The 72,089-nt window shown below is 36.8% G+C and overlaps 2 protein-coding genes and 1 pseudogene across 2 annotated transcripts in view; all 3 read right to left on the bottom strand.

The window, feature by feature from the left end:
• The window catches only part of LOC109000744 (flowering time control protein FPA), a 23,719-nt gene extending 1,771 nt beyond the window's left edge, over positions 1-21,948 (bottom strand). The window contains exons 1-3 of the mRNA XM_018977726.2: positions 21,668-21,948; positions 21,048-21,359; positions 1,278-2,479 (exon numbers count right to left, since the gene is read on the bottom strand). Coding sequence (XP_018833271.1) covers positions 1,278-2,479; positions 21,048-21,359; positions 21,668-21,670 — 1,517 coding nt within the window. The 5' untranslated portion in view covers positions 21,671-21,948. The remainder of the gene's footprint in view (positions 1-1,277; positions 2,480-21,047; positions 21,360-21,667) is intronic.
• Positions 21,949-47,967: 26,019 nt separating this feature from the next.
• On the bottom strand, positions 47,968-56,490 carry LOC109000728 (annotated as a pseudogene).
• A 2,306-nt stretch (positions 56,491-58,796) lies between these two features.
• LOC109000743 (vacuolar cation/proton exchanger 5-like) lies at positions 58,797-65,637 on the bottom strand. The gene is made up of 12 exons (XM_018977724.2): positions 65,399-65,637; positions 65,017-65,274; positions 64,851-64,918; positions 64,394-64,422; positions 63,438-63,634; positions 63,092-63,304; positions 61,544-61,678; positions 61,029-61,145; positions 60,875-60,928; positions 60,303-60,419; positions 59,926-60,022; positions 58,797-59,404 (listed from the first exon to the last, which is right to left on the bottom strand). The coding sequence occupies exons 1-12, from the start codon at positions 65,462-65,464 to the stop codon at positions 59,376-59,378; spliced, it is 1,380 nt and encodes a 459-aa protein (XP_018833269.1). The 5' UTR covers positions 65,465-65,637; the 3' UTR covers positions 58,797-59,375.
• Between the last annotated feature and the right edge of the window lie 6,452 nt (positions 65,638-72,089).

Below are 72,089 nucleotides of genomic sequence, written 5' to 3'. Positions count from 1 at the left end.
AATTGTTTTTTGTTTTTTATTTGAAAGTTTGGGAAAGTTGTAATGATTAGTTTGAAAAAATTATAATGATTAGTTTGAAAGTGTTTGTGTTTCAATAATATTTAGGAAGGAAATGAGATGGAATAAGATGAGATGAGATGTAATGAAAAACTTTTCCAAACATCCCCTAAAGTTCTCTAGTCTTAAAAACTACTAACTTGCATGCTGTTAACCCCATAGGATTGCAACATTCCATTCTCTAGACATCATCTGAAACAAATTCATCCTATTCTTGTAGCAACTGAAGCAAGTCCATCTAAATTGCGGACAACATACAATATAAAAAGCTATTCATTAATATCCAGATATTTTGAACTCTTTATCATCCATAAATTATATAGAAAAAAGTCTCCAAATTCAGTAGATTGGGCCAAATAAGGAAATTAATTTAAATACGGTCTTTTTTAATTGATTAAAATACAGCTCAAATTCAGACAAACAGTTGAGAATTCAATGAAACCTGAAAAACTAATAAATAAAATTCAGTTCGACCAGTAAGTTTTTTCCTTTTTCTTTTTTAATCCATAACTAAGATGGTACCTCATAACGTAATTAAAAACTCACTTATGGTGGAGGAAAGTTGTGATTGCAACTAAATAGAACCTAGGAAAGACCTAATTCTTCCAAGATGAGAACACTCGGGGTAAAGTAAAACAAAAGTATAAGAAATAAAACATTGCACCAAAACAAAGACAGTAAAGAATAACAGATGATGCAACATTATGAGAAAAACTATTTAGGCTGATGAAAACTTGGTAGGCCAGACTTTTCCAAAGCGTGAGCACCAATGAGTTACTTACTTTGGCAGATGAGAAATAGAAGGGAAAGTAGAAGATGGAACACAGTCAGTTAATTATGATACTATTGTATGATACATGCACCAGTATGTAATGCAGCTAGAAACATGAATAAGTCATTATAGGAATTAAACACTCAGATGCCCTGTAGGACAGATTTCCATGGGGCACAGCCAAAATGCACCTTGGATGAACACAGTACTTACAGCCAAAAGAATAAAAAGAAAATATCAATTAATGCATTCTCTAAGATAATATTAAATCAGAGCATCTAAGTAACTACAGACAGAAGAAGCAGTAAGAGGGAAGTAATTAACTAGCCGATGTCAAAGCCGCAAGTAACAGGCAACAGGAAGGCTTTTCACATTCCTAGTGCTGTTTAAAACTTATCACAATAACTAATTCCGAAATCTCCAATTATGAACTTTATTTATTACTTACAACATGATGTCCAGGACTTTTCCCACAGGAAAGCAGCGAGCACGACATACAGGTGTTCCTCCCTTCGCAATTGTCCCTTCCCATTTCCATTCATTCAAAGAAGACTGATCCGATTCCGGCATGAATCTTTTTTTCTCAATAGGCTTTGATAGTAGAGAACTAGAACCCACTTGAAAACTATCATAAGATTCTCCCCAGTGATCACTCCTTTCTCCATGAGGTACAGCTACATTTGTGTGATCAGGGGTCTGTTTATTCACATGAAATACAGCCTCAAAGTTTTTATTGAAGACCTCATGTCGAGGAAAATCAGAGAATACCTTTGGCAACCTATGTTTTTCTTGTTTAAGATCAGAAAAAGGATGCTCTGGAAGGTCTTTCTCAGGTGGAAAGGGGCCAGTCTTCAATTTCTTGGCTCCATGAAAGAAATTAACATCTTCTGATAAGTCCCATGGATCCTCAGGATAATCAGATAACGAAGCACGCCCCTCTCTTGTAGAACTATCACGATGTTCATAAATATCATGTGGTGGTCCTAAATCAGAACCAACATCTCCGAACCTTGCCAGTTCACATGCATTATTTCCACCCATCCATGAAGTACGCTTCCTGTTAAAACCATGGGCATCAGAATCTCCAGTATCCAAATCAGGAAGAAACTGAGATCTTATGACGAGATCTCCAGATAAGCTCCCAAAATTCCTATCCTGCCAAAGGTTCCCAGAATATCCCAGGTGAATGTCTGACTTGGAATGTGGGGAAGGGGGGACATTCATTGAGCTCCTTGCAACGTTGGATGAGCCAGTTTCACTCTTTGCAAAACAAATATGTACACGAGGATTTCCAAATAATTTTCCCTGAAGAATTTCTTTTGCCCTGAAAGCTGACACTACACTCCTGAATCGAACAAAGGCATAGCTGCGACCAGGAAATGCAGTAATATTCTCAATCTCCCCAAAAGGTGCAAAGGCCTTCCTTAAGATCATTTCATCCACCTTCAACAAGGCTGGAAACCCTATCCATAACACCGAACTTGGCTCCACGCTTTTGTCGCTCGTATTGAACTTTTCAGGATAAAAAGGATCAGGACTAGCATGTCGTGCTCTAAACTCCCTTTGGGAGAAAGGAGATCCTCTCGATGCTGAATGCTCATCTTGATGCTGAGAGTAATCTTCATCACGTAATGGTGTTGATGGCTTATCCTGTGATTAAAAATCTTATCAAGTTCAAGTGCAAAACCAACCTGTATTTCAAGCAGTGGAGTTGGCTTTATGCATCAGCACACATTGAAAGGAGACAAAAATTGCCACTAAGCTTCATAGAACTGATGGTTTAAAAATAAAGGAATTGGCACTGGGCCTCAAGTATGTGAAGTATGAAAATTGAAATGTCTAGTAAATTTTGTATCACGCAACTGTGGGAGTAACAATTATTATCAGAAGATATTCTGGACAGCTGGCAAGGCAACCATCACAACCTACTTTACCATGAAAAATGATGGATTCTAAAGGATGGCAAAAGAACACAGCAAAAAGTCCTAGCAACTTTTTTTTTTTGCCAAGTACCAAAACATCCTAGCAACTAAGTAATAAGATAAGTTTGTCAACTGTCTCACCAGTATTTTATGCATACAACATGATCCACCGTTGTTTTCTCTTTTAATAAGTTTCTGCTTCAAAGCACCCAAATTACTAAAGACTATTTCTGCATATACACGAAACACCAAACCCTCATGTTTTTGTTTTGTTAAATGTCAGATATCCTGATGAAATATTACAATATCAAGCCCAAGAATGCCATACGACCACTCAAATACAGTCAATGTTAATTTAAAGAACTAAATCGACAACAAGAGACATTTTTGAATGGTTATAAGATCGACAAAAAGTCTAGCCTGTGTAAACCACCACTGAATTATGAAAAGGCAAACCAATGATTGAAACAAAACAATTCAGACGAATTCAGTAACACCCCTAAACAAACTAAAAAGAAACAAACAAACTAAAGAGGCACTGAAGGGAACAATTAAGCACCCTTTTGGCATTGTCAAGACGAGCATCCTCCTCATTTAATGAAGGAACCGTCTTCAGGACAAAGGTTTGCCTGTTTGTTCCCCTGGAGTGGATAGAATAATTTAACATCTACTTCATATACTTGAGCCACTAATGGAAAAGCAAACGAGGACTGAAAGAAGATAACTGGTGATGTACACGACAAGTACATCAGCAATGATACTTTCATCCCTTCTTAAAGAAAATTTAGTAAGGGCTGAAGGAATTTTCACTTTGCAAACAAGCAATGCACTCTCTTGGTAAACGAACCGTGGTCAGGACTATGGTTTTCCTTGATTCCCCTTTGAAAGGGGTGAACAAAGAAATTATCTTCTTGGTTGGCAATGAATTCGTTTATTATTTTGTTTTTGTAAGACACATGCACACACATGCACACTGTAAAATGAGAAGGAGAGATGGAGAAACTCCGAAACTCAAATTGACACCAAGCTCATGCAATTAAAAAGAACCACTTAATCTTCCTACTTCCTCTACAATGGACTCACAAATTTTTAATTTCATAATTAGTGGAAACCTTCTTATGAATGAAAGTTCTGAGAAAAAATCTGCTACCCTACCATGAATAACACATAACTAACGGATTGAAAAATCAGCTGCAGTGTGGAGTGGTGGCATTCTCAACAATTTGTTTTGTTAGGTAACAGTGGCATTCTAAACATTTCTCATTTATTGTTTGCAGATGACACACTGATTTTTTGTGGGGCAGATTGAAAACCTATTCAGTCACTGAGGGCACTTCCCTTATGCTTTGAAGCTGTCTCGGGCTTAAAAGTTAACTTAGCAAAATCTGAATTGGCCCCAGTCGGACATGCCAACAATATACAGAGCTTGGCTGGCAATTGGGGCTGCAAAGCATCCTCCCTGCCCATGAAGTATCTGGCCCTTCCCTTGGGTGCCTCTTTCAAGGGTAAGGCCATTTGGGATGATGTGATTGAGAAGATGGAGCGCAAGTTGGCAGGTTGAAAGAGGTTGTACTTGTCAAAAGGTGGGTAGATTACCTTAATCAAGAACACACTCTCCAACCTGCCCACATACTTTGTCCCTGTTCCCTCCAACAGCTGTAGTGGCTAATTGTATTGAGAAGCTTCAATGAGACTTCATGTGGAGTGGATTATGGGAGGAATTCAAACTTCACCGCGTTAACTTGAACAAGGCTTGTTCAGGGGTTGAAGCTTGCGGGCCTTCAACAAAGCACTTCTAGGGAAGTGGTTGTGGGGCTATCACTGAGAGAGGGAGGCACTGTGAAAGCAATGATAGATTCCAAGTATGATGGAGTATGGGGGGATGGTGTTCCAATAAGGTACACGGAGGGAGCATGCAGTGTGAGGTTGTGGAAGAACATTAGAAGTGGATGGGGGTTATTCTACTGATACAAGGTTTGTGGTGGGTAGCGGTTCCAGGATCAGATTTTGGCACAATGTATTGTGTGGATAACGGGCCCTTAAGACACCTTTCCTGCAGTCTATAGGATTGCACAAGATCAGGAGGCATCTGTGGCAGAGGCATTGAGAATCTCAAGTGGTTCTCCACAATGGAATGTCAATTTCCTCAGGGTGGCTCAGAAATGGAAAGTTGGGGTTTATTTCTAGTTCTTCAACGTACTGTGTTCCATGGAAGTAAGAGAATAGGAGAGAAATAAGATGCTTTGGATTCCCTCTAGGAAGAGGAAATTCAGATTATGCTCATTCTATGAGGCCATCTCTAGACACGATGACAACCCTTTCCTTGATAGAGTATTTGGAAGACTATGACGCCACTCAAGGCGGCTTTCTTTGTATGGACAGCTCCATTGAGAAAGATCCTGAGTCCTGACCATGGGCAATCCAAGGAAATGTGGAATTATACCAATTAATTGGTGTTGCATATGTAAGAATGGAGAGACAGTGGATCACATGCTACTTCATTGTGAGATTGCCAGGACCTTGTGGGACGATGTCTTTAGTAGAGTTAAGATAGCATGGATTATGCTTGGGAGCATGGTCAATTTCTTCGCTAGCTGGAAAAGTTTGTACGTCATCTCACAGATTGCCGGAGTTTGAGGATGGTTCCCACATGCATTATGTGGTGCATTTGGAGGGACAGGAATGATTGAAACTTTGAAGAGACGGAGTGCTCCATGGACAATCTCAAAAGCTGCTTCTTCAACACTTTATTTTATGGGCAATTGCTATAGATTTCAATGGCTTAGCTTCCATGATTTCCTTGTATCATTTCTAGCTCTTGGTTTTCTCTTGTATACATCCTATGTATTTAGGCCACGCCTATTTTCCTCAATAATATCAATTATATTTTTACCAATTAAAAGCATTGCTTCAAAATGTTCACCAATAAGCACTGAATTTAATTTAAAGATATACACAAGCACCAAATCCCAATAATTTCTCCAAGCACCAACAAAGGTACCTCAATATCATTTTAAACAAGCTTGCACAGCATCCAGCAACAATTTCTAACCACCTACGAAATATGAATACAAAAGAAGAGGAAAATGGGCAAACAAAATGTCTTGACATATAATTGAAACAGGCCAAAGATGATCAATTAGACACGAATATAGCCATGCAAGACCACAAAAGAATGTTCTGCCAGTTCCAATAAATGGAAAAATAATTTCAATTTAATCAAGTCAAATGAGTTTTCTTTTACAATAAGCAACTGACTACACGTGCAGACTTGAAATTCCAAAATGGCTCACATGAAAAACATTATGTTACCCATGAAAACTTGTTACCTCGGAGGAAAAGCAAGTTCGGAAAGCAGCATTGTCAAACCAAAGATTTTTCCATAATTAAAATTCTTGACTTCATCTTATATTAATATAGGGAAGAAAATAAGATATGGAGATGGGTGATAAACATCTACCTGCTTGAGCAGTCTATCTATTCATTGTAACTAAAGGCCCACAAGTAGCAGGATCCCACATTTGCATCAACAGGATCATGTCACTAAAACATTTAATTCCTAATATTCAGATTACCAATAACATTGAAGCAGAATTTGGTTCCCAATACCCACATTTATGAATTTTGGCTATTTCTTTTGAATCTTGAATAGAAGAGAAGAATAACTTGGGATATCTTTCCCTTTTTGACAATTAATAACTTGGGATGTCAACTGCAGTAGGATATCCTCCCACCATCGGAAATGCACTTGGACTCCATTGATCCATGACCACAAATATACATTAAGCAGTGCCAATGCTGCTTTTAAACCAACCCATATCTTCCTAAACTTCTAAGAATTGTCAATTAATTCAACAAATTCCGGTGGTCGTGATTCAGGTCAATGGTAGAGATTCTGTCCCTAAAGTTTATATCAAATATGGATTATGGGATAAAGCTGCGCAAGCTTGATAACCCATCAAGCTTATCACAGGCTTCTCAATATACATAAGCACAAGACCATATGAGCATCTAAAAATAAGATCGTTCAAATCGAGTTATGTGATAGACCAGATTGAGTATAAGATATATAGAAAGGTGGTGAATATGAATTGTATATGCCCAAAAGTGGCTTGAGCCTTCCTTGAGTCGTAACAAATATTATCAAAGCCAATCTCAATCAAAAGTGTAGGACTTGAGCTATGCCACTTATGATGGAATAGCCAAAAGAGGACGTTAGGGATTTAAGAGGAGACTGTGATACCCCAAATTGAGAATAAGAAGTATAGAAAGGTGGTAAATGAGATCCCATATTTTTTGGGAGGGACAAATTCTTACTCTTCATAATAATTCCAATGGACTTCTATTGTAACCTTGACTAGTCAATTCGGAGTATAGGCCCAGGTGTGGCTTGGGTCTTCCTTGAGTTGTTTCAAGCTATCAATTCAACCAATAATTTGACATCACACAATGTACTGGATTCTTTAGTTATAACTTCCTAGCATCACAAAGTACAACCATATAACTTGTTTCTGCTGCAAATAAAATGAGGTCAGTAGCATGAAAAGTGAATTTTTTTATTTGGCACCGGAAGTCCAAGAACAGCGTCCCGACTAATCTCGAGGGTGCACAGGTTCTCAGCAATGAGTTTCCCACGAGTGCACCTCACCTAATTCAAGGGAAAAATCCCCCAATCCAATGACCCCTAGAGATTGTTTGCACCCAAGAGGATTCGAACCTTAGACCTTGGAGGGAGCATACCACCAAGACCAAAGCCTTTACCACTTGAGCCAACCCCTAGGGGTTTTGGCATGAAAAGTGAATTATATGCAGTATGTCAAAAGGACAAGAACAATTAGGAGTTCAGATTCTATATAAAGTTTATCGACATCATAACAAACACAACAAACTTGTGTGTGTGTTTGATAGGTCATAGTTGAGTAAAGGAAGCCAATCAGTCAGTTGGGGCAGTACCTTGAGCGCTTTTCACAACCTGCGGAAACTCTCTTTTAGGTCAGCCATAGGGAATCATTGCTACTTAATCAAATCCTTCGAAGCCTAAATTTTCACAATTTCCACAGTTGTAACATTTTTGTTGCATTTTATTAGTATACAAGTTCTGTCTACAACACATAAATAGTACCCAAAAATAAAAAAGAATAGATTGTCAAGCAGCAAGATCACTAGAGCTTCCAATAAATAAATTATCTTTTGGGGTTTTTACAGGGCCGGAGAGGAGGGCACCTGTTAAGTTTTTTACTAAAACTTGCACCCTCTAAGCTGCTGCTTTTGTGCTTCATGAAATACTCGATCATTTAATAACTGCTTAGGGCATGTTTGGATGCCTAGAGTATCTCAAAATTTCTGAATAGTAGTGAAATGATTTGAGTGAAGATGTTTTATTCGATTTTGGAAAAGGAGAGAGAAGTTGAATAAAAATATTTTTTAAAATAAGTATTATATTGGAGTTTGCGAAAGTGAAGAGATAAAGTTAAAAAAAAAATTGTTTCAATATAATTTTTTAATATTATTTTTGTTTTGAAGTTTGTGAAAGTTATATTATTTTTGTGTTTGAGTAATGATTAGATGCAAAAGCTAAAAATTTGAAATTGAAAAGTGATTTGTGTTTGAGTGATGCTTGGGAATATGTAAGTTATGAGAAATTTTTAGAATTCTCATGTTTGCCAAACAAGCCCTAAATCCAAGGGCTGCAAACCACATGTCAAAACATCTGCATTCCTTTCACACGCTGTTTTTATATTGTTTACAAAAAGATTTTGTTTGAAGGGGATTCCACATTTTCATTTAGTCTCAATATTCTGAATACGGTATATTAAAGAAAATACAGTCAATTAAAGAAAACAAGCCCTTAATCAGCACCATATTGGCTTTCCTTGGAAGAGGATTTGGAAGGCTCATGTTCCGTCAAGGGTGGCTTTTTTTGTATGGACAGCAGCAATAGGGAATATTCAGACTATTGACAACCTGAGAAAGCGTGGAATGATTGTTGTGGATTGGTGCTTTATGTGCAAGAAAGAAGCGGAATCAGCGAACCACCTACTACTTCATTGTGAAATGGCTAAAGTACTATGGGATGGTGTGTTTGGAAAGGTTGGGCTGTGCTGGGTTATGCCAGAAGCAGTGGTCGATTTCCTTACATGCTGGACTAACTTTCAAATGCATACTTGTCCCCAAGTGGCAGCTGCTTGGAAAATGTTGCCTTTGTGTATTATGTGGTGTATTTGGTGGGAGAGAAATGAGCGGTGCTTTAATGATCGGGAACGCAATAGAGATGCATTTTGGAAGTTTTTTATAAGCACTCCAATTAGCTGGTTTTCTGCTATTGTACTGAAGGGAGGGGATGTAAACGCGTTCTTGTCTTCGTTTTTCTAAGTTCTAGAATGTATTAGGTGTTTCTTGTGTATACTTCCTGTGTACTCGGGCTATGCCTATTACATTGTTATTAATAAAGTTATTACTTATCAAAAAAAAAAATTATTGCCAAAGTTCTCCCAAACTGATTTTAAAATCAGATTTGACAATAGGTGATTTCCAGCTTCCAAATTGCCTTTGTCAAAGGTAGGCAAATTCTTGACCCATTCCTCACTTCTAATGAATGCCATGATAGAAGATTGAGATCAGATGAGTGATAAGTAATTTGTAAACAAGAATTATTTTTTTATAAAAGTAATAAAATTTATTAATCCACATAATTAGGCATAGCCCAAGTACATGGAATACAAGAGAAAACACCTAATTACAAGCTAGAAGCTGGAAAGAGCAGAATAGAAATCATGAAAACTAGTCTCATCCAATACAATAGCCGATGCCGAAAGTAACAACATATGGAAAAAAAATCTCTAATCCCACCCAACCAACGTTCTCTATTTTTAGAACATCTTCCATTCCTCTCATTCCATATACACCACATAAGACATGATGGCACCATCTTCCAAACAGCCACAATTTGAAGATTATCCCAAATTCCTCTCCAACAAGCCAACAGATCCACCACCCTCCAAGGCATCACCTAGACAATAACAAGCCTATCAAAAATCTCATCCCACAAAACCTTTACCACTTCACAATGGAGAAGAAGGCGGTCCACCAATTCACCATTCCTTTTCCACATAAAGCACCAATCCATTAAAAGTATACCATGCTTTCACAAATTAATTATAGTCAGGATTTTCCCATGAGATGCCAACCAACCAAAAAACGCAACCTTGAGGGTACTTGGCTTCTCCAAATGCACTTCCAAGGAAAAGCATTAGATGATTGGTTCGACATAACCTTGTACAATGATCTAACCGAAAAGTTCTTATTCCCAGGATGAATCCAAATCAATCTATCCAGCCCACCGTTCTCCATATTCAGGGCATACAACATGCTGAAAAAATCTGAGATATCCCCCATCTCTCAATCCTGTACAGCTCTAACAAACTTCACATTCCACTGTAAAGAGCCATTGGAGTTTTGCATATTGTCTGCCATAAAAGCACCTTGATCCAATGCAATCCTAACAAGGCTTATGATCACGCAGATTCCAATTATATTCATGAAGTGGTGGAGCATTGTCCACTGCATTCATCATTGCACTTCTAGGTATTGGTGAATCATACTACCCCGAGGTTCTTTCATAGTACTCAAAGACCATGATGGGGGAACCCTACCGTAGTACTCAAAGTATATTTCCTATGTACTTGGGTTATGCCTAATTATGTGGATTTATAAATTTTCTTACTTATCAGAAAAACAAGAATAAGAGAACCCTTATCCCTACGCTTTTTGTTATTGTTATGGAGGCTTTGAGTGGGATGATCTCTGCTGCAGTGTATATGGGCAGCCTGTCAGGTTTTTCCACCAGTGTCAGGGATGAAGTAGGGGTTGGTATGTCTCATCTTTTGTTTGCAGACAATCTCTAGGGGTCATCAGATTGAGAGATTTTCCTCTTGAATTACCTGACGAACACTTGGAAGAAACTCCTTGCTGAGGGTATGTGCACCCACGGCAAATAATTTCTGGTTGATCATGTTCCCAGAAAAAAGATACTTTCGAGAAACTACGAGCATGACTGAAGTGGCTATACATACAAATCCATTTACGGATTTATATGCTTCAATTGGAACTAGAAGTTCCATAACAAGCGGCAGGTATACCACCATAATTAAACTGCCTTTTCTTTTTATTTTTCGGATAGGATTTATGTTGGCTTCATCGGGAGGCTCATATAGTTTGTTACATCAGCTCCAAAAGGATAAGTTGCCTTGGAATTGAGAAAGTTCCATGGAGTTCATAATTGCATAAAAGGAGTCAAAGTAATGGCTACAGCGTGTCGAGACACTTCTTCGATGGTCCCCATCTGCCCGGTTTATGAGCCCCTTTCCGATTCCCTCACCCAATCTCATGAGAAGCAAGCCTAGCAGGCCCTGCCTTAACCTATCCCCAGACAGCCAGCCCTCACCAGGCTGCTGGCATTGCTAAATGATCTGCCACGAAGCAAGCTCTCCCGAATACGACAGATGCGGAAGTGGTTAAAGAAATCGGACAAATAAAATAGTTGGGCAACTGTATGCACGAGGGTACATTATTAGTATTCTGGGAATTGGCAATATTGAGAGAAAGAGGAAGAAAAGGATGCTGCTAGTGTGATAGGTATCCTCAGTTTTGAGGTTTCAACCTCACCCATTGCCTATCTTGCTCTTCAATTATGAGCTCCCTACAAAGCCAAATATGTTTGGGAAATGCTGTTGAGAAGACAAAACGATGCTTCTCTAGTTGGAAACCATTGTCCTTGCTGAGGGGAGGTAGAATTATGTTCATGAAGAGCATGCTATTCAACTTTCCAGCCTATTATGTCTGACTCCACTCCATGTAGGAGTTTCCAGTTGCCTAGAGATTTTCCTTTTTTTGATAAGTAAGAAGGTATTTTATTGATACAAAAATAAGCATAGCCCAAGTACACAGGAAGCATACATGTGATTACACCTTTTTTTTTTATAAGTAAACAAGTATTATTGATCAAATAATGGGCAAAAATGCCAATTACAAAATTCCTATGCCCTATCTAAGTAGGCGCATTAGAAACAAGGAAATCAGGAAGGTCCATGCCATTAAAGTCCACAGCAATGGCCCAAGTACAAAGAGTTCTAAAAAAGAAAACTTTTAGCTCCTCCATCAATCTCTCCTTGTCTTCAAACGTCCGCCCGTTGCGCTCCTGCTACAAGCACCACATAATACAAGTAGAGATAATCTTCCAAACCACTTAATCTGTTGCATGCCTTGAATAGAAGTCCAACATGCTAATGTTTTCACCATTGTCTTCGGCATAACCCACGCTAGGTCCATTCTACTAAACACCTCATTCCAGAGTACCCTGGCTAACTCACAATGTAAAAGTAAATGATTCACCAACTCGCCCCCTCTTCTACACATGCAACACCAATCTGCAATAATTACCCTCCTTTTCCTCAGATTATCTGTGGTGAGAATCTTGCCTAAGGAAGTTGTCCACACAAAAAATGAAGCTTTGGGGGGTGACTTGTGCCGCCAAAGCCTTCTCCAAGGAAACTGTGTATCAAGTTATTGTGTGAGAGCCTTATAAAAGGAACAAACAGTAAAAACCCCTCCCTGCAGGTGTCCACCACAAACCATCTTCATGCTGAATGTTATGTCGTATGGAATATATGCGAGTATAAAAATCTACAAACTACTCATCTCCCAATCCTGTGCCGCCCTTATGAAATTAATATTCCAATGAATACACCCTCCCAACCCAAACATCATGCCAAAAACTGATTCTACTGGCATCCCCTATACACAACCTAGTGTGGCTAGAGAAAGGCCTTCAACCTTTCCGGATATGCTTCCATAGCCCCACTCCATATGCCCCCTTGACTTCATTAGAGCACCAACCCCTCCTTATACTCCCATACTTAGTATCAATCAGCACATTCCATAATGTTTTCCTCTCATAATTATATCTCCACAGCCATTTCCCAAGAAAAGCCTTATTGAATACCCTCAAATTGCTAACCCCCAACCCGCCACCCCTCATTGGAGAGCACACCTTGTCCCACCCAACTAAGTGAAACTTAAACTTGTTGCCAAGTCCACTCCACAGAAAATCTCATTGGAGCTACTCAATCCGAAAGGCAGCACTAGTTGGGAGAGGTAATAATGACAAAAAATATGTGGGAAGGTTTGAGAGGGTACTCTTTATTAAGGTAATCCAACCCCCTTTAGACAAATACAACATTTTCCACCCAGCCAGCCTTCGCTCTATCTTCTCTAATACCTCATCCCAAATAATCTTGGCTTTGGATGATGCTCCCAATGGAAGGCCAAGATACTTCATAGGCAGCGAAGAAACCACACAGCCCAATATGTTGGCCAGCCCCCTAACATTGCGCTTCTTACCCACAACAACCAACTCAAATTTAGAGAGATTTACTTTTAAGCTGAAGACCACTTCAAAACAAAGCAAGATAGCCTTCAGAGATTGGATATGACCTCGATCTGCCTCACAAAATAACAGCATGTCATCTGCAAACAAAAGATGCAAATAATGGTAGAGCCCTGGTTAGTATCCCCCATCAAATAACCTGAGAAAAAACCAACCTCAACTGAAGCCGACCACATTCTGCTTAGGGCCATGACAATAACAAATAAGAGGGGTGATAATGGATAGCCTTGTCGCAACTCCCACGAACTGTTAAAAGAACTCACAGGGTCACCATTCACCAAAACCGAGAAGCAAATCGTTGACACACTCATCCACAACCTCTATCTCTCCCCAAAACCACATCTCCTCAACAAATAAAAAAAGAATTCCCAATTAACATGGTCGTAAGCCATTTCCATGTCTAATTTTCATAAAATACCCGGGACTCCTAATTTAATCCTGCTGTCCAAGCATTCTTTAGCAATAAGGACGAAGTCCAATATTTGTCTTCCTCTAACAAATGCATTTTGAGACTTAGAGATGATCCTATTCATGACTATCCTCATCCTATTAGAAAGAACTTTTGAAATTAACTTGTACATATAGCCCACAAGACTAATAGGACAGAAATCTTGCACCTCCATTGCACCAACCTTTTTTTGGGACAAGTGCAATAAGTGTAGCATTTAAACTCTTCTCAAATTTTCCAAAAGTGAAAAATTCATGAAAAATCTGCATGACATCCTCTTTCACCACCTCCCAACAAGTCTGAAAAAATGTCATAGAAAAACAATCAGGGCCCGAAGCTTTGTCTCTATTCATTTTCCTAACTACCTGTTGCACCTCTTCCTCTTTAAAAGGTCTCTCAAGCCAAACCATACTTGTTTGATCAATGGCCTCAAAATATAAACCATCTAATCTAGGCCTCCAATCAAAAGGTTCCACAGGCAGCTCTTCAAAATGTCCAGCAATGTGATCCTTGATAACTGATTGATCATAAGAAACAAAGCCATCCATGGTCTGGGCCTTGATGGCATTGTTCCTCCTATGTGAGTTGGCGACCTAGTGAAAAAACTGTGTGCATTTATCCCCCTTCATAAGCCACAATGCCCTTGACTTTTGCCTCCAAGAAATCTCCTCCATTAGAATCGCCCTTTCTAACTCTGAAATGACTTGGCTTTTGCGGATGTTCTCTACTTCTACACCCTCCAATCCTTGTAACTCTTGTAGTAAGGTCTTCTTTTGGAGTTCTACATTGCCAAATACCTGCTTATTCCGTGACTTCAAATCCTTCTTCAAAAATTTCAATTTACCTGCCAAAATAACGCTCGGAGTGCCCTATATCTAGTATGAACTCCACCATAGTCTAATCAATTCCACAAACCCATCAATTTTTAACCACTTGTTCTCAAATTTAAAGTACATTCATCCCCCTTGGATGCCTCCACAATCCAACAATATAGAAAAGTGATATGAACACACCTGTGGTAGTCATTTCTAGCATACATCTAGAAAATGCATCTCCCAGGTTGGGGATATAAGAGACCTGTCTAATCTAGACTAGGTATGATTGTTAGACCATGTAGATGTACCCCTAACAAGAGGGATGTCCATAAGATCTATCTCGAATATGAAATAAGAGAATTCAACCATTGCATGGTTTTGACGTCCCCCCCCCCCCGATCTCTCACTAGGGAACCTTGTCACATTGAAATCCCCACCGATGCACTATGGGACATCCTACCAAGTAACAATCCTGTGAGTTCTTCCCATAATAACCGTCTCTTGCTATCCAAATTAGGACCATAAACCCCAGCAAATGCCCACAAAAAACCATCTTCAGAATTTTTAAACAAACACCCCACCGAGTATTCCCCTACAAACTCATCGAGATCCTCACCACCCATTCATCCCACATTACCAAGACTCCACCCAACGCCCCATTCGAAGCTAAATATGACCAGCCTATGTACCGACAGCCCCAAATACTCCGGATAATACTTCTTGTAATAAACTTCAATTTAGCCTCCATCAAACAAATGATGTATACCTTCCATTGTCTCAACAAATTTTTTATTCGGAGGCGTTTATCTATCTCATTCAACCCCCTAACATTCCAAATAAGAAGTTTGGGCTTCATTTATCAACAACTACAATCCTCCCTTTGTTCCTACCTCGGCTTCCACTCCCCTCCTTTCCTTCATAATTAATAGACCAAGATAGTCTTCTCAATTCTCTGTTTCTTTTAGACCCCATACCTTGGTGGTAGTGACCTGCCTCAATTGCTGTTAGGAGTGCCTTGAATTGATCTTCAAAATCCTCACAAGAGATCCCTACACAATTTTGAATTTACTCCACTTTTTGAATGACACAATCTGAGGATGAACAAGAAGGAATGGTACAAATAGGGATAGGATCATCCCCAGCTTCCTTATCTTCCATATTATCAAGATGGTAGGGAAACATCTCTAGAACGGGTGTGGAAGCTGATTGGGATCTAGCTTCCTCACACTGTTGCAACTCCTCACCCATGTTATACCCAAATAAAACCAATGTTCCTTCTACTTCACCCATTGATGCCGCACTTTTAGAAACGACAGAACAGATTGTCTCAATTGTTAGGTCTTTTTTCGGCGCCGAAATAGTAATTTGTACTATGTTGTGGTCAATCTCCTGCACAGAACTCTCCAGCAACCCTTTCTGTGATATCCCCCCTTGCTTCTAACCTCCCAGATACACTGCTACCCTCACATCTACCAAACACTGAGGTGAGGTGAGGTGAGGTGAGGTGAGGTGAGGTTTGGAAGGTGAGTTGAGATAAGATGAGTTGAGATGAAAATTAAAAGTTGAATAAAATTTTGTTAGAATGTTATTTTTTAATATTATTATTGTTTTGAAATTTGAAAAAATTGAATTGTTTATTATATTTTATGTGAGAATTTGAGAAAGTTGTAATAATTAAATGAGATGAGTTGAGATCAACTCTCAATCCAAATGGGGCCCGAGGCGTACTCTATGTGTCCAGCGTCAAAGACGCCAACCTCGTAGCCATGGTTACAGGAGGCGACCCAGAGGTCACCGACCTGTGACATCCCATAGAGAATCGGCCCTCCCAATAGTTTGTCGTGCCTTGCCCTCTGTATTTATTTCTCAATCAGTACCGGCGCAAGGTTTTTGGCACATATGTCGCTAGGAACTACCCAGACCTTGCCGGCAAAGGAGTCAGTGACACCCCTGGCCGTTGTGCTAGTGTCGTGACAGGCCTAGATGTGGACGTAGATCCCACTTCAAAATGGGTATTCCATTGGGCCTAAATGGGCGTAAGCCCAGTCCGTTTCCCCCTAAACCACCTTGTCTAGAGAAGATACAATGAAATGTTTTGTGGAGAGGCATGAGGACAAAGCCTAAATTCCATCTAGTGAAGTGGTCCAATGTGTGTTCGTCAATTGTATAAGTTGGTTTAAGGTGACAAATTTAGTTATGTTCAACCAAACTTTCTTGTGAAGGTGACTGGCATTATGCTTATGAAAGAGAGAGCCTTTGTACTAGTGGAGATAAAGTATGGAAGTTTGGATGGAGGTTGGTGTTCTTATGAGGTTATGGATCTATTGGGGGTTGGTCTTTGGATGAACATTAGAAGGGGTTGGATGGATTTTACCCACTTTACTAGATTTGTGGTAGTGACGGGTCCAAAATATGTTTATAGCATAATGTGCAATGTAAAAATCAATCCTTGAAGGTACTTTCCCAAACAAATTCAGCATTGCACATGTTACAGATGCTTATGGAGAGGAACATTGTCAACTGTCGCATAATTTCTTTCAATGGTGTGTTAATTTTCTTAGAGAAGCTAATGACTAGGAAGTGGATATCATTAGACCCTTTTTTAACCCAAGGAAAGCCATCTTTGTCCTATTCAAGATAGATTGGGTGTAGTGACTAATGAAGGTCCAAGCCATAACTAGTATTATACTCCAAAAAGACTAGTCAATATTATAATTGGAACCTCTTGGAATCATTATAAAAGGCAAGAATCTCTCCCTCCCAAGTAATGTGGGATTCCCATCACCACCTACCTATACTCAATACAGAGTATTACAATCTCCGTCCATTAAATATTTGGCATATTCGCCAGGCCATCTATCATAAATGGCATGGCTTAAACCCCACACTTCTTGTTTGGGTTTTCTCCAATAACTTTTGTAATGATCCAAGAAAGACTCAAGCCACATTTAGATTTAGGCCTATAATGTAAAATGACTAGTCATTGCTACAATTAGAACCTCTTAGAATCATTATAAAAGGGACTTTTCCCTCCAAAACAACATAGGATTCCATACTCGGTATTGAATATTAAATTGGGTTATGCCATCTTGACCAGTGGATCTTCCAACATGTTGGAAAGGACAGTTCAGTAGTCATCAAGGTGCATTATTTTGGACAATAACCCATTGTATGATGCAACATATTTGGTGAGAGAGGATTGAGCATAGCTTTAAAGATTGTGAGAATTGATTATTGGACCTCAAGTCTTTCTTTCTCAACACAGTGGGTCAATGGACTGTGGTACACAACAGTATTGCTTTTCCCACTTCTACTTTTCAGGATTTCCTATATTTATTTCCTTTTGCACTTTAGTGTATGTCTTGTATGCTTCTTCTGGACACCCTTTTTGATTAAATAATACTTATCTTAACAATTCCTAATGAGTTCCAAAACTCTCATAAAACATATGAAAATGGTAGAAAAGAACTTCTCCTTCCCCACCTTGACAAGTCCCAGTAAAGAAAACTAATTATTCAGCAGCTACTCAAACGTCAAACTGAAAGAATAAACACGTTATCTAACCTTTTCTCCCCAAAAATTAAGTGTCTATCGAATAAGAAATAACCTAAGGGAATTGAAAATTATAGAGAGCAATCTAAAGATACCATGTAGCCCAGCAGGAAGCTTGCTAATAAGAGTTCCCAATGCTATTTCCATAAGGTACATTTTAGATGCTGCAGCAAAATCATCAGATGCAGTAGGCCATTACAAACATGCACATATGTCACTCCCTCCCATGATTCCCAAATATAACACCATACATTCACGAAAAATGTATATAATGCACTACTTAGCAGCAAAAGTGAAGTAACAGAACCTTTTGAGCTGTTTCTTCCATGGATATGTGAATCCACACCTTTTTTCAATTCAGGCACAATTGAATTAAATTTTTAAAACGAAAGATAATTCCAAAATATAAAAAAAAAGGCATGAAAGGTTTTTAAACTGGGAGAGAAATCTTATGAGTGGCAAACAACAATTTTGTTAAAGCATTAAGACCTGCAGGATTCTCTCACTTGTTGATCATTAGTGGTAAAGGTAGTGCACTTTCATCATATCAGTTCGCCGAGGCAACTATTTGGGACTCTGGTAAATAAGTTTCTTCCAGACAAAATGCTTTTTGTTTTGAATCAGGAAGTTTAGTGAAGTGCTCGAGGTTCATATATGAAAAGAGAGATCAGTCTGCTCAAGCTATTTTTTATGCTGAATGGTGGACGCCCTCTGTTTCAACTCATATGAGCTTATTGTTTAACTTTCAGCATGTGTCAAAGAACAAATACTCCAAGGCTACCTCACAATTGCAATTTATTAAATTATGATAGCAATTAAGGATGGAAATCATTTAGTTATTTAACACGTGAAGCACCCATATCTCTCTCATACAATCTTCTACTCTTACTAAGAATTGCTACCAATGGATATGAAGCCCGAATTTCTTACATCTCATATTACATCCGACTTGCATTGCATTTTGCACTCCTTTTTTTTTTTTTTGTCACCTTATCGTTTGATATAAAAAAAATATCTAGATTTGAATTTGTTTAAATGAGCACATCAAATAAATATTTCATCAGTAGATCCAGTACAGGCTGCAGACTCAGCATGACCCGGTAAATTGTTTTTGATACGTAAGAATTTTATTAATATGAATAAAAGACTAGGCGAAGCCCGATGAACCAGTAAACTTCATGTGACCACTACCACAATTGGCAGATTAATATGGACATGCTTAAAGGAAATTAACCCTAGTGTAGTATATAATCATGATCCTATGGCCTCTCACACTCTGTAAGTCTTTTGGATATGTTAATGTGCATAGAGATTAGCAACCCAAATTGAAATTCATGACGTGGAACCACCGAATATGGCTGGTTAACAAATGTAAAGACCTTCTTTCATCTAGTAATTCAAGCTTTACTGAATCAAGAGGATATTTCAGACAACTGTATTGTGGAAAATGGGTGCATATCAAAAGGTAGAAAGAAATACCAATTGAAGATACATTCTACTTGTACTAGAACATGTGAAAAACTTCTCAAATGCACTGAGAGACTCAAAACAAGATTCCACTACTGGATCATGATAATTTGTAACTCTAGTTCCTCCACTGTCAAGCCACTTGAAAAATGAAACTTACGTGCCTTTCTCTCAGGAATCTAGTTGTACTGCTATTGAAGGATTTTGAAAAGGATTACAGTCAATTGTTAGCATAATTATACGACCTTCTTCTAACGAAAATCAATTCTAAACTTTCCAATGGTACGTATAGCACTTGTCTATGGATTTCAATGGATTTTAGAATACCAATCTGAAAAAGCAGATAGAGCACCATCTATTGTCCTATGCTATATGCTATAACCCACTACTGTAGATCAACCTACTCCAAAGGCATTTTGCCCATATGAGGTCCTTCTGATAAAAGTCAAATGTTAAATAAAAAATAACTTTAAACACTAAAAACATTGTGAATAATTGTTTTTTAGATTATATAAATTCTATCTAAATTTGATGATCTATCAGTTTTATGAAAATTTCCCCCTTTAAACTGCAAGCATGATATTTTCTATGGCAATGGGAGAGATTTTTGTTTCGTTTTTTTTTTTTTTTTTTTTTTTTTGGCGTAACTCGTTTTATATGGTCTATTTATAAACTACTGATTTAAAGGGACACCAGATGCAGAAAAATGCTACACTCCGTTCTAGAATTAAACCTTGATTTTTCAAGCTTGTATGTGATTTCAACACTAAACAGCTGCGATGAAAAAACTTTTCCTGTTACTGCACATAATTCTCAGTTAACCATGCAGCTGCCAAAGATAGATATATATATATATATATCTTATTTTCATATGTCCAAATATATTACACTCATTCTGAAACCACAATTAATGAATTGGAAAATTAGAAGACACACCGCTTTGCCTCTTATCTCATCTTTTTTTTTCCTCTTTTGAATTTCCCCATGAACTGCATGTGTTCTTTTAGTTTTTATTTTTAGACTATTGAGGGTCTGAGACCAGACCAAATTCGAAACTCTTACGAATAAGCGCACAAGAAAGAAAGTAGAAAGCCAAATAAGTTGCATGCCTCTTCTTTTTGTGATATAGAAGGCACATTCAAGCCTTAATAGTAACATTTAAGACCTAAGACTTTCTGATATTAATAAGCACATAGGGCATTGGAGTGTGAAACTTGACAATATTGCTTAGTAATTTCCGTTTAAATCGACAATTAAATGGAGACTGCCACCGTTGTTAACCATAATGTGTACATGATGGAGTGCATCCATTGCCTTGGTTAGATTATGCAAATAAGTAGATTAACAACGAGTCATATTTCTCTTGCTATTGCTCTTGCTTGAAAACTATGGAAGGCAGGTGCTATATATTGGGGCCCTGATATTGACAAAATGAATTGAAATATTAACTGTGTAAAAGTATACATAGATACATGCATACACGTATCACACAATATTTTACGGAGAAAGAAAGCGTGCCTAAGAATGTAACAGACATGATAAAAGGTAGCTGGGGGTGGGCAGGACTAACCGCCTTGGTAAACTCAATTCTAAGCGGGTTGCCGGCAATGGGAAACCCTTGAAGTGCATTGATGGCGACGAAGGCATCATCTTCCCTCTTGAAATTAATGAAAGCATAGCTACGGCCAGGCTGGAAAGCAACGCTTTCGAGCTCCCCGAACTGTAAGAAATAATGGCTAAGGTCGTGCTCGAGTGTGGCGTGGGAAAGGTTGCCAACCCAGAGGTGTCTGGAGGGCGGATTCTTGTTACTGATGTTGCGGCTGCCAAAATTGTCTTCAAATCTTGAAGCCCTTCGGAATCGGCCCCGTCCTCCTCGGCCCGACTAAAATACCAACACATAAATTTAAATAAATAATTGCTACTCTAAAAAAATGCAACTGTTATTGCAGTTGTAATCCAAAAGATGAAGTATGGAAACGTGGATTTGATTAGGTCAGTTCCAGTAGCCAATTCAAGTGACTAATAAAATGAGTAAGCGTGAATAAAAACCCGAAACATGAAAGCGTAAGAAGCCTTCATTTAGGGCACAAACCCTAAGGCTAAGAGATTCGCTTTGATTCCAATGAGATTGATGGCCGAGACAAAAGAAACAAAATAGAGCAAATTAGTTTCATAGTTAATAACTATTACCATTGTGTTGCAGTGATGTTTGTTGTAACGGGAGGAGCACCACCAATCCAATTTCCAATTTATGAAACCTAACTTCTTCTTGGTTTGTTGAGAAAATTTGAAAGGGTCGGAGCAATAGCAAGGATCGTTGTCTCAGAGACCCTCGGTTGCTGTCTCAGAGGCTCAGACAGAGAGCCACAACGAATTTCTTGTAGAAAGTTGTAGGGTTTGAGATTGAGCGGTGATTAGTTTTTTTCCTCTTTTTTTTTTTTCTTTTCCTTTTTAAGAAGATGATGTGGTACGTGGAAGTAGGAATTTGGCACTTTTACCTGCGATAAACGACCGATTTCCGTTTGAAAAATTCGAACAGAAGCGTCACACTCTTCTACCCTATTTAAAAATCAAAAATTCTGTGTACAACCGGTTGCGTCCCCATTGCGGCATCGCCATCCGACATGGCAACAAATCGAAAACGGCGTCGTATCCAACCGTTTCAATAACGAGCAAATACTGGAACCTTTCACTTCTCCCTCTCCGTCCTCTCTCTTCGACTTTTCCCTCTCCCTCTTCACTTCTCCCTCTTCACTCTGCTATCTCCCTCTCCCTCTTCTCCTTCCGACTTCTCTGGTTTCGTCTCTGGTTTTTTTCTCTCTCTCTCTCTATCTTCGTGGTATCCCTTCGTCTTTCCTCCATTATTCTTCTCCCTTCGCTTCTCTGGTTTCGTCTCTGGTTTTTCTCTCTCTCTGTCTCTCTATCTTCGTGGTACCCCTTCGTCTTCCCTCCATTATTCTTCTCCCTTTGTCTTCTCCCTTCGTCTTCAATTTTCGAGAGGCCCAAAATCCCCTTCCCAGAGTCCCGAAACCCTAAATCCCCTCCCTTCCCGAAATCCCCTTCCCAGAGTCCCGAACCCTAACCCTAACCCTAACCCTAACCCGTATCCTAACCCTAACCCTAACCCTAACCCGTATCCTAACCCTAACCCTAACCCTAATCCTAACCCTAACCCGTACCCTTCCTAAGTTCAAAACTTCAAACACACTCCGTACCCTAACGCACGAAGATAGGTTGTCCCGGTAAGGTTCCATGTCGGTTGTCCTATGTTTTTCTCCTTTTTGGCGCACATATTTTCTTGAAACAACCATTAGCTAACCTAACCTTAATTTTTGTTTCAATTCTTTGAACAGGTCAGATATATGTTCGGTGGAATCATAGTGTTTGAACAGCTCAGTTATATGTCCCGGTAGAATTGTAATTGTTTTTTTATTTTTTTTGATAAGTCGGTGGAATCATAGTTGGTGCAGATAATTATTCATTTGCTTGTTTCTCTGTTGATAGCTATGAGCTAAGTTCTGTTGAATGTCTCGACATTGGTGAACTCCTTTATGATTTATGACCTACATGGAACCTTGATGGTTTGTGAATTGTTTGTGAATTATTTGTGAATATGTAATTATTTCTGCCTTTACTGATTAAGTTGGTTAGCTTGTGTACGTATCTTGAAAAAAAAAGTTGGTTGGCTTGTGTAGATTATTTTTGACACAAAAAAATAAATTTAGAGATTGTAGCAATATTTTGATAAGGAGTCTACTGCCAAGTTAAAACTTACCTACTTGTTTAAGCTTTTCTAGTGTTCCATATATGACCCAGTGCTGTTTTAATTGGCAAACATATTGGTTAATTTGCATCCTGTTTTGGGTACTTAATGCTATTGTGCAGGTCATTTGTTTGTCTTGGCATTATTTATTGGTGTTTGAACTTATCATATTGGTTAATTTGCATATCGATCTTGGGTACTTAATAGACATGTGCAGATCATTGTTTGTCTTACTATTATTTATTGGTGTTTGAACTTATCATATTGGTTAATTTGCATCCTGTTTTGGGTACTTAATAGACATGTGCAGATCATTGTTTGTCTTACTATTATTTATTGGTGTTTGAACTTATCATATTGGTTAATTTGCATCCTGTTTTGGGTACTTAATAGACATGTGCAGATCATTGTTTGTCTTACTATTATTTATTGGTGTTTGAACTTATCATATTGGTTAATTTGCATCCTGTTTTGGGTACTTAATAGACATGTGCAGATCATTGTTTGTCTTACTATTATTTATTGGTGTTTGAACTTATCATATTGGTTAATTTGCATCCTGTTTTGGGTACTTAATAGACATGTGCAGATCATTGTTTGTCTTACTATTATTTATTGGTGTTTGAACTTATCATATTGGTTAATTTGCATCCTGTTTTGGGTACTTAATAGACATGTGCAGATCATTGTTTGTCTTACTATTATTTATTGGTGTTTGAACTTATCATATTGGTTAATTTGCATCCTGTTTTGGGTACTTAATAGACATGTGCAGATCATTGTTTGTCTTACTATTATTTATTGGTGTTTGAACTTATCATATTGGTTAATTTGCATCCTGTTTTGGGTACTTAATAGACATGTACAGATCATTGTTTGTCTTACTATTATTTATTGGTGTTTGAACTTAACCCTTTTAACTCATTTTGGTTAATTTGCATCCTGTTTTGGGTACTTAAGAGAAATGTGCAGGTCATTTGTTTGTCTTACTATTATTTATTGGTCTTTGAACTTAACCCTTTTAACTCATTTATTGGTCATTTCATAGGCCTCCCTTCAAACCCTTTTCATAGGCCTCCCTTTTCCACCCTGTTACATTTCTGACATGAATATACAAAACAGCTTTCATGAGACTAAAATTTTTAGAAAATCAAAGCTGATTTGTATATTCTCTCTGTTTACAATTTCACCACAAGAATATTTTGGTTCATCTTAGAATGTCGTCATCGTCGTCGTCGTCATCAACAACTTTTGGCTCATCCTTTGCTAAACACACTTTGGGCATACCATTCTGCTTCTGTGATGTGGAAGCCACACTGAAATTCTCAAATACTAAAAAAAATCCAGGACGACCCTTCTTGGGATGTCCAAACTACAACACAGAGGTGACTACATCTTTGCCTTACATAATTCATTTTTAAATCTTAATGATTAATATGTTGTAGATCTAACATGCAACTTTAATTTATATTTGTATCAAATGATTAGGGATTACCATATTGTAAGTTTTTCAAGTGGGGAGATAGTAATCAAGTGAATGAGTTCCAACTTCGAGAAAGAACAAATGAAGTGTTAAGGAAGGAGAGAGAACTCAAGAAGAGAGTCGAATATGTCGAAAAGAGGGAGATTGAGCTCCGTAAGAGATCGGATGACATCGAGAAGAGAGAGATGCTACTATCCAATATTAATGAGGAGGTTCGGAAGAAGGAGTCGGTGCTTGTTGTACGTGAAGCTGAAATCAAGCGATCACGCACATTACTCCGGGTCTATTGGGCGTTTGCATTTGTATTTGGCTGTTGTATTGGACTCCGTACTTGATGTAAATATTTTAGGTTATTAGTTTCTGCCCAAAGTTGATGACTAACTTGTAATCTTAATCTGACTTGAAATCTGTTCCTTAGTTTGTTTAAATCATTGAATGTAGATCTGCTTCTCCATGTGGATAATGTATCTCCTTGTATTTATGTTTTGGAAGCAAGAAATCTGTTCCTTATGTAATTTGATGGGGTTTTTGCAGTGCTGTTTTTATGTCATTATTGTTGTTACCAGAAACGTGTATGTTTGTCTCAAGTGATAAGAGGCCAATGTTTGAGATGTCAACTCCAAACATATACATGCATCACACAGATACTTAAATTGCATCACTTGATGTACGTACTCTTGGTTAGCTTTGTCAATGATGAAAATCTGGAAGAACAATTATATGGGCTGGTGGAGTTTGTGAAGCATTATATGGAGATTTTAATTAGGCACATTACTACAACATCATATAATGCAAACTTTTTTTTTTATTTTTGGATCCAGGATAATACTGTCTGTAGAATGACAATCAACATGCTTCTTTTATATGTGTGTCCGCGCGAAATGATCCTCTGCATGATCATGTATATGTCATTTGGAGAAACACTCCCACTTACAAAATTAACTTCAAGAAACAATAAACCACAGTACAAAAACCCAATCCGCATATGCATTAATCAAAACTCCTTGCTTTTCATACACAGATAACAAATTCCATTCGGACATCAACACTGCTACAGTATACATGCATCACATAGATACTGAAATTACCTCTTCTCAAAGCATTACACTAATTCCTTTTCATTACAAATGAGAATCAAAATGTTTGGATAAGTTCTCCCAAAAACCACACACAGTACCAAGAAGAGATCAGAAATAAAAATGATACCAGTTATCACAAGAGGATAGGACATGGTAGGAACACCATGTCAAGAATCTGGGATGTCCTTGAATCGAACTGCATCGTCAAAATCTTCACTGCCTCATTTGAACTGGTACCTTTAGAATTATCACCATCACAGACAGAGCTACAAAAAAAATACCTGACAATCTTTCATAAGTCATAAAAGGCTCATAGATTTGAAAGCTGAAAATTATATGGAGAAACACCACAACAATAGATAAAAAAATTAAAAATTAAAAATGCACAATAACTTAAGCCATTCTGAGGTCATGAGTACAAAAACCATCAAAAAGAATACATTGCTCCTATTCTATAGGATCTACACTACACAAACTACAAATTCTAGAAGAAGACAATCTTAAAATGTGCAATATGCAGCCTTCGACCTACTAGTAAACTGACAGTGGATCAATGCGTGTTGGGAGGGAAATAATCATTATAAATAATGATGCAAATTGTGCATTAATTTGGTTGCAGAATAGCTTAACTTAACCTCAACTTTCCTATATTTCTTTAAAAATATTAAATTTGCATTGGGCGGTTGATACAAAAAATCTTAATCAAAATGTACAGTTATCCAAATACTTTTAATGGATTCCTAAACTTTTAATCAAATTCGTTATCTGTTGGTCAAAGGATGTTTGCATATTTTAATCAAAACCCCATCAGGCCATAAACCAGAAACTGAGTTTCATAGTTTCTAATAAAAATGAAGCTAAGAGATTCAAAATAACTAAACTTCCCCAAACTCACCCAAACTACAAGAGATTTGTAGCCAGCTTAGTAACCATGAAGAAGTCATCAAGTAGTTAATTTCACACAAAATAAACCAGAAAAATTGCATCATTTTTCAATGTGCATGTCATTATTCCTAATAACCATTTTGATACGTGTTATTAAAATTCACTCATTTTGCAACCATGCAACTCAACCAACCAGTTTTACTTTTTCCTAATAACCAATCAGTACTCAATACTTGAGGTCCATGTCAAGTTCTAGATCTAGAAGAACAATTCAGATCTCTACTAAAGTATGTTGGTGAACTCATAAACATAAATAGTACACGAAAGATACCTGACAAAGTGCACATCGGCTTAACTTTATGACGCATCCAACCCAAACTGCACTGGTTGTGATCCATCCAACCCAAATTGTAGCTGTAAACAGAAAAACCCAATTACTCATGTTTCTTGTGTCGATCTTTAGCTGTAAACAGGAAAACCCAATTAGCTGTAAACAGCACTTACACTTTCTTGACTTTGAAACATTGTTTCTTGTGGGGTTCCATTGATGTCAATGGTTGCGCTTTCTGGAACAGCCTGGACGCCACCAATAGTTGACATATCGATCTCTGGAGTAAGGAATAAATTCCTGCATGTTTGTCTTGCAACTGGTGTATCTCCTCCATCGCGCTATTAATCAAGTATGAAATAACAAGTTACATGCAAGAATAGTTGCATTTATAAAAATATTAATAAACCCGGTATTAAAAATATGCACCTCTTTACGTTTTGTCTTTGCTTTAGCTTTCCGAATGTTATTCTCCATCCTGGATGCTCTCCTCAGAGATGGGGGTCTGCCTTTCCCGCGCACAATACGTGGACTGAGTACTTGCTTAGAACTACCAATTGTGGTTGTGTCCTTTGTCGTACAACCGACATTGGAACCCGTTTGGGTCATTGATGGGAGTTCTTGATTGGCACTATACAAGTCAATCATCGCATATAACTTAGTAGTTGCATTCTCAGTATTAGATTTCGAACCCGCTGCATGAGTGATCATCTGATAACAGATATTTAGCAGATTTGAATATCTATTACAATCTGCGCGCTGCTCTACTTCGTCATAGCTGCTGTGCATCAAGGTGTATCTCCTTTTTATGTCCTTTCTCCATCGATCCAAAATATACCTATCTGGCAAAGATTTAATCCCGTTACATTTGAATACGGCCAAAATGTGTCGACACAATATGCCCCTCATCTCAAACAAACCGCAAGAACACTTTGCAGATGCATCTTCCTCAGTGAAGTCCACATAATGCGTCACCAGCTTAGTGAACTCTTCGAAACGAACTTCATCCTCTAGCGAATAGGTATGTACTGCACCATCCCTCTTAAGTAACTTTGGATCCATATCGATGATGCCAGTAACTTGCTGCTGAACTTCCTTGAATTTGGCATTCGTGTACAAATCTTGAAACCTTTTCTCAATCATAGATCTGGATATGCAGGGAATTGTGACGTTAAATGTGTGGAAGTCCGCGGCATTTTCATTCTCAATTTTTTTTTTTCAAAGCATTCTCAAATTGGTCGACAAACTCTTTCAAGTTTGTTTTAGCATGAACATAACCATCAAAGAATGCATTCATGCTCTCACTCCGCTGCGTCGTACTCATTCCAGCCCAAAAAACCTCTTTCAAGAATGCCGAAACCCAATGCGCACGCTCAGTGTATAAACTTTACAGCCACACATTATCATGCAAGTTGTAAGTGGTAATTAAATGATCCCAACATTTCTCAAACTCCTCAACGCTCTGGGTGTCGTACACACATTTCATTAGGTCATTTTTCATTCCACTTTTGTATGATCCATAGGAGCCAAGCTTTTCTGGAACTTTCTTCAATATATGCCATAGACAAAATCTATGGCGGCTTCTTGGAAAAACAATACTGATTGCATTTTTCATGGCTCTGTCCTGATCAGTGATTATAGCTTTCGGAGCTATACCATCCATGCACTGCAGCCAGGTTTGGAATAACCACACAAACGTCTCGGTATCCTCACTAGAAATCAAGCCTGCTCCCAACAGAATTGATTGCCCATGGTGGTTTACACCAACAAATGGTGCAAAGGGCATCCCATATCTATTCGTCAGGTATGTGGTATCGAATGTGACCACATCCTCGAAATATTTATACGCTGCTCTACTACGGGGGTCTGACCAGAAGACATTTTTTAACCTCCCCTCATCATCCAAATCCATCAATGAAAAAAATTCAGGATTTTTGTATTGCATACGTCTGAAATACTCTTGAAGCGCTCCTGCACCACCTGCGCCAAGTCTTAGATGTCTTGCCTTGTCTATATAATTACGACAATCTTTTTCTAAAAACGGGAGGTTCTCAAACCCACCCGCACCAACAACAAGAGATCCAAAACTCTTGTTCATTCTAATGCCAGCCAAATCATTCGTGTCTAACACCCTTTTTACGGCATCACTCACTTTTCTATTGCATCGAAAGAACCGAGATTTTTTTGGACTGAGGCCGTGGTTATGGATGTTATGAACTGTAGTCAATCGAAACTTTCCCTCAGTTTTTAAGGCATTGATCTTTGCCTTACACTCCGTCTTTCCTGTCGGGCGTGGATTGGCGACATTCAAAGTCCTATTCCGAGCCTTCCCACCACGGGCACAAGCAAGGGTGACATATCGTATAGTTTCATCATCTCCCTTCTCAGTCCTTTTTGTCATCACCCCAAATCCGCATTTCTTACCATAATCTTTATAATAACTGATTAAATCTTCTAGGGAATTAAACTCCATCCCCGACTTTGGCTCCTCAATCATATCATCACCATCCAACTGCACATTCTGCGATGACCCGGCATTGCCATCCTCGGTTTCCCATGGATTTGGTCTATGCTCATTACTTTCTTCAACTCTAGATGTACATGGCGCATCGGTTTGACAATCATCAGGTCTATTATCATCTAAACCAACTAGTTTGCTGGTAGCGGAGCTTGTATTGATGGGAGGGCTCAAAGGTTCCATGTCATGATGACGTGGATAACCAACATTCTACAAAAAAATCCAAAAACTTGCAATTAAACTCCTGAAAAGAAGCCAACATTTTTAAAAATTATACATGATAAATATTACCACCTGTATGTTGATTGGATATTGGTTGCCAACTGGATAAGGCAGAAAATCCGGTGACCACGTAGGCACTGGTCCATAGTAACCAGATATGTAATTCGGGATATTTCGATAAGTTGATGGTATGTCCTAACATGTCATTAGATAAAGTTATTGATGGATTCTAAGATTTCAATATCAACTCAACAAATTCAAGTGTTATTGAAATATTCAATGATATAACATACCGCGAATCCGGGATTTGAGCTAGATGGTGTTAGCGTAGATGGTTGTTCTTTCCCATTTCCCATGCTGAGAGGGAGACAAATGCATTATAAATATAAATATAAATATAAATATTATTTATATAACAAATGCATTTTAGAACAATATATAAAGAAGTTAGTATTTTAAGATCAAAGTGTAACCATCAAGTATTTTTAGATCAATATATAAGTGCAAACTTGTAAACGAACAAATAAAGTTGACCCCAAACAACAAATGAAGAAATCTAACCCGTACAGTTCAACTAATGACATTTGTTTCCTTTAATTCACCAGAACACTAATTAATGCACATGAGTTTGTGCAGCTTATAAAGAACATAAACACAGCCAGGAAAACTCAAGAAGTTCATTTCTTTGCAAGTATCAATGCAAAAGGAAAAACCATTAATTCATGATGTTTTGCAAACTTTACGAGTTTGGCTTGCATCTGGGGTAAAAAATTACAAGATCAATAGTTCTAGGTACATAACACCAAATAGAGATGACAGAATTTTTGTTACAAGATTCATGCATGGTTAAATTTTCCAAAACCACTACAGAATTTTTGTTTAGCAAATGATTTCAATTTTTTCAAGCTTCTTTTGATGGTGTGTTCTGGGTCCATTTTAATGCATTTTATATTTTCTAAAACCACTACAGAAATCTGCTATTTTGATGGTGTGTTCTGGGTCCATTTTAATGCATTTTATATTTTCTAAAACCACTACAGAAATCTGCTATCTCCATTAACCATTAATGCTATAAAAGTAACAATATCATAACTACCTAGTGCTTCAAATGATTTTTACTGAGATGATGACTTCTCACTAGATCTGCCCACGAACTCTGCAGTGCTTCTGTCGAAGTACCCAACAACCTGTTCAATACAAAAGCTATCATTGAACTGGTATTTTAAACATGATAAATATCAATGGACTGAATAAATTTTTGTTTATGAAATTCACCAAGAATGTTCGAAGGACTGGGTCTCAATCGAATGTACTTGGTTTCCCTCTCTGCGTTCGCTATACAGCAGCTGTACGAAATCTCAAAATTAAATCTAACCCGTATTGGGCAGCTCTAACTTGAATCAAAGGATGTCACGCGGGATGAACAATGGAGACCAACGACGCACGACAGCGAAGACGGATCCAACGCACGACGGCCCAACTCTCTGGTTTCGCACCAAGATTCCCTCTCTGGTTTCGAACGAAGACAGGTTCCCTATCCACGAATATAGGTTTCGCACGACCTCTCTTGTTCGCAAGAACTCTCTGCTTTCCCTCTCTGGTTTTGGTTTTGATCTACTGCACCCAACCCAACGCAGCTTTTTGGTGCCGATTTCCCTCTCTGGTTTCACAAGATGCATCCAACGCACGACGGGACTGGTTTTCACTTTCTTCCTTTCTCTGGTTTCGAACAAACAGAATGGTTTCGGTTTCGTTTTCGTTCTCTCCCTCTCTGTTTTCTTTCTATTTTGGTTTTCCCTCCAGACTTCCTTCCGCCTTTTTTTTTTTTTTTTTTATTAATTCATTGCACGCTCAGCCGGTTCCGCGGCGGGGGTAAAACTCGGTTGTACCTAGAACTATTGTTTAAAAATATATAATTTTATTTTCTTACTCTCATTCTGCATACTGTGTGGCACGTCTCTTCCCATTTATGTTTGTTTTGTAATTAAAAAAAAAATATATTAGTGAAATCTCAAACTTATCGCTCAATTTTACCATTAATATAATATAATTTAATTTATTTATTTATTTACTTAATAATAATCTTCATTAACAAAACAACAAGCTTACAAATGTCTCTCAATCCAAAAGACTTCAGAAATTACATCAAGAAAAGATCCCCACCACAAGCTAATATCATTAATTTTCCAAGCTAGCCTTGCAAGTTTATGTATTGCTTCATTATAAATTATGCCAACATGTCTAATTTCACAACTGTTGAATCTTGCCATCAGCTCTTTTGCATCCTTGATAACATTGCCTACCATGGACATGGATAGATCAGTCTTTTGCAGCTCGTTTACCATGATCAATGAATCACTTTCAATAATAAAGTTGTTAATCTCCAAATGAACACATAGTTGAAGACCCCTAAGGATAGCCAACATTTCGATCCCTGAGAATAAGTGAGATGCAAGGGGTCCGTAGCTGAGTAATCAAGAAAAACAGTTGGTAGTAAATATTGGCATTGGAGTTACTCAGGGTGATGATATTGTTCTTGTGCAAAATCAACAATTGGCTACTATGGTTTCTAATGCTTTGGTTAATGATTCTCATCCACTCCCTAGGGTGTTTACAGTCGAAACAGAGATTATGGGAGAGAAAGCAGGAGATTTATAGAATGTAATTGTGGTGCATGCCGAAGAAGGTTCACTAATTGTGGATGATCTCTGTCTGGAAGGGACATCGGTGTCGGATCCAGAACCTGAGTTACCTTCGGAGGTCCTTCCTCAAAAGTTGAGGGTGATGTTGCTAAGAAATACAACAAAAAGTAGTTTGAAAAAGTAAGGAGCTATTCTTGGGTTCATACCCAAGCCACTAAATTATCTCTATGATTGGTTCTATCTTTGTATGGAATATTAGAGGGATAGGAACCTCTAAAAGTCGTTTAAAGAAGTTAATTGGTACTCTAAAGCCTGATATTGTTGTTCTAATGCAGCCGTTTCACAATTTTGATAAAGCTCAAGGTTTGATGAGATCCATGCATTTTGAGAATGGTATTTCTAATGAAGAAGTTGGCAGGAAAGTTTGGATTTTCTGGAATAACGTCATGGTGGTGCAAGTTGATCGCATCAGATCACAATTTATTTCGATTCGTGTAGGGTTAGGACCTCAACAGTTCTTGTGTAATTTTATTTACACAATGTGTACGGCTGAAAAGGCAGGAGTTATGGGATGACCTTAGCTTGCACCGTCTTGGGGTTAAGTCTTGTTTATTTGTAAGAGATTTCAAAGATATTTGATTTGACTCTGAAATGAGGGTTGGTCGCCTTAGGCCTCGGATAGATATGGAAGAGTTCCACAGTTGGATTCATCAAGGTGGCTTGATTGAAATGAAAACAAATGGTAAAATGTTTACCTGGTGCAACAGTCAACGTGGGCTAGCCAAAAGCTGGGCAAAGCTTGATCGTGTGTTTCTTGATGCCACTTTAATTTCAAGATATTCAAATGTTGTTTGTTCATACTTACCAAGATCGACGTCCGATCATTGCCCGATGCACATTGAGTTAACCAAATATCCTTTCTCTTATGGCCCTTCTTCACTTCGATTCCAACAAATGTGGGTTGATCATCCTGAATTTTTAGTTTGTGTTTAGAGAGTTTGGATGGTAAATGTAGTAGGTATGGGTTTATGGAAGCTTGCTAATAAATTAAAACAAGTCCGGGGTGGCTCTCTGTGAATGGAATAAGGTGGTTTTTGGTTGGACTACAGCCAAGATTGATCAGCTTGAGGAGCAAGTGGAGAGGCTTGAAAGCAAGTTACTGCAGGGTTGGGATGAAGATGTTGATAGGGAGTTAAACTTGGCTTTTGCATAACTGTCTTCGTGGAGGCACAGGGAGGATACTAGGTTGGCACATATGGCTAAATTAACATGGAAGGTGGACGGTGACCGTAACTCCTTTTTTTTCCATGCTTGTTTGGCGAATAAGAGACGGAAACGCGTTTCGGATATGAGAGCTATGGATGGGGTTGCTTTTTATTCGTTGGAAGCCATACATCAAGGAGCCGTGGATTATTTCTCTGGTTTTCTTCAAGCGGAACCTTCGAGAGACCTTTTGGATCTTTCTTATTTAATCTCGCCTGTTATTTTCGGCAAGGAGAATGTTCGTATCTATTGCACTCCTACTATGGATGAAGTCTTTGCGGCTATTTCTTCTATTCCAACAAATAGTTCTCTGGGGCCTGATGGTTTTGGTGTGAGTTTGGTTTTTTCAAGAGTTTTTGGGAGGTAGTGAAGATGGACGTCTAGGAAGCAATTTCAGAATTTTTCCTCTCTAAGCAATTGCCGAGATTATATTCGGCCTCATTCATTGTCTTAATTCTGAAGGTTGATGTGTCTACGGGTTTTGACAAGTTTAGGCCAATCAGCCTTTGTTCGGTTCTATAAAATATGCTAAAAAATTATTGTTAATCGATTGACAAGTCTCCTCCCAAAAATGATCTCTCTTGAGTAAGGTGTTTTCATCCTTGGGCTTAGCATATTTGAAAATATTTCTCTTACATAGGAAATGGTTCATTCTATTAATAAGAAGTCTCATGGTGGCAATATCATCCTTAAAGTGGACATGGTTAAAGCGTATGATCGGGTAGATTGGCATTTCTTGATGGAGGCTCTTCGTTGTTTTGGCTTTTCCCTTTAGGTATGTGATTTACTTTGGGCTTGTATCTCATCGCCTTGGTATTCAGTTATGATGAATGGGACCTCTAAAGGTTTTTTTAAGGAGGTCGTGGTTTGCGTAAGAGGAATCTTCTCTCCCATTACCTATTTATTATTCTTCAAGAGGTTCTCTCTAGACTTCTAAAGAACAGTGATGTGGAGAAAATATTTGGTCAATTTTCACAAGCCAGAGGTACGATTCAAATATCTCATCTTACGTATGATGATGATGTGGTGATTTTTACTAATTGTAGTACGAGATCAATTCAGGAGCTTTTATCTATTTTCGATAAGTATGAGAATTGGTATGTCAAAGGATTAACAACAATGCTTTTTTCTCAAAAAATTCCTTAGGGTCGTAAGAGAGCTCTTAAGTGTATGACTAGGTTTTCGGAAGGTGACTTTCCTTTCAAATATTTAGGGGTGCCTATTATTTTTGGAAGACTTAAGCAAGTTCATCTGGAGGAGATGGTTAACAAAGTCTAGAATAAAATTAGTGGTTGGAAGATTAAGCTCCTATCTTTGGGAGGTCGCTTTATTTTACTATGACATGTGCTTTCTAGCATGGCTTTGCATTTGTTTGCTGTTTTGTAGGTCCCTCAATCCATCATCAAAGAGTTACACCGATTGATGAGTACATTCTTTTAGTTAGAGGCTAATGGGAAATGGAAGAAAAAATGGGTGGCTTGGCACAATATGTGTAAACCGGTGGAAGAATGAGGTTTGGGTTTATCTAACCTGGATGACATGAAAAAGGCTTTGCATGTGAGGTTCGCATGAAATTTAATCCAAGGTAATTCTCTTTGTACTCAGTTCTTTAAAGGAAAATACGTTGGTTCTAAACCTTGGACTCTCATCGATATGAACAAGGGTACGAGATTTTGGAAGATGATTGTTAAAAGCAATGTTTTTAATTTCGTACTATACCGGCCGGTACGGCCGAAATTTTTCGTTTCGGCCGTCCGGCCGGTACAGGTACTAGATATATACCGTACCGGCCAAAATACCGGCCATTTCAGCCTAAATTTCGGCCTGTACCGGCCTATATTTCGGCCGGTACCGGCCGATATTTCGGCCTGTGTTTTTTTTTTTTTTTTTCATTTTTTCAAACTACAAGTTTATTTTTTGACCCCCAATTTAGATTAGACTATTTATAATTTATATGTATGTATGTATTTATATATAATTTATTCATATATAAACTATTATTTTAGAATATAATTGTTATATATATTTATATATATAATTTATTCATATATCGACTATCCCGAAACGGTACACGAAACGGTACCGGTACCGAAATATTTCGTTCCAGTGTCTTGACCGGTACGCCATCCGGTACGATATTCAAAACATTGGTTAAAAGTATTCTGTTGGCATGAGATTTTGGAAGATGATTGTTAAAAGTATTCTGTTGGTCCTTGATAATTCAAAGTGGCGTATTAGGGAAGGTAATCTTTTCTTTTGTTATGATAAATGGAGGGATTGGGGTCCTTTAATTAATGACCTTCCGATAGTGGGTTGACCTATGCCTAAAGTTATGGATTGTAAACTGTCTAATTCGTGGGATGTGGACTTGTTGGTTAGTTTGGTGGGGCATGAAAATGTGAATGATATTCTTGATTCATTATTTGTTTGTAAGGGGGATCGGATGTGTTGATCTGGATGAGGCATGACAGTGGTTGCTTTTCTACAAAATCAGCTTGGGACTGTATCTGTATAAGGGGTTCCACTATGGCAGGGCATGCTTGGATGTGGCATAATCTGCTTCCTTTGAAGGTTTTAGTTTCTATGTGAAAGGCTTGGAATAATGCTTTGAGTGTTGATGATCGTCTTCGTCGAATTGGTGTCCCGATTGTTTCTAGGTGTGACTGTTGTGATGAGGGTAACTATGAAGATCAAAATCATGTGTTGTTCGAATGGGACTTTGATGCTCGGATGTGGTGCTACTGTGGCACTATTTTTGGATTACCTTTTGGTGGCAATTGGAAGGAGACGATGGCTGCATGGTTTCAACTTGCATCTTCTTCTCAAGTGGGGATAATTGTGGGGCTTCTTCCTTCTTTTCTTTCTTAGCGTCGAAGATGTGTCGCTCGCATGGAGGATCATCTAGAGTCCTTCAGTATGATTTGGCAATCCATTCAACATTGGATTAGTCCGGTCTGTCAGGACATTCACAAGGTATCTAAATGTTCTAGGCATGATTCACAAGTTTTACAATCTTTGTTTATCCCACCTTTAGTTCTGTCAAGGCACAGTCCTAAGTTGGTGGCCTGGAAAAAACCTACTCAAGGTTGGTTTTAAGTTAAATACATATGGTAGCAGTTTTGGCAACCTTTAGCCCTCAAGGGTTGGTGGTATTGGCAGAGATGATCAAGGTAATTTGATTCAAGCTTTTGCTTCTCCTATAGACGTTGGTTCGAATAATAGAGCTAAGTTATTAGCTCTTCTGCATGATCTTAAAGCTTGTAAAAATTTGGGGATTGGTTTTGTGGAAATTAAACTTGATTCACAAGTGGTGGTGTCGTGGTGGAAGAGAAGGAGATGTGGAAATTATTGCCCTCATGGATTTTATGGTTTGCTCTGTGCGACATCTCTTTAGAGAGGGTAATGAAGCTACAGATTGGCTTGCAAAGTATGGTGCGATGGGTCAACACATGGAGTGGAAAGTCCTTGGGGAAGTGCAGAGGTTTCTGCGAGGTTTAATTCGATTGGATAAGCTGAGTCTTCCTTCCCTTCGTTGCTACTAATTTAGTTTGGCTTTGCTTTTTTAGTTTATTTCTTGGTTGGTATTGTATTGATTTATTTTTGCATGTGCTAACCTTGTTTTGCAGGTTGTTTGTGCTTCTTTTGCTTTGGTTGTAGTGTTTCTTTCAGTTTATTTTGTATTATGGTTTTATGATTTAAGTCTTTTGATGTTCGAGTTTGGGTCATTATGATTATTTGTAGCCCCCAGGTGTCCGGTTGTAATTTTGGCTTTCCTCCTCTACAAGTGAGGGCTATCAATAAATTTGGGATACCGTCCTTTAAAAAAAAAACTCCATGTTCTCTCTTAGTAGCTTACATAAATACCTCTCCCTTACAGTCTCTTAGAATAGCCCCAATACCTACATTGGAACATGATGGAAACATGGCCCCATCTACATTTAATTTAAAAACTCCTGGAGGTGGATGTTCCCATCTGCAATGAAGCCTTATTGTAGTTAAAGGTTTCCCTTTCAGTTCTTTAAAAGCCTCATGCACTGCCATAGCATGTCCCACAACTTCTTCAAGATCCAAGCACTTCTTCTCAAAAGTCATAATATTCCTTCTGTACCAGCAGCTCCATGAGATCAGAAATAAAAGTTCTAAATCCTCCTTCCTTCCCATCTCACTTATATTGATTGCAATATCACTGTAAAGGTTATCTGACTTATCTATTATAGCATTAGAAAAATGTTTATCCCAACATTCTTTTCTAGAAGAGCAAAAAAAAAAAAAAAAAAAGTGCATGTGCCACATCCTCAATCTCAGCCCCACAAAATTGACATATCTCTTCATTCAACACCTGCCTCTTTTTAGATTGTGTTTTGAAGGTAAAATCTTTTTAAAAGCTATCCAAGCAAATATCTTAATCTTAGAAGGAAGCTGCATTGACTAGATTCTTTTCCCAACCTTCTACAATGACATTGTCCTTGAGCACTCCCTTTCCATCACATTCTTGGTTGAAGCTCTGAACAACTTGTAGGAATTCTTAACATTAAATTGTCCATTACTTTCAAGTGCCCAAATAAGCATATCAGTAAACATATCTGGACTAAGAATCAATTTCAGCACCTCATTGGTAGCTGCTGTAGGTAAAACAACTCTCACCTTCTCGACATTCCACCACTTAGTATGGAGATCAATTAGAGAATCCACAGTTTCACTGATATCTCTATTGTCCACTTCTCTCAATTTGTTGGACAGTTTTGAAAAACCAGGAATCCAAGAATCCCTCCACATCTTGATAGAATGGCCTGCACCTACTCTCCACCTACACCTTATTGCCAGCAGTTTCTTGACTTCTCAAATACCTTTCCACACAAAAGAAGGGTTGTATCCAAATTTAGCATCAAAGAACTGATCTCTTGGGAAATACTTAGCTTTAAAAACTTTGTGGAGCAAAGTAGAAGTTTCTTATATAATCCTCCACCCCTACTTAGCTAATAAGGCATCATTAAAAGTTTTATGATCTTTGAAACCCATCCCTCCATCCTGTTTGGTCTCACACATTTTTGTCCAGCTAATCCAGTGAATCTTATGCCCTTCTTTCTTCTAACCCCACCAAAATCTAGCCATCATTTGTTCAAGCTCATGACACAAGCTACCAAGTAATTTAACACAACTCATCGAGTAAGCAGGGACAGAGAGAGCAACAACTTTAATAAGAATTTCTTTTCCTCCCATTGATAGCATCTTCTCCTTCCAACTTTGCAACTTCTTCCATACTCTATGCTTGATATCAGAGAAGACATTACTTTTTTATCTACCAACCAAGGAGGGTAATCCTAAGTACTTCTCTTATTGTAAAAACTATTGTACTTTCCAAAAACGTAGTATATCCTCCTGTTTAGTAGCATCCCCATTTCTGCTAAAGACCATAACGGTCTTTTCTCTGTTAACCTTTTGCCCTGAAGCCACCTCATAATAGTCCAGCAATTGTTGAATTCGAAAATTTTCTTCAATAGTAGCCTTGCAGAACAAAAGGCTATCATCAGTAGATAGAAGATGTGAAATCTTAGGTGCTTCTCTGCAGACTTGGATGGCAGTAACTTGTCTTTCCCTTTCAGCTTGGTGAAGTAAGGAGATGAGGCCTTTTGTGCATAGTAGGAAAAGGTAAGGAGACAGAGGGTCCCCTTGTCTAATCCCTCTTGTGGATATGATAGGACCTTTAGGCTCACCATTGATCAGCACTGAAAATGTAGCTGTCTTGATGCACATCATTATGAGTGAAATCCATTCAGCTTGAAACCCCATTTTTCTCATAACATTCTCTAAGTAGCCCCATTCAACACGGTCATAAGTTTTGCTCATATCCAACTTAATGGACATGTAACCTTCTTTGCCTTGTCTCCTGTTTCTCAAAAAGTAATTCATTTCATATGCTACAAGGACATTGTCAGTGATAAGGCGCCCTGGTACAAAGGCACTCTGAGAACTAGAAATGACATCATTAAGAACAAGATTCAGCCTATTAGCTAGTATCTTGGAAATCAGTTTGTAAATAACATTACATAAGCTAATAGACCTAAATTCTGTAATTTTCTCAGGCTTTCTTTTCTTTGGAATCAAAGTAATAAATGTACGGTTGAGGGTGGGGGGAAGAGTACCACTTTTTAAAACTTGTAGAATTGCTTCAGTAACGGCATCACCAACAATGTGCCAATATTGTGGGAAAAGAATGGGAGACATTCCATCGGTGCCTGGAGATTTAGCAGGGTGCATATGATCCTGAGCAATTTTTACTTCTTCCTTTCTGAACTCCTTCAACGTCTCATTGTTCATGTCCTCAATAACTCTTCCAGCCAATCCTTCAAGGAAGTCTAAACTGCTGGTTTGCTGACCAGTAGTAAACAAATCCTGAAAGTAGCTTAAAATGACTTGGTCTCTTGCTTCCTCAAACTGCCAAGCACCCTCCTCATTCTTCAAGCCTTTAATCCAGTTTTTACTTCTCCTTTGAGATGCTTTATGATGGAAAAAGTGCTTTTCATTTACAATCATCCTCTTTTAACCAAAGTGCTTTTCACCTTTGTTATCAAAGGAGTTCTTCCCTTTCTAGCTAGGATTGAAGATTATCACGAGCAGCTTGGTGAGCCTCCTTTCTAGCATAGCTTGGGTCACTAAGTGGGAGTTTTTGCAACTGGTCTCTAGCTTGTTTGATTTTTTTGTGAACCAAGCCAAACTTTTGCTTATTCCAAGCTTCCAAACCCTGGCTACAGCTTGTAATTCTAGTAGCTACATTAACCATATGCCTTCCTTCATGTCTGGTTTACTAAGATTTGGTGATCACATATTCACATTCTTCATCTTCCACCCATATAGCTTCAAATATAAACCATTTTTTCTTACTTCTCACTACTTCATTAACCTCAAACAAAATAATTGGTAAGTGGTTAGGGTGAGCAGTAGTTCCATGTAAAACTCGAGCAGAAGGAAACATGTTACACCAGCTCTCAGAAGCAAGAAATTGATTATCCTTCCACTAATACCCTTCTGCCTACCCTTCCTGTTACACCATGTGAACCTAGGTCCCTCGTAACCAAGATCACTAAGAAGGCAGTCATCTAGTAGCTGTCTAAATTCCCTCATTTGTCTCTCAGGCCTGTCTCTTCCACCCATCTTCTCTTGTCTACACAAAATCTCATTGAAGTCTCCAAAGACCAGCATGCTTGATCCCCCTCCCCCTTAATTGATCTGATCATATTCCAAGTTTTCCATCTCTTCTCAGTTTCAGGATTCCCATACACACTAGTTAAGTGCCACTCCATCCCACTATCATCATCACAAACCTTAGCATCAATATGAAACTTCGAGAAGTTGTTAATGCTAAGTTGAGTTTCATTTTTCCATAAAAGAGCAAGACCACCACTTCTCCCTTCAATTGCCACCACAAAACAACAATCAAAACCCACTTTAATCCTTATAGACTCCATTTGCTTCACAGATAATTTTGTCTCCTAGATAAACAGCACCATGTGACCTTCCTTCCGAACTAAGTCCTGAAGTGCTCTAACTCCACGTGGGTTCCCAACCCCATGAGATTTCCAACTAACGGTTTTCATGGCTCTCCGCGGGGTGGATCAACAACCTCCACCGTTTGTGAAAGTACATTGTTTGATTCCTTGCACTCAACCTTCTGTGTTTTCGTGCACCTTTGTCCCTCTGTTGTCTTAGAGCCCTGCAGTTTCTTCTTTTTCGTTGAACTCTACAACATAGGTATATCAATTATTGTTTCTTGCTTATTTGCCTTCACCCTTTGCCACTTTTTTCCAGTTTTGCTTCTCGTGGGCTTAACAAATTGGGCTAGTGGGCCCTCCTCAGCAGCAGACTTAGATCTCTCTGCATGTTCACTAACAGGGTTTACGTGGTTGTGTTTGCTGCATGCACGCTTTCTGACCCTCCTTCGATATGGCATTAAGTAACGAATTTCCACCTTCCATATTTGATTCCTTTTCTTCAACCACCGTTTTAAAATTTCTAGCATCATTCACAGGGCTTTTATAGATCACCTGCTCTTCAATTACCCTTTCATCCTCTTGCTCTTTAGTGAACTTTCCTTCCTTAATATTCTCCCCAACAATTAAGTCCGAGAATCCTACATAACTGATTTGCACATTGAAGTTTCCTGATCTCTAGCCGCGAATTCAGCTTTCCCTGAATCTAATTCGTTGATCGGACCGGCAAGGAATTTCAGTCAACATTACCCTTATGTAGCTTATGTTCTCTTCCATGTCCCATAGCACCACCTACATACAGCTATGGACCAAAGGGTAAGAGCTCATCCTCATGTAGATTCTATTGTGTATGCTGCACGTTGCATGCTTTATGGTTATGGCCAAACCTTCCACACATATAGCAGAAGTTAGGCAGGCGTTCATATGCAAACCTAATCCAACAAGTTCCAAACTGCCCTAGATTGCTCTTTATCCCACGCATGAGAGGTTGAGTGATGTCCAACTTCACTCTAAGTCACAGATATTCCCCCCAGGCAACATCACCCTGTTCTACATCCACTTCTTCCACAGTTCCAATGACACTACCAATCAATCTTCCCACCCTTTCATTCATAGCATAAAGTAGCATGTCATACAGTCTTACCCAAAAGGAAGCCTCAATAATACATATATTTGTCACTTGTAACTCATCTTCCATAGGTTTCAGTAAAACAAGATTCCTTTCAAAAGACCAAGGCCCTTCTCTGATGACACGGTGCTTACCTCGGTCACCTTCAAATTCAACTAGCATCAATTTGTAACCTAACTCCTTAAAAGAAGTAATTATTAGTGAAATTGTGTAATTTTTTAATTTTTTCTTAATGATTAAGAATGTTAAAAAATACTTAAAAAAAAAAAAAAAAAAAAAAAAAAAAAAGAAAAAAGAACAAAATTTTTATAACTAGTGGTATGCCTAGCAGTAAACGCTAAGCCTGCTAGCATGATCCATACAAAAATTATATTCTCATATATAACACATGCAGTAAAGGTAGTTGAATATAGACCTATTAACTTTTGTAATCTTATGTATAAGATTATCACCAAAATGCTCACCAATAGGTTGAAGTAGATAATGCCTTCAATTATATCACCAAATTAGCGTGCATTTGTCCCTCGTCGATTTATTACAGATAACGTCTTGGTTGCATATGAGACCCTTCACAGAATGCATACTCAGCTCCATAGCCAAAATGGTTATATGGCTTTGAAATTAAATATGAGTAAGGCCTAGGACATGGTGAAATGGGACTTTACTAGAGATGTGATGACCAAATTGGGTTTTGTTCAAGATGGACTAATTTGGTTTTAAAGTATATCACTTCTTCTTCCTTTTTTCTATCTTGGTGAATGGTATACCTCATGAGAGATTTAAACCACAAAGGGGGCTAAGACAAGGCTGCCCCTTATCACCTTATTTGTTCATACTTTGTCTTGAAGCTTTTAACTCCCAACTTCATGTTGCAAAGCAACAAAGGCTCATTTCAGGTGTTCCATTAGCCAAAGATGTGATAAGGATGAATCATTTTTTTTTTTACTGATGATAGTCTCTTGTTTTATCAAGCACCTATGCATGAATGGGCAATGTTAAATCATATTCTTGGGTTGTATGAAGTTGCATCTGGACAAAAATTTAATATGAAAAAGCCTCTTTGTTCTTTAGTAAAAATACTAAACAAGCAACCAAGTGGTATATTATGGAGGTAGCAGGGTTGAGAGCTTCTTCCAACTTGGATAAATATCTACGACTGTCTTCTCTTGTTGGTAGATCTCGGTTAAAAGCTTTTTAAAGGATTGTGAATAGGGTTGGCAGAAAACTTGATAATTGGAAGAACAAATTTCTCTCTCAGGTTGGGAAAGAAATTCTTACTAAAGTTGTTCTACAAGCTATCCCTACCTATAGTATGAGTGTGTTTTTACTACCCAAGTCTCTTTGTAAGAAGCTCAACTCTATGTTTGCTAATTTTTTGTGGGGTCACCAAGATAGCTCCTCTAGAATCGATTGGAAAAGCTGGGACATTTTAAGCTCTAGAAAAACATGTGGGTGTCTTGGTTTTAGGGATATGAAGTGTTTTAATCTAGCCTTTATGGCTAAGCAAGCATGCAGACTACTCACATCTCCTAATTCTCTTCCAATTAGGATTTTTAAGGCAAAATAGTATCCTATCACTAATATCTTAAAAGCTGGTTTGGGGACTAAACCTTCTTTTATTTGGAGGAGTATGAGCCATGCCATTAATCTTTACTTTTGTGGAGAGTTGGTGATGGGACTAAGATCCATATCTGGAAAGACAAATGGTTGCCGAGGGATAATTCCTATAAAATCCAATCTCCTCTTACCTTTTTACCTGAGAATGCAGTAGTTACAAATCTTATTGATGAACAAGTTGGATGGTGGAATCTAGAGCTACTACATGTTATCTTCATTGAGGCAGATATCAAGGAAATTATAAAAATTCCTGTGAGTTTAACCAACTGTGAAGACAAATTGGTGGAGGGAAACTTTTAATGGATACTTTTCAATAAAGTGTGCTTTCCATTTGCAACGACAACTACTAACTTGGACCACTGAGGAGTCTTCAATGCAAGGATAGTGTGGAGTGTTTTGGCAGCAAATTTGGTCACTTCAAACAAATAATGCAATAAATGTTATTATGTGGCATGCTTGTACTAATGCATTGCCTACAAAAATGAATTTATACAAGAAACATATTGTTGCAGATTCTTTGTGCCTAGTCACATTCTTTGGACATGCATTCAACAAGGAATATTTGGCTACTTGATCCTAGGATACTCCAAAAAGCAACAATCATAGCAACTGATTTTGGCCTTATTGTTGAGCAGATGAGTATGAGGATGCTTAGGCTGGCACAGAAGGATTTGGAGCTTTTTGCAATACTAGCTTAATCACTTTGGCATAGAAGAAACACTTTGATCCATGATGGCAATTTTAAATCTCCATCAACTCTTTGTAGTCATGTTGTCCAAGCATTACTGATTATCAAGAAGCAATGCACAAACCAATTGTGGCAAAATCTCCTATACATCCTGCAGCTTTGCATTAGGAAGCTCCACCCGCTAATTGGGCAAAATTTAATTGGGATGTTGCTATCAAGGTTAATTGCAGCAAAATTGGCATTGGTGTGGTCATTTGGGATTGTGATGGTGTTCTTGCTAGTCTGATGAAACCTATGCTTTTTTGTGTTGAACCATCATTAGCTAAAGCTAGAGGTTTGCTTGCTGCTACTCTCATTTGTAAAGAGCTTAGGTTGCACTCTTTATTTTTTTAGGATGATTCAAGCCAAGTTGTTACTGCTTCATTTCAAAGGATAAAAAAGATGGAAAGTTTAGTTGTATCCTATTAGACTTTTGATCTTTACTTGCTGATTCTTATTGAAAAATTCAACATGTTAAAAGAGAGGTTAATGGTATGGTGCATAGGCTTGCTAAAGAAGTTGTGCTTCTTAATTCCGAGTTTATGGATATGGATGTTGTTGCACGTTGTAGTTCTTCTATTGTGATGGCTGATGGCCAACTCTATATTTAATGAAATGCATGCAATTCTTTTTTTTAAGTACATATAGCAAAGATAAATCTTAAAATATAAATTTTACAAATAAAATATTATCATTTAAGTGATATAAATTGTGTGATTTATACATCGACTTAAAAGTAAAAAAACTATTCATAATATACCTCTCATTCATAGGATAATAAATAGTAATGAAAAATGAAGAAATTGAGATAGAAACAGTTAAGTTGGAGGATAACCTTATTCCAACTAGTTCTTCTACATGGAAGTCGTTCATCTTAACACACCCACACACCGCTCTGACATGGCATTAAAAAGATAGGAGTGTTATACAACAACCTCTATACCACTCTATCATTTTTTTTCCTGTCATTTCCTCATTTCCCCGGAATCCCCTTTTCCCATCACATCTCTCTCTCTCTCCTCACTCACCAATCCCTCTCTCTCATCGAGCTCTCTCCTCAAGATTTAGGTCGAACAAGGGGTTGATTTTTCACAAAAAGAGGAGCATGGGCAAAGGAAAGCTAGGGCTGCAAACTGTGACGTGGCGTGGTGTGCAGTGTAGAAAAGTTAGACCAACTGCTAAATATAATTTATCTTAAAAAATTAAAAAGATGAAAAAAAAGAAGATAAAACACAGAAGGACCATTTAACCTAGTTTCATCTCAAGCATGGATAGAACAAAATAGAATGCATTTTTATCTTGTCTCCTCGTAACGATTTTCATCACATTGGTTTTATCATTTTTTTTTTTTGTTATTGTCGTTTTCACCATTCACTATGTCTAATTTGCTCAATCCATTATCTTGATTTGGAAGCACATGGGTGTCGGTGTTGCCTCAACTAGAACTACGATCGATGGCTAAAGCTGAAGAGTGCATGTTCAATGTAGTTTATGGCTAGGCCCCCAAGAAACGAAGTAGCACCATTTAAGACACCCTTCTCACTCTCACAACATCAATTTGGTCAACGTCAATTGGAATCGCCAAGACCTTTCGACTACATGCTTTACAAGCTGCACGGAGATTACTAGAATCAACAATTGTAGAAGTTTTGCCTAGGTAATCTTATAATTGACATCAATTAATTTTCAAGGATGCAAAATGTTGTATTACAACACTATATTGGCAGATTTTATCCTTGGATCTGGTGAACAATAGAGAAAAGGGAGTTTGTGATAGTGAACAATTGTGACAAAGATATGAGACAGAGTGAACAATACTTTTGCAGTGATTTGGTGAACGAGATGAATAATTTCATTAAGTTTTTTTTTTTCATTCCATGAAGGAAGTAAGTTACAACTGTGACTTAAGATACAAGCCAAACTAACATCTGTCTTAACTTCTAGAAACTCTCAAAAGAGAGTATCATTCTCTGTATAAACAGAGATAAACCATCCCTACCTCCAAAAGAGGATAAGGTATCCAACCTCCATCCTCCAAAGGAGGAAAAGGGAACAACACCCCCATCCTCCTAAACGGAGGAGGAAGAAATAAACACCACCCTCCTCCAAAAGAGAATGGGGTTCTCCTTCAATGGACATAAAGTCCAATAACCTATTTTTTTTATTTTTTCACACAAACAAAGAACAAAATACAAACACTGAACATACACTGCAGAAAATGAAAAACACTAAAAAAATAGGTCAGAGTGGCGTGTGTAGGGAGGAGGCTGGTCGGTCGATCTTGAGGGTGCTGGAGTCGCTCGATCTAGAGCCACCGCGCGTGGCATCAATGGAAGAAAATCTCGCGGTGGCGCGTGGGCGCCATGCGCTCCCTTTAACACACGCGTGGGTGCAACGCTCCGCTCTATTTGGCGCCCAATCCGATCGTCTGCAAGATCGGCAGGTGAAGATTCTCCCGATGGGGCGCGTGTATGAGATTGGCCACCGGAAAAGCTCAGATCGGCATTTCTCCTTTATTTGGCCTGAAAAAATAAACAAAAACCAAAAAAAAAAAATACACAGAAATAGAGGAAATACACTGGACTAGAAAGAGGAAGCGAGGGAAGGAGGAGGATCCGAAGCTCCCCCCCAGCTGGTATCGGTTTAGGGGGGGTTTTTAGAGAGAAGTTAGAGCTTCTCTCTAACTTTTAGCATGTGGAGAAATAATTCAATTAAGTTTGACATCAATGTAAAGGAGAATTACCAAGTGAATTGTTTGGAGGGAGTAAGTAGGTGGATATGGGATTTAGGTAGGAGGTGGTTTGGTATAGAAGGAAAATGTGTAGGTTTCAACGATGGACTTTAGATTTTTAGCCTCTTGAGTCTTGAAAATAATGTGTGATGTTTCGGTGTTGACAATGGATATTCCTTCTACAGTTGCTTGGTTTCTCAAATCTGATCAATGGCGTAGGAGATTAAGAAGTGAGGGAGGGAAAACCGTGGGGAAGAGAGATTCAGGACAACCAAGTTGGGAATAAAAGATAAAATAATGATACTATCACATAAGAGGTGTGTGGGTGTGTTAAAAATAAAAGCTTCTACGTAGAATTTTTCTCTTTCAAATTATAGAACTAGAGTAATTGAATTTTCTTCTTCAATTCTTTACAATTGGGCCTCTCTTCTTATTTATACTCTTCGGCTTTCTAATAAAACCCATAACTCTAGGGAATAATGGGTGGACTAGGTTACATTTGGATGTTGAGGTAATCTGAGATATTTTCATATGTTAGACTATACTCAACATCCAAATGCACACAAGTATTTTCATCTGAATTGATCTAAAGTGGGTCATCCATTTTCAACATTGTTCACCGAGACAATGCACTATCAAATGGCAGAGGGAGGTTACATCTGACGACATCAAACCTGTCCACAGTAACCTACCTATCAAACCCCCCCCCCCCCAACCTCAACATGCCAAATCAAGCACATCAAGCCGATTTGTCGTCGCCAACACGATCACTCTTAAATTACCCGGAAACCCTTCCATCTTTGTCAACAACTAGTTGACAGTTTGCTTCCTCTCACCATTCCCACCTCCAAGTCTCGCCCCTCTCTGCCTCCCCGTCGCATCAATCTCGTCTGTGAACACAATGCACATCGCTTTCAACTTAGCCTTTTTTAACAAGTCCCTCACTCTCGAAGCCTCAACTCCTTCAAACAATTCCACAAACTCCAAAGCCGCACACAAGAAGAATGGCACGCCGACCTCCCCTGCCACCGCTTTGGCCAATAGGGTCTTACTGATACCAAGCAATCCCACTAGCAAACACCCATCTGGGATTTCAGCTCCCAAGGCAATGTACTTATTTGGGTTTTTCAAGAAATCAACAACTTCTTGCACTTAAAGCTTCGCTTGGTTAGCTCCAGTTGCATTGGCGAATGTGACGCTGGTTTCAGGGACCTCTTGGAACTTGGATTTCAGTTTTCCAAAACCCATTGGGCCACCCAGCCCACCGGGGGGCCCCATGGGCTCAACAGAAGAGGAAGAATAGTCCTGTGAAAGCAATAAGTGGAAACAAAAGATTACCAATAAAATTGAACAACCCATTGCCCAACTCACCCTCAGAGGCAAAGATATCGAAGTTGTTCATGGCTAGGATATCGATGAGGTTCGGGTCATTGGGGGACAATTACGGAGGCTTTGAGGATATCAATGGCGATGAGCTGAAGAACATAGTCTTCTTTGCTAAATCTGACCCTTTCTATTTTGCCCTTCTTCACTGCATTTAGGAACACACTGTATCACCAGGGCCACCTTCCAGTTGGTAAGAGTTGGTTTGGGCTTGGCGCTTTCGAGTTGTGATGAGGAGATTTTGTGAGAAATGGGAATGATTTGGGGGGCTAGGATTGGCGGGTTCGACTTCGATTATTGCTGGGGGTTAAGGCGGTGTGGGTTTGACTAGCAGTAGGGTGGCTTGTGGGGGGAGAGTAGAGAAGATAATAGTAGCTAAGGTGGGACCCACTCGAACACATCAAAACACTACTTTTTCAACAAAATAATCATTGATGGGACCGACTACTTTTTCAACTTCTCATAAAAAGTTATACAGATCTCAACTTAGTTCATACATCCAAACACATTTCAATGGGACCCACACTTTTACACAAAACTCACTCAAACATCTTAACTTACTACTATTCACAAATAAAATTAGATCATCTAAGATACTTTTAGCATCCAAACGGAGCATTAGTTTTTCGAAAAAAAAATCTATTATAGTATTACTATCATATGGCCTTATTAAGGGTCAGTTACATTTGTACAAATCTACTAAGATACACGTGGCCACAAGTAAACTCACTAAAGTTGTGTTTTGATGGTGAGGTGATTTGAGCTATTTTTGTACGTTAGACTATACTCAGCATTCAAACGCACACAAGTATGCCCATCTGAAGTGATCTCAAGTGATTCATCACCACTTATGAGAAGGCAAATCACTGGCAAATGGCAGAAGAAAGAGAAAATGAAAAGCTATTAGCACTTGACCATTCTCTCTTTCTCGTCACATAAACCCCTTCTTCCCTAAATCCTTTGTATGCTCCTCCCCCCCATGTCGTCTCCTATGCATCAATGGCCTCTCTCTCAACACCTAATCCTCTCTCTCTCTCTCTCTCTCTCTCTCTCTCTCTCTCTCTCTCTCTCTCTCTCTCTCTCTCGTCCATGCCCTTCTTCCCCAAATTTTGGAAGCTTCTCCACACAATGCATGAACGTGTTGTTCAACGGTAGCACAAGGTTGTAAGGGCTGGTCGTCTGGTGGGGTGGTCGGTCTTGGCTTGCGCCGTGCAAGGGGGAACATGCTCACCCCAATAAATAAAGTTGTAAATGTACTAGTTTGTTCGATAACCCACTTGATACTTGCTGGTTAAACTCGAATTGAACTCAACTTGTGAAAAAAAACTTTGTGACAATAGATATCCCACTCGATTAGTAAATAACACATGCATGATTAAACTCGACTCAACTCGACTAAAGCTCGTTAAGGCTCACTCGTTTATGCTCGAATCGACTCGTTAGCTCGACTCGATTAAACCTCATTCATAATAAATGTGTATATATACATATATATATTTAAGTATGTATGAACCCTAGAGGACTTAGAAAATCCATATAATATAATCTTGAGAATGAACTTTCTACTTATAAAGATCAAAACTATAGAGGTTTAGTTCATATATTTTTTCTACCTTTGGCATTTAAGGAGTGAAACCTAGTGGAGACTACACGTGTAAGGCATGTGCTTAGCTCCATATATCCGCAACTTACATACTTGTATTACTATCCTCGTATCTAAAATACTGATATGATACATGAAAAACATTTAAGATAAATTAGAAGTTATTGACAATTTAATTCAAGAATTGTGCCATAAACATCACAGTATAAGCCAAGTATTATAAAAAGGCAACACTAACACCTCTAGAGGATGTGATACAAAGTACTACAAGGAGAAACTCGGTTACAACAACTTTTTAATGACAATTAATTCTCTATCTTAACAGTAAATATGTGGAACAGTCCATCTTAAGCACATGGAGTATTTAAAATTTTACTATTTACAATACAAACTCAACCAATAGAAAATAATATTTAAAAGATAGCAAACAACACAAATAAAAAGGTAATAACATATTAATGTATGCATGTTTTTTTTTATCACAAGGGAACAACCTCACGACAAAGCTCTTAGGAATCGTCCATAGAACCTAAACCCATGAGAATACTAGCACACCAACCCACTACCATGGTCTCCCACTAGGAGAAATTGAACCTGTGACATAGGGCTCAAGCACACAAGTTCACCCTTACCACTTGGGTCACCCATGGGTTCGATTAATGTATGCATGTTAGAGCTCTTTAAAGAAAATCATCATCAAACAATCCAACAAATAAAAATGGGACAGATATGAGACACGGCATAAAGCAAACGGTAACTCCCAAAACAATAGAAAGACAAAAAACCCAACTAGGTGAGACTACTCGTCAGTCAGTGCTTCCTAAAAGTTGACATGTCATCTTAACTTCAAACCATCTTAGATTGTGTCCAAATATTTTGAGTCCAAACCATTTTCAACTTCAAGAAAAAGCCTATGCAGATTTATAGTAGATCCCAATCAGGACGTTAATTAATTAGTGAAGTGCATTAAGAAACCACACTTTAGTTTACCTTAGAAAATATGTTGGATATGAATGTCTAAAATTAAATTCAAATGGGAAATACTCTAGCCATAAAATGAGTATAAAAAAAGTAATCTCACGAACTAATATAGTCTGATGTTGTTTGTCAGATTGTAAAGCTACTTTTATTGTAAAGTAAATCTAACAGATTATATTAAGCAATGTCAGTTTGTGGAATTACACTTGTATAATCTCTTTGTGACTGCCCCTCAGTTCAAAATGAAAAAAAAAATAATACTTTTAATAAGCATACATATTAAAATTGGATAAAATTTATGGTCTAGCATGTAGATGTCTACATACTTTGTAGTTTACAAAATGTAGTGTAAGTTACAATAACATTGTAGGGGTGAAATCCGTCCAGTCCGAGGGGAGTCGTGGACTAAAAATTTTGGTTCACCCTTTTTCCAGACCGGACCGTTAGCTATCGGTCTGATTTGGTCGATATGAGCTAGGAACATTTTCTTTTCTTTTCTTTTTTTGGTAAATAAATTAATAGTAAAAATTAGTTAAATTACTCAAATCAAAATTAAGTGAGCTATTTAATATGGATTATGTAAATAACTCATTAAAAAATAATTAATTATAATTATATTTATGATGTTTATAGTTACTAACTCAGTACTTTAGTAGAGTATGTATCTACATATAACAACATATATTATCATAGGATTTATTGTATGATATATTACTTAATCGATAGCATATATTATTTTACATTTCATATGGTTAATGGTGATAAATTAGAGAACATTACATAATTAACTTATACAATTACTATATAAAATAATATATTATATATAATATTTAAAAAATTTATATGCAAGTGATTCAGTCAGTTTCGGTCCGGTCCAAAAAAAACCACACCCCAAGAACAGACCGAAAACTGAATTTTGGAGATATCATGGACCGAGACCAAGTAAGGGTGAATTCGGTTCGATCCAATCCGGTCTGGACCAAATCATTCGATTCGATCGATTTTTTCTGTCTAGACCGAAAAATCTTCACCCTTAAATAACAGTATAATTTTAAAAAAAAATTGAAAATAAATGAGTAAACAAAATAAAATTACTCAAGAAAATCTCATTGAGTAAATTGTAAGCGCGGCTGAAAAGAGACCAAAATAAAAGCACCTTGCAATGCCCCAACAAAAGGAAAAAGGGCAGAAATTTAATTTTACACTGCAAACAAAATCTACTATTCATAGGGGATAGACATGTTTATATATACTAGATATACTAGATAAGAGCTTACGTTCAAGGCACGTATTCCCTATTAAAAGTGCTACTGCATTTCTAATATGGTATTAAAACAACACGTATGATAAATATAAAGATAATCATAAATCTATACAAAAAAACTTTACAAGTTATTATAAATATATTTTTTTAAAAATAAAGAAAACAAAAAAAATAAAATTATTGAACACAACAAATCTAATATTTAAGATTAACTAATTATATTGAGATTATAATAGGACATTCATTGCTCCACTCGTTATAAGACCAGTTAGACATGTACATAATAATAATAATAATAACAATAATAATAATAATAAATGAAAATAAAATAAGATAATAATTTTTTTAATTTTTTCAGAAAACTACATAGATGTAAGTGTTATTGGAATGATAAAATGTAAAAAGAGAGTATTAATTTGAAATTTAAAAAAGTATAATGTTTTTTTCAAATGAAAATATTATTAATTTAAAAAGTGATTTATTATGATTCATTATTATGAGAAATAATATGAAGACAATTATTATTTTTTTGAAATGATATCCTATAGTAATAAAATATTATTCTTTAAATTTAAAGACTTTCATTTTTTCACTTAAATATAATATTATTATTCTTTTTAAATCTGGAATTGCAATATCGACCTTAGAAAATAAAAAGCATGTTCTTACCAAAATAATTTTTCAAAGGATAAAAAGTGTTATTAATTCTTTTAATAATAATTTTAAAAATGCATGAAAAAATAGATTAATATGGAATGCGTTATCACAAAAAATAAAATAGTTAATATAATAAATTAAAGACCAATTATAAGCTAATGCATAGATTGGAACCTAAAAATAAAAATTGCATTTTGTAAAATGAAAATATTATTACTCTAATGATTATGATTTATTTTTATGAATTACTACAAAAAATAATATAAATATAATTGTTAATTTCTCAAATAATATTATATGCAAAATATACTATTATTTTAAAATCTAATAAGAAATATAAAAAAAATCCTAAGTTGTTAATTTGTTTCACAAAAGTTTAATAAATAAAAATCTTCAATTGAGATTATTTGTAAGATATTATTATTTTATTATTATTATTATTATTATTATTATTATTATATTCTAATTAATATTAGAAGAACAAAAAATCTAATTGTATTTTTAAACATGAATTAGAGGACAATAATGTAATTATGCAAACGAGGACAAAAGCATAGTCGTGCACATGGGGATAGTATGAACCCGAACACTATATAGCCTCTTTAATTGTAGAATATATATAAATATATATATATATATATTTATATAATAGATATTAATATTAATAGAATAGAATAGATATTTTTGTTTTTTATGATAAAACGTTCATACTTTTTATTAAAGATATTTATTTTTAATTTTTAATATCTTTCTATTCTTGGTGAGTAACTTTTATTTCTATTTTTCGTAATTTTATTTTTTAAAATTTTATTTTTTTTAATATTTTTAGTTTAAAAATATATATTTTTTATAACATATATTATAAAATGTGTTGTGTGGATATCATACTCGATTTATACATTTATAACACCACGAGACAATTATTTCGTTAATTTAATCTAATAGCAGTCGAGGACTCGGGATGAATCAGTTAATTTTAATTGCAAATTTCTAAAAACAAATGACTAATACACAAAAATTGGAAGACTCTTAAGCCTTTTTGCAAAAACGAGTGTAAACCCACCAATTTTACCTATAACCTTCATTTAAAGGGAAATTGTTTTTCTAACTAATTAGAGCTTACGTGGTTTAATATTATAGTTCTTTGGAACCTATAGCTAGCTGAGTAATGATATATATTATATTCTCATCCTATTTTAATTATACTAAATAATATGTAGCTCATTTATCACTATTAGATGATAAAGAAGTATGCAATAAATGATCATTTAATAATAAAAAATGTGCCACATCATATTTAGTGGGATGAAAGTGAAACGATAATATGGTGTATAAAATTTTCCTAGGTTTATTAATACTATTTCAAATTTGAAGAAAAAATGATGTTTTAAAAATACTATGAGAGGTAATTTTTTGTCCACCACAACGCTAGTATTAAATTTGGAGTCTTGCTAGGTATAACTTATAAGCGGTTTATCACACCAAACCGCATACCAACACTTAAATATGGATTTTTTTACTGAAAAGAAAAATTAAAAAAATTTGAGAGAAGAAAAGGTTCTATGTCTCACAAAAATTATTTATGTCTTCAATTCGTACCGTTTTATTAAATAAATGCCTTACATATCAGTATTGGTATGTAATTTAATGCATAAACTCTCTTGCAATAAGACTTTTCCTTAAATTTGTAAGGGGAGAATTTGGCAAAGCACTTTGATAGCACAAATTGATAAGATCGCGTGGGTGCTTGGATCCTGAGCATGTGATCCTACTCTTAATTAAATATGTCGGATCAAGTGGGAGCTCTCGAGCATGTAACACATAGCGTAAATTGGTCATATCATGTGAGAGCTCGGCTCCCGAGCATGTGATCCGACCCTGATCAAATTGATCCAATTACGTGACAGTTCGATGCCCAATCATGTGATCGGCTCATGTGGGAGCTTTGCTCCCGAGTATGTGATCCAGCCCAATCAAATTGATCGGATCATATGGCATGTCGAATCCCAAGCATAAGATCTGACCTCTAATGCAATATCAGATACCGAGCACTAGGGCTATAAAACAACTGGTGAATCGATAAAACCAACCGAACCAGACCTAACTGATATCCAATTCCCGTTCCTAATAATCAAAACCGGTTAGCAACCTGTTTGGTTCTGTTTTGATATTTAGAACATCGGTTCGAACCAAACCAAACAGGTAGATATATATTTTTAAAATTTTTATATTATATATAAATATCTTTTTTATATGATTTTTTATATTATATTATATATATTACATGCTAATTGCTAATTAATAAAACATTAAATTTTATTCTTATTATTCATGTCTATTAATCTTATAACATAATATTAATATAACATTTGATATAACATAAAATTAAATTGATTAATCTTATAAATTTTAATATAACATTTTATTATGATATAACATAAATTAATCTTATAATTTTTAATATAACATTTAAATTTTGATATAACGTATAAATTTTAATTTTATAACATAAAATTAATATAACACTAATATAACATAAAATGAAGGATATAAGTCAATTACTTGCTAAAATTTTGTTAGAGTATGATTTTGTTTAGGAGTGAAAACTGAAGGTATCAATGCGATTTTGGTCCAAAATAGAAACCGCACCGATCCCTTAAAATGATGTAAATCTCGACCGAAACCGGCCAGTGAAGGGGAAGAAAACCGTCGATATCGGTCTCGGCATAACTACGGTCGGTTCGTCGACATCTTTGGCTGCAACGGAGGTGACCATGCCGCTGCATGTGAAGCCTCGATGTGTGTGTGTGTGTGTGTGTGTGTGTGTGTGTGAGGGAGAGAGAGAGAGAGGGTGGCGTGAGAGGAAAGAAATGAGGAAGAAGAAGGAGAAATGAGGAAGAAGAAGGTGTGGGGAGTTTAAACCCTAGAGTGAAATGGCGACATTTTGCTTAAAGCCAAACGACTCCGTTTCCTTTATATTTTTTTTTTCAAACACTAAGTCCTAAAACGACGTTGCTTCACTTACTTAAGTGAAACGACATCGTTTCATATATGTATAATTTTAAAAAGAAATATTTTATTGGTGCGGTCGGTTCAACGGTCCGGCCGAGGATCAAACCAGGACTGAACCGCTGGACATCAGTTTTTGCCAAATTCAACCCCTGGCCGATCGGTTCTACGTCGATTTCGGCCGGTTCCAAGCTCCAGCGGCTAGTCTGGGTCGGTCCCGGTCGATTCTTTGATTTCTTGTACATCCCTAATTTTGTTTATCTGTAAAACTGGACTGAACTAGACCAACACTAGAAAAATTGAAAGTTTATGTTTCAGTGGTGAATCAGTCTGATATCGGTTCATAAATTTTCAAAATTGATTTATGCTGATTCGGTTCTAAAAAATGTCCAAAATCAAACCGAACCAAACCAATTAAACCTCTACCAGGCACATATCCAACACCTTATCAATTTACTTGGATCACGTGGAAGCTTATTTCCAGTGGGGCAAGCAAAGAGATCTCGATTCTCGAACCCTAGGGAGAGCAACAAAGCTCACTCCCTTGAAAGGCAACAATACTCGAACTTAACTGGGCGAAAGTGTTTGCATCCCCTAGCAAAGTGCTCCTCATTAAAGGCGAGCAACAACAACAAGCACTTTGCTCTAGGTGTGCAAAACTAATGAGCTAAAGTCCTTACATCCAAGAGGACAAGCATTGGAGGAATGCTCGTCCACCCTAACAAGCAAAATCTGCTTGCAACTCAAGGAGCGAGGAAAAGTATCTGGCCTTGTGCCAACAAAAGTGCTCAAACCTGGGGCTGCTCTAACCCCTAGGGCGACCAAAGAGTGCTAAAGCCTAACCGAGCAAAAGTGCTCGAACCTACCAGGACAAGAAACAAGAACTCGCACCTCGGGGCGAGTAAAGGGTGTCCTCCATCAAGGTAAGAAACCACATCTCGCACTCGGACGAAAGGGTGTCTTGTTGGGGCGAGAAAACAGTGATCCTCTCGAATGGCGACCAAAAGATCTCACACGAAGAAATGCTCTTCTTAGGGGGCAAGCATTCAAAAAATTAATATGGTGATGTTTGCAAAAGTACTCGTTGCCCAAGGTGAGCAACAACATCTCACACTTGATAGGTTGAGCACTTTGCCCACATTACAAGCCTAGGTATTGAGTCCAATCTCTATAAGTATAAGACTCTTGATCAAATTGGTCAGATTACATGGGAGGTTGGCTCTCGACCAAGTCCATAGCAAAAAATCCTACTAGAAATCTCCATCTCAGAACCATCAAGCCAATGGCAAAAATAACCACCAGAAATCTCCATCTCCGACTCACGACAATGGCAGCGCCGTGGGTCTTTGGTGCGAAAGGGAAGATATTTCTAATTATTTCCACCGCAAGTAGTGCCGTGGTCAAATCCGATCACGTCAATACAGTCATCCATCTTTGCCAAAGCTCATGCCATGGTCGACGAATAAACATGACTCTACAATTTCTCTAGAGAATAAGTCTAAAGCAGGAGTAGAGAAATAATAAAAGAACGAATAACAAGAAGAGGATAGATGAGTGGGGAGTGTGAGAAAAGATAAAGATGAAGTTTTTTATGAAGGTTTCTAGTTGTCATCGGCATGTTTGATTTGAATCAGAATTGTTTCTGTCTAATTTGATTTTTTGTAGGGATATTTTAGTCGGTTCAGAAATGTGGCAGGGACATTTTAGCCTAATAGGAGTCTCTTGTAGGGGTACCTTTGTCAGATCAATGTCTGTAGCAAGGACATTTTAGTCCAACATGACATCTATAGATGGACATTTTAGTCTGAGTAATCACATGAACTTCTACGAAATAGAGTCTAAACTCACTCTTTTATTATAGAATATATTTAATTATTAAACATATATTATAAAAAAAATTAGTTTATATTGATGTTTTGACCGTTTCAATCTTGAATCTTAACCAAAAATTTTTGGAAACACAAGGGTGTAAGTAGGGGTGTAAAAAAAATGGATAAACCGGTGAACTGGATCGGACCGATAGGTTTGGTTCGGTCCAGTATTGATTTTATTTTTCTTAAAACCGATCAAAATTGATCCCGTTCTAATTTTTCTTTTTCTAAAACCGAATCGGACCGGTTCATAACTATATATGTATTATAATTTTTTATATTGTATATAACTTTATATATAATATATAATTATATATAAAATAGTTTTGTATTATATGATAAATTACTAATTAATATAACATTAAATTTTAAAATCTTATATCACTGTAGTTTATTGTATTAATAGTTATACTAATATTATATCACTATATATTATAATATACTATAATATATATCACTATAGTCTATAATATAATTATAATATATATTATAATATACTACAATATATTATCACTATAGTATTATATACTATAATATACTATTATATATATTATATAATATACAATATAGTATATTAAAACCGGAAAATCAGACTGAAACCGGTAAAATCGATGCATACTGGTTCGGTTTCAAATTTTGTCTAAAATCGAATCAAACCAGACTGGTTCCACTGCTAGGTGTAAGCTCAAGTTCTTCTGTTTATTTTTTATTTTTTATTTTATACGACCATCATCTTTAGTAATAGGAATAAAAGCTTTACGTTTGTGAAGTTCAAAGAATGTTTGGAGGGCTGTTTTGATACCATTTCTCTTTTATTTATATAATGGAATTACATGTATTATTTTTTATGAAATATCTTAAATTATTCTCACGCATTGAGTGGGAGCATAGTTTCATAAAACTAGCGTCCCTATTCAATTATACTCTTATAGCTACCCGCGAGGCCGGAGTAGAGAGTTCCACTGCCACCGCATCAAAGAACAAGACCCTGAACGCCACCTTAAACGGGGAGCACAGAAAAATTGAACTCGGAAAGCTAATACACTACCAAGACGAACCTTGTGCTTCAGAACATCCACCTTCTTAAAGCTCGCTCCCAATTGACTTCAGTTTTAGCGAGTCTCTGCAAAAACGCTTCCTTGCTAAAACTAGCTTATATTGAATCCGCTAAAAAAATCCCGTGATCCTCTATGTCTTCAATGAATATGCTTAGGGGGCTTGAGCTGATCTTGTAAAACCCACTTCAAAATCCCATGTCTTCAATGACCAGGTTTAGGGGGCTTATCCTCTGCAAAACGACATAATTAGGAGAGTGTTTTAGTCTCAGCATCAAATGTATAAAATTTAAAAGATTGGGAACATAATATTCAGACATACATAAAATAATATTGGAAACATATTATTCAGATATATGTTTAAGTAAATATACAAACAAAAATGATAACATAAACAGATGAGTGGACGTTATTTGAATAGAATTTTTCTATTCAAATAGTTACAATAATAAGAAAAAAGGACTAAATTTCAGTGCCATGTAATGCATGATAGAAAACTCATTTCCACTCGATATCTGATACCAATTATATATTAGTAATCTGTACATTTTTATGACAGCCTGAAGGTACAGATAACGCAAGTCTTCAACTGGAATAGAATTTTCAGAAAATGTTGCCCGGAATAGGATCAGTGATTTGTCAAATTTTATAACATAACTGAAGCAATATAAGCAAGCAAAAGAAACAATACAATTTGTCTTAAATCTTTAGAGCTTGCATTTGACCATTCAAGGTGAAGGAGGTGAGAACTAACCTACTGAAGTAGGGTCTATATGTACAAAGAAACTTGCAGCAACTATCAGGTAGCAAAGAATGAGCATTAGTCCTTTTAAGTAATTTGAATTTCCATCCTGCATGGTAAAAATAAAATTTATTAGTAGAAAAATGACAGAAATTTCCAGGCAAAAGGCAAGACAAACATCTGTCTTGGAATTGGATCTGTCATATATGTTTTGCATGGGTAATACACACATTTTATGATCAGAAAAGGCACTGTCTGATTATGATCAGAAAAGGCACTGCAAAATATTAACATAGGTTGATTATTCCCCAATACTATCAGTCATGTCTGCCACCCAGACTCCCAGACCCCTAAAAATATAAAAGAAAAGAAACCGCTCACTGGCTAACCTGCAGCATGAAAGCTACCACCAGGACAGTTATGAAAAGCGTGGCTGTCTCAAAAATTTGAAAGTTCAAGTCCATAGGACATCCCATGGCCCAGCCAGCAACCACGCAAAATGGAATCTGCAGTCATAGTAACAATTTAGTGTATACTTAACCCAAATAGGGCAAGAAAAGACAATAGGAATAAACCTTGTAAAAAGAAATAACTGAAATTCATCTTATCAAATGTGCATTTGATCCAAATATGACGATGGAGGCACAAGTGTTTCAAGCAGATCAAGCACTCCATAGAATTACTTAAAAGCTAAAAACTAAGCTAATTGGTCAGACAACTCAAGTCGGAATAAAGAAAGCAGAATGAAGATACACTCTAGCTCAGATATATCCATACTTATGTTAAAATAAGTAAATTATTTTTATTTTTATTAATTTTTAAAGGGGATAAAGCTAGGGACATCATTTTCTCCAAGTTGGAAAAATGTACTCAAAGCAAGAATGGGATGGTAAGGTTGAACTCAGGAAGTAATGACATTAAGAAGCAAGACATGATCAATGTTATAATATTCAGAACTCACCCCAAACATAGATATCTGTGTTGATGAGCCTATTGCCACTCCCAAAGATATGTCCTACATACAACACTGAGTAAATTAAAATTTTAGAGAATGTAAAAGACTTACGATTGGCCATGCATGGTTGTAATGTTATGCTAGCAGGATAAGCACTTACAAGCTTGTCTTTCATGGCAAACATAATAGCACCTGCATGCTCTGCAGCATTCCCAACAATTGGAAGTAGAATAACACTGATAAACGCCACTGGGATTTTTAATGCAACAGATGCCCCCTGAATGCATAAATACAAATTGTGAACAATACAAGTGAAACGAACCAATTCCTTTCACCATATATGAACTTAAGAAAATATTTCAATAACTCAAAACTTATGGTATATGAGAAGACACACACTTAACAAGAAATGCAAATTACAAAAATTCTAGGAAGATGACAAGACATTTTTGAAGAACACTGGATATCTGACGAACATAAGCCCTCAATGATAAATAAGAATTTAGTTAAAAACAGAAATTTAGAAACAAGAAACGGAAACAGGGTTTCCAAAAATGACAGACTTCCATCTTCAGAAATTGTCTATCGATATCCTGGTAGATAACACATTAAAGGTGCTCCAAAAAACATTTACCACGCATCAAAGAACAGAACAGATTCACAGGTCAAAGTTACCTCAATGGCATCAACCAAGTATTCTGAGAGGACAGAAATCCATGCAGTCAAAATTGATAGCCATATTATTGATTCCCACTTAGAAATCTCAGGAGCTTCTTCATCATCTGAAGTCCCTTCATTCTGAGTATCTCCCTGAAATTATGTCATTTATCTTATAAAAAAATCAATAGAACATTAAAAGAGAAACTTTAACAAGTGTTATATGAGAAGTGAATGGCTATACTTTCAAAACCTCGTTATTTAACCTCACATAACTTCTCAACCTCAGTACTCATACCATTTGTTAAGGTGTTCATAGAAGCTCACACATTTTGATGATTCTTTATTGACCATGGACTGGATGTTCTTAGTGAAACATCCCAAAACTTATCTAAACTCAAGGTGTGAATTATTTAGCTAAATTCAAAATAAAATACGAACACGTTTAGATGGAATGAATACTCATGTATTTCAATAGGTGGTTGCAGGAACTTAATCCTTTTGTTAAAGCCCTTAAACCTGTTGCAAAACATAATATCTCTACATTTTGGTTAAATGGTTTCCTCCTCCTCAGGATAAATTAAAACTCAATGTAGATGGTTCATATAAAGGAAACCCCAGGTGCTGCTGGCTGTGGGGGTGTAATTCGTACTGCTGGTGGTTCTTTTCATTATGGATTTTCCAGTTTTCTGGGAAATGGTAGCAATGTATTGGCTGAATTATCTGCTCTTAAGCTTGGCCTTCTAACCTGTTATCAACTCCAGCTTTGGAATGTAATAGTAAAGACTGATTCTCTACTTATTCTTAATTGGTTTCCTCCTCCTCAGGATCAACTAAAACTCAATGTAGATGGTTCATCTAAAGGAAACCCGGGTGCTGCTGGCTGTGGGGGTGTAATTCGTACAGCAGGTGGTTCTTTCCTTTATGGATTTTCCAGTTTTCTGGGAAATCGTACCAATGTATCGACTGAATTATCTGCCCTTAAGCTTGGCCTTCTAACCTGTTATCAACTGATCCAGCTTTGGAATGTAATAGGAAAGAATGATTCTCTACCTATTGTTAGCTGATTTCAAGAACACAGCAGCCCCCCTTGGCAGTATGTTGATATTTGGGATGGCATATTACAACTTCGGACCTACAGCCAGGTGTAGATAAAGCATATTTACAGAGGCTAATCTTTTTGCAGATGCTTTGGCTAACCATGGTGCTGCAGGTTATGAGGCTTCTTTCGCTACAGTAATGAGACTTCCGAAAACAGTAATAGGTAAAATGAATACAGATAAGGCAGGTTTTCCTTCTTTTAGGCATTAAAATGTACTAAGTATAGTTTTATTTTGATAGGTTTATTTTTATAAGAGTTTTAGGAGTTTGGTTTTGGGATTTTGTAATCCCGACACTCTTCCACTTGTACATGGTATTCCTCTGCCGAAAGTGAGGATAATTAATAAAATCAGGATTTGACCTGTTTCTTAAAATAAATAAGAAAGACGTATTTCAATATAACACTGACACATACTATAATAATAAGAAAACGATCTTCCCTCAGCAAAGTATCAATCAACAAACCTCATTAACTGGGAGGTACAGGTTCTTCTGCCTCTTCAGCTGAAAAACAAGATAGGATGCATATGCCACAAGCATAATACAGCTACTGAACCTCGATAGGGCTAACTCAGACTTCCCAAAATGTAACTCTGTGTGCGTAGAATGAAGAACAGCAGGAAATAGCAGGCCCATGACTGCCATCAACAGTAAACTAGAATCCACCGCAGCAGCTGCCTGAAAATAAATGTGGACTAATTTGAACTTTATTGTCTACCAAGTTATAAATGATACAAGAAAGAGTATAAACGACTAAATGTGATTCTTTTATCTCAAAGATTATATATGCTCCAATGGTGAAAAAAATAACCTTATTAAACATTTGTTCCCTCTCAGAAAACATGAGCCCGCCACTGAAGAATGCACATCCAAGGACTAGCAGCATGTTAGACAAAATTGAACCCAGTAGTGACTGTTGAACAACACGTATCATGCCGCTTTTCAATGCATGAATTGATATTATCAATTCTGTTGCATTTCCAAAAGTAGCATTTAGAAGACCTCCAACTGCAAAGCTCAAAAGAAAGTATCTCAAGTGATCAAAAAATTGAAAATAATCATGTCATGTCATAAAGTAAAGGAACGTATAACTTGAATAAGTACTGGAGAAGATGGTAATGATAGTTTTCATTCAGGCTTTCATTGTAAGCAACGAAGCATAGTTCAAGGTACATCTACGCCAAAATGCATGGGATAGTACATAGTCGTTGGTAAGATCTACCCCAGACTTAATGTCCATGAACAAGAGAGATTTCTCTTGATTATTGAAAGAAAGGTCGATGAATAACATGTGGTGATACAAGAGTAAGTTATGACACCTTTCAATATTCAGAAAGCATGAGAATCTGACTCAACTGGAGGGAAGAGGAAAATTTGAACAGTAACTTCTTTCAATTTGGTTGATCATGAAATGAAATCACTGTTCTCTCTTGCAAAATTGTTTAATAAACTTAATGCTACTGGTGCAAACTTTCAGGATAGATAGATTTGAGGTGAAGAGTGCAAATTTCAAGGCAGTGTGAGGGTTAAATGCCAATGAGATAGCGTATAAAATGTAAACGTTTATATATTACTGCATTAAATGTATGGAACGTCATTCCGAATATATAGGTTCAATGATGCAATGTGCGTATTAAGGACAAGTGCTAGCAATAACTGATCAATATAAACAAAAAATGCGATATATATCTTATTGAATTGAAAGGACTTACAAGTGGAGAAAGGAAAGAAAGACTATTTTAGGCTAGAACTTAGTAATAAAATCACCTGTAGGTCCAGTAAAGCAAGCCAGCTGCCTGCATCAAAGCAAGCCCACGACATATTAGGTACTTGTCACTTTTCGATCGAAATAAACGCAAAATGAGCACTGCTTAAACAAATAGAATAAAGTTAACTACGAATGTGTTGCTCTCTTCCCCGTTAGGCATGTCGATCTTTGGAGAAGATTATGCGGCATGAGTCTTCACAATTATCATATTGTGAAAAGTTAACAGAGCCGTTCAGAATTTATCTCAACTCATCTATTTAATTATTATAATTTTTTTAAATTTTTACATAAAATATAATAAATAATTTAATTTTTTTTAAATCTTAAAACAATAATAATATTAAAAAATAATATTTTAACAATATTTTGTTAAACTTTCATTTCAACTCATCTTAACGCCCTATCCAAACCTCACGAATTCACACAGAATTATAGTTAAGATGCGAGAAACCTTACTCTGTAGCATAACCCAGACGCTCAGCCAAAGGTATAATACCCAATAAGCACAAAAAGAATACCCATCCCTGAAATGGAATTGAAGAAACAAATTTAACAAAACGCTTATCCAATGATCATACGGAAGATATGTACGGAAGCGTAAAAGAGTATAAAGGTAGCTCACGTGATGGCCAGAGGATTTATTGACCAAGATTGCTAGAGGGCCAAAAGGGATGAGTAAGTTGATTTTAGCAGAGAGGAGTACGATCTTTATGCTACCAATCACACTATTAGTCATGTGTTTCGGACAAAAATTCTCTGAACCGCCAGCAGATGTATGCGGAGGCTCATGGAAAGAATGTTTCTTTCTAGAAATGGATGAAGGACTAACTAAGTTGTCGTCCTCAAATTCAATGACCGATCTTCCTTCTAACGACCCCATCTGTGATTAGCAAGGAAGAAGATGCAAATGCCTTTCAGAAAAGAATCAATGCCAAAGTTTATAGAACGAAGAAGAAGAAGGATAAGACGACGACGACGACGACGACGATGATGATGAAGCGAACCTCCACAGTGGAATGGACCCGAACCATTGGTGATTTGTTGCTGTTGTTGTGGTCGTTATCATCCATGAGGTGTAGCTATTCCAAAATAACAAGGAGAGTTCCATCTCCAAGAACAGGCATTACTGCTCCGTAGCGTTGTGCGTTGAAGAAAACATAGAAGGACGCGGAATAGACCGACCTCGTGAAGAACTTTCTCTTTGATGAATTAGAATGGATGGGTTTGTAGGTTGAGTCTTTGAGATGAGCACAAAAACAAAACACGCAAAATATTCGGAGAGGCTATGGGTGGGAATTATCGGAGCCGGAGGTATCTGTCATTCATTCACTTCACTCATCACGAGACAGCGACTGGCTATTATGGGAGCATTAAACGGTTTGATTTGATTAAAAATATAATAATAATAACGAAAATAAGAAGGGAAGGGAGAATGGAAGCGAAACGTAACATCCCACAGCCACTCATATCCCGCCATTAATGCCGGCTACATATATATATATATATATTTTTTTGTGGGGGGCTACATATATATTTGTTCGTTTTCTTGTTTACCTTTTTCAAAGCCGGGGAAGAAAAATATGACTTAATATTTTTGTTCCCTTTCGCCGTCTCATTCGACATTCGTGGGCGGAGAGCGACCCATGGTCGTAATCACGGCTGGTGATTTTTCATACGACTCGAGACTAGAAACGTACATGATACTTATAGTCAGGAGAAATATTATCATATATTTGAATTAAAATAATGAACTTGTTCTAAAAATTATGATAATATGAATGACAAGATTGACCGCTAATAAACTACTTGAGGTCGATGTAACACTCTTATATTTGTCTTCTAATATATAATGTATTTCTATAAAAAGTTGGGTAAAGGTTTGATCAAAATGGCAAATGGCTCACTTCGTGAGTACCTCTAGAGATAGAAAGGAAGAAAGAGAAAAGATAGTGATAAAATATGACAACCAAATAATGTGACTCGTATAAAGGCTGACACACGGAAAGCATAACAACCAAGATTCCCCTTCAAGACTCGGACTACATAATAAACACAATAACAGATACTAACAGCTGGGCTGACCGGCCCATTGAGTTCAAGTTATAAAGGACTAATCAAATAACAAAGACCCAAGCCATAATAACAAGGACCCAAACTTTAATTACCCATTACATATGCTCGGCCCATTGGCCTAATTTTTGTAATTCTAAGAGATGTGATCACCAAACGGTATACCTTTTGGAGTGACAATCTCTCTATAGTAATGGTTCCCATGGATGGTGATGTTTGAGGAAGTGTCAAAAGACACAATCTTTAATTGTGTCATTTGTCAACCATTGTATTACCAATTATTGTGTCCCTTACCGACCAGTGTCTCATGGCCTATAAATAGGGATCATTGGTGCACAACAAAAGCACTCAATTCTCATTTGTCCATCACCAACTTGTGGGATAAATACCATCACGGGTGTGTTACCATATTGTCGAGGTTTTGTTCAACTTTTGTCAATTTTTGTTCTCCATTTTTTAAAGTGGTATCAAGAGTCTGGTAATGACAGGGGTTAATCTCGCGCATTGAGAAGACGATCAATAAGCAAGTGTTTGGTTTGTCAACCACACTTGCATATTACAATCATCGTTGGAGATTTTCGAATCCAAGGGAAAAAAATTTTCAAATTACGGTGGAAGGCCTAGAGTATACTGGGAGTTTTCAAAATCTTCTAAGTTGTTATTATTTTGAAGAAAATTATAGGCACTTTTTTTACACAGAAAATAGTGCACTATCCAATAAATGTACACACAATGTTACTGTTTCGGTCGGACGCCGGAGTCCATCACCACTGTCGGGATTTAAGAGTGTCAGGGACACGTCGGAACCTTGGTTGCCGACGACCAATTCACTAAACGAAAGCCAGGACAAGACATTTTCTAAGTCCGCAATGTCCGTGCATGAGGAAGAAGAAGACAACGTCTCTAGTAGAAACGGTGTCGTTTCAACTAACGGTAAGGAGAATTCAAATTATTCTTAGCTAAACGACATGTCATTCAGCCAAGTGAGGAACAAAACGACCAAAACGACATTGTTGTTTTGGCCACGTCTAAGGTTCAACAGATTACATCAAACGACGATGTTTCAAGTAAGGGACCAAACAACACCGTTCCGAGGATGTTGGAAGCCGCCCGTAAAAAGCAACACGACGTCGTTTCGGCTAAGCCGAACGACGTCATTTCACCTGGAACAGACTCACTTCAAACGACTAGGATTTAGGCCAAGCCTTCAACCCATTTCGTAGAAGCCCGTGGGTTCATAGAGAGTTGGACTCAAGCCCAAGCCTAAGCCCACAAGCCGACCCATTACTACAAGCCGCGTGCCGAGCCGAAGATAGAACCGCCCACCAATCCATTGATCGAGCCACTGACGGCTAGTTTTCTTCTCCTAGACAAGATTTGAAATGGCAGAATCGGTTCAGGCCAGATTTGGTATTTTGGATCGTTCGGGATCATTTTGAGCCCAATTTGGTCCGTTCAAAGGTTGTTGTGCTCCAAATTTTGTGCCAAGTCAATACAGAGCACTTGTTGGTCGAGATTCTCACTAGAAATTCTTTAAAAGGGAGAAACATTAAGGAAAGTTCGTGGGAATCCTCGATCAGGGTGTCACTTGCATTATTATTCTTATTTAAAATATAATAAAAGTGAATGGAAGAAATTTTCAAGCCTGGAAAATGCATATAACTTTTCTTCTAACCCATGAAAAGATCTTATACACATTACAACACTAAAACCATCAGAAAGTGTAGAAAATTGGCTAAATGGAAGTTGGAGCAGCGAGCCAAGTGAAGATAAATGGGAAAAGCACAATGCATGGGAAAAATGTTTGATTTTGCATTGTATGAATAATCATATCATTCCTCTCTTTGAAAATTATGAAACTGCTAAAACAATTATGAATGTAGTTGAGGTAAAGTACTGTTTAAGGTCGGATACTTATATAAAATTACTATTGGATAAGTATAACCGAAGTTGTATGAAAGAGAATGATAACATTGGTGATCATGTACTTCAAATGGAGTTGATTGCAAAAGAATTATATGATGTTGGTCATCATCTCACTAATAAAATGCAAGTTACAACTACACTAAATAGTTTTCCTTCATCTTGGGATCATATTGTTACTTCTTTAACATATAGTGGAAATGAAATAACAATTATATCGCTTCTAGTACTTTTAATACTTAAAGGATAAAGGATGAAGAGGAGGAATAGAGATAGTGAATCATTCAATTTATTGATGGCTCTGGACAAGCGTTCTACACAAAACATGATGAAACCAAAATAGTTTAAGAAAAAAAATGGTTGAAAAAGAAACAAAATAAACCATTTATTGGAAAATGTTTTAAGTGTGGAAATAATTGGTATTACAAATCACAATGTCTTAATAAGGGAAAAAGCACAATAAAGCAAGGAAATTGTGATGACATTCTAAAAAGCAATGCTCATGGAACCAACGTCAGATTCATGGTGGGTTGACTCTGCAGCAATAAGACATATATGCAGAAACAAAAATCTGTTTGTCAAACTTGAAGATAAACAAATAGGAGAGGACAAAGTGTATATGGGCAACAACACATACTGCGATTATTTTGGATAAGGTATATGCAAATTTAAAGTGAATGATTTCGTTATTTTACTTAGTGATGTATTATATGTATCTAGTATTCGTAGGAATTTAGTATCAATGCATGTACTAAATCAAAAAGGCTACACAGTTGAGTTTAAGTTTGGAACCGTTGTAATAAGTAAGGGTAATGTATCAGTGAAATGTGAGAAAGATCACGATATGTATGTACTGAATCATGCTGATATTAATAAAGTATCTATTTCTGATTATTTGAATGTGTCTACTGATTATGCATTTTTATGGCGTTTAAGATTAGGCCATATAAATAAAAATAAAATAATCAGAATGTATAAAAATATATTAGTACCACAAATAAATTCAGATAATTTTGATATATGTGAATCATATCAAATGAAAAATGAGTACTAAATCTTTTTCAAAAAGATAGAAACCCATAGATTTACTTGAAATTATATATTCTAATGTTTGTGGACCTTTTAAAACTGAAACTCATAGAGGAATGTAGTACTTTATTACTTTCATAGATCAATATTCAAGATATGTGCATATCTATTTACTCAAACATAAATCTGAGGCAACTGAGAAATTTAAAAAATATAAAGTAGAAGTAAAAACTCAGTTGGGTAGGCCCATTAAAGGTATGAAAAGTGATAGAGGATATGAATTTGAAACTTTGGAAGATTTCTGCAAATTGAATAGTATAAGACATATTTATACTATGTCATATAAACCTCAACAAAATGGTATTGTGAAAAAAATAAATTAAACTCTATTGGATACGACGATATCGATAATGGCATATACTGATCTACCAACACATTTTTGGGATGAAGCATTATCGACTACGACATATATTAAATAGAATTGAAACCAAAACAAAACCTCTTACACCTTATGAGATATAGACGGGACATAAATCAGATTTAAGTAAACTCAAAGTGTGGGGTTGTAAGGTACAAGTGCTTATCACAAGGTCACTAAGAGATAAATTGAAAAGTAAAATCTGAGAATGCAGATTTATTGGGTATATAGAAAATGGAAGTGGTTAAAAATTTTATCATTCTGATAAATGATTGATAGAAATTAGAGATGATGTTTTCTTAGAAAATACAAACCTTATTACTCCAGTTGATCAGATAGATTTATTAAATGATTTAGAGAATCAACAAATCTCTGCAAAGTCTGACAATTAAAATTCTGATATTATTCAAATACAAAATAATAAAAATAAAAGAAAGTCAAATGAAAATCAATTTTCAGGTATTGATATCGGAGATAGTGGGAGTAAAAGAGCTAGACGACCATCGATATTGTTTCAAGATCATTATGCACTAAATACCAGTTTTAAAAATTTTTAAAATGATCCTAAAATTTTTTCTGAGGCAATCAATAGTATCGATTCAGATAAATGGCTTGAGACCATGAAAGATGAAATATAATCGATAAATAAAAATAATATTTGGAATTCAACAAATCTTTCAAAAAATAGAAAATCTATTGGTTGTAAATGGAATTTCAGAATAAAATTTAAAATTGATGGTAGTTTGGAAAGGTATAAAATAAGGTTAGTGGCCAAGGGATATACCCAATAACTAGGTGTAGACTTTGTAGGCACATATTCACATGTGGCGAAGTTCATATCTGTAAGGATTACCATGTCTATTGTTGCCAAAATAAATTTAGAATTATATCAGTTAGATGTAAATATAATTTTTCTTAATGGTGAATTAAAAGAATACATCTTTATGATTCAATTAGAAGGATTCCAAATTAAAAGATATTAAGAGAAACTCTAGAGGTTGAAGAAGTCACTGTATAGACTTAAGCAATCTTCAAGATAATTGTACTTTAAATTTCACCAAACCATTTTAGAAATGAGATATAAAATGAGTCCACTAGATCATTATGTATAAATATGGGAAAATAATAATAAATTAACATTATTATCATTATATATTAATGATATATTACTTGCAAGTAATTGTCTATATATGATGAATGAAACAAAACAATTCTTGAAATCTAAATTTAAAATGAAAGATATGGGTGAAATTACCTATGTTCTTGATATAAGAGTTTCTAGAGATAGAAATTCAAAAATATTGAATTTAGATTAAGAAAAATATCTAAAAAAATTACTTAAAAGATTTAGTATGAAAAATTGTAAATCCTTAAGTACACCTGTTTGCAAAGGTCGTGTTTTAAATAAAAATATGTGCTCAAAAAATGAGGAGTGAATAAGTGAAATGCTTAAAATTCTCTATGCTCAAGCTATGGAAAACCTCATGTATGCAATGATAAGTACAAGACCAGATATTTGTCATGTAGTATGATTGGTAAGCAGGTATCAATCCAATCCCGGTAAGGAACATTGGGAAGCAATTAAGTGTATATTAAGGTATTTACAAGATACCAAAAATTTGAAATTGTGCTTTGGGATTAATGATCTAGATTGATCGGCTAAAGTGATGCGGAAGTGATCTAGATGATAGAAAATCTAACACTAGATATATATTTCTATTTGGTGGAACAACAGTTTCTTGGTTGAATAAGAAACAGAGTTGTGTTGCTAAGTCTACTATGGAAGCAAAATATATTACTTGTAGTACTACAATGAATAATGCAGTGTGGATGTAGCACTTTATTGAAAATTTAAATTTGAGTACATCTACAAAACCAATCAATGTGTTTTGTGAAATTAGTCTGTCATCTCATTGATAAAAAGTAGAACATAGAATTCTAAAGAAAAACACATTGATGAGCATTATCACTATATTTTAGATATAGTGGAAATAGATGAGGTCAATGTTAATTTTATTTCCTCGACCTAGCTTGTAGCTGATTTGATGACCAAATGATTATCTCTAGAAAAATTCAGAGAACATGTGACTAGAATAGGATTGAAAGAAACTTCAATGAAGCAACCTCATGGGTCGACATGCATAACCCAAGAAATTCTGGGGACATCTATAAAATTAGAGTTATGGTGATATCCAAATGAAGATTTTGGTCATATGTAAAATCACTGATAAGGTAATTAAGGAAAACCTCAAGAA

Source organism: Juglans regia, chromosome 10 (assembly GCF_001411555.2).
Source record: "Juglans regia cultivar Chandler chromosome 10, Walnut 2.0, whole genome shotgun sequence".
Classification (NCBI taxonomy): Eukaryota; Viridiplantae; Streptophyta; class Magnoliopsida; order Fagales; family Juglandaceae; genus Juglans; species Juglans regia.
Note: the sequence above shows the minus strand (reverse complement) of the source record. Positions and strands in the feature narration are given on the sequence as shown.

Excerpts from the sequence above, each read along its gene's own strand:
- LOC109000743 (XM_018977724.2), bottom strand. The coding sequence starts at position 65,464 with ATGGATGATAACGACCACAACAACAGCAACAAATCACCAATGGTTCGG. Across the intron at positions 63,305-63,437 it reads GGGAACAAATGTTTAATAAG|GCAGCTGCTGCGGTGGATTC; the intron begins GTTATTTTTTTC and ends ATTTATTTTCAG. Across the intron at positions 60,929-61,028 it reads TTGCCATGAAAGACAAGCTT|GACATATCTTTGGGAGTGGC; the intron begins GTAAGTGCTTAT and ends TGTTGTATGTAG.